General features: G+C 43.0%; 2 protein-coding genes across 3 annotated transcripts; one reads left to right on the top strand and one right to left on the bottom strand.

Annotated features, from left to right (window-relative positions):
* Positions 1–11,804: 11,804 nt before the first annotated feature.
* On the bottom strand, positions 11,805–51,889 carry PAAF1 (proteasomal ATPase associated factor 1). The gene is made up of 12 exons (XM_075546259.1): positions 51,529–51,889; positions 49,275–49,315; positions 42,782–42,885; positions 37,513–37,602; positions 32,327–32,425; positions 31,275–31,425; positions 29,167–29,361; positions 26,377–26,468; positions 21,127–21,242; positions 19,021–19,103; positions 13,215–13,297; positions 11,805–12,233 (listed from the first exon to the last, which is right to left on the bottom strand). Exons 1-12 carry the CDS (start codon positions 51,573–51,575, stop codon positions 12,156–12,158), a joined length of 1,179 nt encoding a protein of 392 aa, XP_075402374.1. The 5' UTR covers positions 51,576–51,889; the 3' UTR covers positions 11,805–12,155.
* Positions 51,702–55,028, top strand: COA4 (cytochrome c oxidase assembly factor 4 homolog). Of its 2 annotated transcripts, none has more exons than XM_075546261.1 (2): positions 51,702–51,834; positions 54,471–55,028. In XM_075546261.1, exon 2 carries the CDS (start codon positions 54,481–54,483, stop codon positions 54,742–54,744), a length of 264 nt encoding a protein of 87 aa, XP_075402376.1. In that variant the 5' UTR covers positions 51,702–51,834; positions 54,471–54,480; the 3' UTR covers positions 54,745–55,028. The 2 variants fall into 2 exon arrangements, with proteins under 2 accessions (XP_075402376.1, XP_075402377.1); XM_075546262.1 differs by having other exon boundaries at positions 51,802–51,941.
* The last annotated feature ends 4,277 nt before the right edge of the window (positions 55,029–59,305 follow it).

Here is a 59,305-nt window from a genome sequence, read left to right as displayed (position 1 = left end):
CAATCTTTATTCACAATCCTTGAGAAAACTGAACCTCAGATGAAGATTTAAGGAAATTACAGTACAGCGAAAAGATGTCAAGAGTCGATGATACAAACATCGAAAGCTAGGTACAACTCCCCATTGCTTGAGGTCTGTAAACGTTACATAAACAAAGACGACTTCCTCATTTTTTTTTTACATTTTTTTATTTCAACAATTTATTGGGGCTCATACAATTCTTTTCACAGTTCATACATATACATACATCAATTGTATAAAGCACATCCGCACAGTCCTTGCCCTAATCATTTTTTTCTCTTTTCTTCTTTTACATTTTATTAGGGACTCATACAACTCTTACCACAATCCATACATATACATACATCAATTGTATAAAGCACATCCATACATTCCCTGCCCCAATCATTCTCAAGGCATTTGCTCTCCACTCAAGCCCCTTGCATCAGGTCCTCTTTTTTTTTTCCTCCCTCCCTCCCCATTCCCCCCTCCCCCATATGCCCTTGGTAATTTATACATCGTTATTTTGTCATATCTTGCCCTATCCGGAGTCTCCCTTCCCCCCTTCTCTGCTGTCTCTCTCCCAGGGAAGAGGTCACATGTGGATCCTTGTAATCAGTTCCCCCTTTCCAACCCATTCACCCTCCACTCTCCCAGCATCGTCCCTCACACCCTTGGTCCTGAAGGTATCATCCACCCTGGATTCCCTGTACCTCCAACCCTCATATGCACCAGTGTACAGCCTCTGTCCTATCCAGCCCTGCAAGGTAGAATTCGGATCATGGTAGTTGGGGGGAGGAAGCATCCAGGATCTGGGGGAAAGCTGTGTTCTTCATCGATACTACCTCACACCCTAATTAACCCATCTCCTCTCCTAAACCCCTCTATGAGGGGATCTCCATTGGCCGACACTTGGGCCTTGGGTCTCCACTCTGCACTTCCCCCTTCATTTAATATGATATATATATACATATATACACATACATATATACATATACACATATATACACATACATACACACACTTATATCTTTTTTTTTTTTGCATGATGCCTTATACCTGGTCCCTTGGGCACCTCGTGATCGCACTGGCCGGTGTGCATCTTCCATGTGGGCTTATTTGCTTCTGAGTTAGATGGCCGCTTGTTCACCTTCAAGCCTTTAAGACCCCAGACACTATCTCTTTTGATAGCCGGGCACCATCAGCTTTCTTCACCAGACTTCCTCATTTTGAGGAGACTTTTTGGTGTTTGATGCAGTGGCATATAATTAAAGCAGTTCGATCATTGACATCTGCACCTGTGTTCGGAGCAACTTACTTCCGTGAGCAGTTCTTTTTGAGACTTACCATGACAAAGTCAACTCGGCTCCAAGCTGACAGGCTCCAGCCTGGAAAAGCATTTGCCAGTAGCAACAGCATCAATACCAGCTAACATCGCACATAGCACCCAAAAGCAGGAGCTCCAAGCATTACATCAGGGGTGACTTAATGAAATGTTTGACCAAATATAGTAGGCTAATTTTAAGTTAATAATTTAGGAACTGGAAACACGGAATACAGTGCGGATGGTCCCTTCAGGCAGGACCAGTGGTGTGAGTGGCAATACTGGGAGGGTGGAGGGAGGGTGGGTTGGAAAGGGGGAACTGATTACAAGGATCTACATGTGACCTCCTCCCTGGAGGACGGACAACAGAAAAGTAGGTGAAGGGAGACATCCGACAGGTCAAGATATGAAAAAATAATAATTTATAAATTATCAAGGGTTCATGAGGGAGTGGGGAGCAGGGAGTGAAGGGAAAAGGGAGGACCTGATGCAAGGGGCTTAAATGGAGAGCAAATGTTTTGAGAATAATGAGGGCAATGAATGTTCAAAAGTGCTTTACACAAAACTGATGGACTGTGATAAGAGTTGTAAGAGCCCTAATAAAACGATGAAAAATTAATTTTGTCTGGCCCAAGAATGATGTTATAAATATCCAAATGGCCCTTGGCAAGAAAGGGCTACCCACTTCTGCTATAAATGGTTTAACAAACAGCTCAACAGAAGTTAAAACAAGAAACTCTAATTTGTAGTGTTTGCCAATATCTTGCTAGATGGTACCAGACAGCTTCAGCATCCCACTCTTATGTAGCCCAAACAACTGGTTAACCTCTGCATAATTTTGAACTTTATGTAAATGGTGTCATGCATACCACATGGCATGCACAGCTTTGTGTGTGTGTGACTGGTTGCACAGAGGCTGCAGAGTACTCTCCGTTGACAGATATTTGGAGTAGGTATGACGTGTCATTTCATTGTGAATATCATTTTGCATTTCTTTACATATTTATGAGGTAACGTGTTGGCCATATGTTTTTCCTCATAGTGAACTGCCTGTTCCTGTCTTTTACCTATTTTTATATTGGCTAATCCTTTTCAAAACATTTTTTATTGTGGAGAAATACACATATCAAAACAGTTGCCACCAACCCCCACTGGGGGATAAACAACAGGAATGTGGGTGAAGGGAGACAGTGAATGGTGTAAAATGTGAAAAGAAAAATAATTTATAAATTATCAAGGGCTCATGAGTGTGGGAGGGTGGAGGAGGGAGGGAAAAAAGAGGAGCTGATACCAAGGGCTCAAGTAGAAAGAAAATTTTTTGGAAATGATGATGGCAATATATGTACAAATGTGCATGACACAATGGATGTATTTATGGATAATTAAAGAGCTATAAAAGCCCCCAATAAAATGACTTATTAAATTAAAAAGTTGCCATTTCAACCATTTTACAGGTATCATTCAATGACACCTTGTTGTGTAGGACTCATCACTACCCATTTCCCGTTTTTTTTTTCATCAACCTTAACTCACTGTCCTTTAAGTGGGCTATTCTCTTCTTATTGGGAATAAATCATTTGTTGCTAGGAGGTGACAAAACCCTTCTTTCAGTTTGTGGTTTGTTCCTGCCCCCTTATTTTTAATATTGTATTTTGATATCTAGAACATTGTTGAATGGGGTCAAAGTTGTCAATCTTTTCTTTCATAGTTGTGTCTAATTTAAGAAATGTTTGCCTATTTGAGGCCAGAAAGATCTTTAGCTGTCGATTCTTTCAAAAGTCCATTTCACATTTATATATTTAACCTACTAAAAACTCGTGGTTTTGTGCTTGGCCAAGTGAGTTATCTATTTGTTTTTTTTCTTTTCAGATGCCCAAACCAACCCCCCTCTCATCACTTCCACCGCTTCGCGACCCTGGAGCAAAGAGGAGGGTCTCCAAGGCTGTGCCTCCAACTGAAGCTGCCATGAAGGTCTCCTGAGGAGCAGCTGGTGAGTCCAAGTCATCCACCCTTCCCCCTCCAGGGTTCCTAATTAGCCCAGAACCATTGCCCACCAACCTGTATTGACTTCTGGGTTAGATAGAAAATTGTTCCATCTACATATTTTTTGGGGGGACTATTATTCCGTTGTTCTGTTCCTGAGTCAATTCCAAACTATCTTATTTACTTTTGCCCTATATCTTAATCATCTTCTTCAGGAGGGTTTTCTCTTACATCTTCTCTGACAGGAGTAGCTTCTTCACCCCAGTCTATCATTCCTCTAAAACGGAAACCTGCTATTTGGGTTTTCAAGCATGTTATTGCGCGTTAGGTAAAAGTTTACCGAGCAAATAAGTTTCCCAATCCATCGTTCACATACAAACTGTCCCATAATATTGGCTGCTCCAGTGGAAACCTCTTTCTAAAAGGGGTCTGATGTGTCAATCCCAGTCATTCTCCCAGCTGATGGTTTCCTACTGCTGGCCAAAGCCAGGGCTTTCTGTCCCCACAGAGAGTTGCCGTCTCAGAAACCCACAGGGGCAGTTCTACCTTGTCCTCTTCGGTTGCTATGAGTCTGTGTGTCGGCACTGATGTGATAGCAGTTAGTTTGTTGCTGTTTTGTTTGTTTTAGTGTGTCAACCACACACACTAAACCTGCCTTTTATTTATGTTTTAATTAATTTCTTTAAACCTGATTTTAAAAAAATCATTTTATTGGGGGCTCATGCAACTCATCACAATCCATACATACATGTATTGTGTCAAGCACATTTGTACTTTTGTTGCCATCATCATTCTCAAAACCTTTGCTTTCTAAGCCTGAATTTAAACCTTCTCTCTAACCGTGGAAGAAAAGCATGCTCCCTGGTGGCAACGCAGATTCTAAACACCAGTCAAAACCAGCTGCTGTGAAGCTGATTCCGACTCGTGGCCACCCCAGGCATGTCGGGGCACAAGTGTGTCCCACAGGGTCTTCACAGCTGTGACCTTTCAGAATCAACTGGACGGGTCTTCCGTTACATCTGAGAAACCCGTGGGTAGATTTGAACCTCCGACCTTTCCGTTAGCAGTCCAGTGTGTAACCCGTTTGTGCCCCCAGAGACCCCTGTTCAGACTAAAGCTTAAACAAACAAACAAAACAACCCTGCTGCCAGTGGGGTGATCCCAACTCAGCAACCTGGGGGACTGAGTGGAGCTGACCTGGGTGGCCGGCTCTGATCTTTATGGAAGCCAACTACCTCCTGGCTCTCCCCAAGTGGCTGCTGAGTTCAAAACACTGAGCGACAACCCACTGCAGCCCGGGCTTCTGCCTGAGCCGGTGCCTGAGCTGGGAGCCCTGGGGCCGGGGTGGGGGATGCACAGGTCTGCAAACCTCCAGGTCCACCCACCAGCCCTCCATGGGAGGAAGAGGAGGCTTTCCACTGTGAAGAATTGAGCTTGGTTTTGGAGTACCTGAGATAGTTCAGAATTTGCCTGGGGCCCTTAAAACCACACTGTCTTATAGAAGAGGCCTGTCTTAAAGTAAGCCTTTCATATTTGAGGCAAAGATCTGTTTGAGGTATATTTTAAGACCAAACCAAACCAAAAAAGAAACCCCATCTCATTGCCATTAAGCCAATGCTGACCCATAGCGACCTCAGAGGACAGGGTAGAACTGCTCCTGTGGGTTTTCAAGACTGAAACTCTCTACAGGAGTAGAAAGCCCTTTCTCCCTCTGCATGGCTGGTGGTTTTGAACCGCTGACCTTACAGATCACAGCCCAAGGCATGTAAAACACGTGGAGTTGAGCTATCAAAGCCTGAGGACAAAGGTGCGGGTTCAGGCTGAGCCGAGTGCTCAGAGAGCGGCCATCCCGAAGCTGCCTGATCACTGCCGGCTGTGTAACCTTTGGCACATCTACTTTCTGCTCTCAGTCGGCTTCTGCACACCTGGACGCCCCACGGGGTTGGCGGGAAGACAAGGGACAGAAGTGCACGAAAGCACGTGACACATGAGGCACCGGAGTCAGAGCTCATTCCAAAGCCTGTCTCTGTTAGCTAGAGTTGAATGAGCGTAAACAATTGTTTTTCTTAGTCCCCAGATGCCTACTTGCCAAGGGAAGATGTGAAGGGGATCTACTTAATCAGAACATACCCCTAAGTGTTAACTTCTATGGAGTGTGAAAATATCCTTTTTCATTTTTAGCATTTCCAAGTCATGTGGATTTGAATTTAATTTCTTTAATAACTAATAAAGTTAGGCATTGGTTTGTTTATTGGTTAATTGTTTTACTCCTAGAACCAGTGGTAGTGGTGGGGGGAGTTAATTGTTATTCAAGATTACAAAGAAAGGGTTTAAGGGAAGGGTTTGGCTGAGACACCTGGAGTAGAAGGGAGGGGAATCATGATGGGGGTCTTGTGGGAGGGGCTGGGCTGAATGGGGAGGAGGCAGCCTATTGGAAGATTGCTGACTCACTGTGTGATATGAATACATAAACGAATAGGAGGAGCTCCTCAACGCTTGTGGGCTGATGGAATTCAGAGATAATGGAAGGTCTTCTACAAACTTGTAGAGGTCTTCCCCTATGTGTAGACAACTAGCGTAAATCCTGTGAGTTGGAATTGGAGAGGTCTATTGAAGGACACGCAGAGAAAGATATACAAGAACTGGCTGCAATAACAACCCAGGAGTTGAGAGTGTGCTCAAAACCCAATCACTGCCATCGAGTCGATGCCCACTCACAGTGACTGTAGGACGGGGATGAACTGCCCCTCTGGAACGCTGAGATGGTAGAAAGCGTCACCTTTCTCGTCGAGTGGCTGCTGGTGTTGAACTGCTGACCTTGTGGTTAGCAGCCCAACAAGTAATCACTGTGCCACCAGGGCTCCTAGCTGCTCAACATCATTCTCCACTGGAAGGAACCAGGGCTATTTGAACAAGTGGCTGACTGTGGGCTAGGCCTAAGAGAACAAGATGCGCTTGGAGCACCTTGTGGTACCAGAGTTCATGGAAGTAATATGCAAACATTTCAAAAAGGTCTAGCTTGAAAGGTCTCCCACCGACTGCCACCGGGCAACTTAAAGACCAAAACAAGCACGCATGAATGTAGATTATACCCATAAACTGAAACACGGATCTGAGTACTGACATATTTAGGAATGAATGAGAAAGAAGGCCAATTTTAAAAGTAGGAACAATAATGACATTCGAAAGCCACCATCTGGCAATCATCATAAAGACACCTCGTGGATGATCAAAGATGCTGAGGCATGTCTTAGAAAGACTAGGACATTTACCTGAGTCACAGAGCAGCCCCCTGAGAGGCACTCTGAAGACAGGCCAGGTGATCTGCTTTCTAAAGGTCACCGCTTGGGAAACACCGCGGAGCCATTTACCCTGCACTCAGGGGCAGCCATGAGCTGGAACAGACTTCCTGGCAACAAACGGCAGCAACGAAGTAGCTTCCTACAAAATGCTTACTGATAACTCTGCCAGGGAAAACCCAGTGATAAAAGGCAACATCTCTCAGCTTGAATCAAAACAGATAAATCAGTGGTCAGACACATGGAAAACTGAAACCCTCGTCCATGGCTGGTGGGAATGTAAAATGGTAGAGCCATCCTGAAAACACAGTTTGGCAGCTCAAATTGTGCAACCCAATGGTACCCTATGATCCTGCAATTCCAGCAACTGAAAGCTTATACATGGATGTTTATAACATCGTTTTCCATAAGAGCTAAAAGAAACAAGCCAAATGTCCATTAACTGATTAATAGGTAGCAATGTGTGGTACAGCCTTGCCCACCCCACCACTCACTGCCACCAAGTTGATTCCAACTCAGAGTGACGCTATATAGGACTTCTCAGACTGTAACTCTTTTTTTTTTTTTTAATATTTTATTCGGACCACCCCTTCCCTCCCTGGCTAGTCTCCCTACCTCAGAGACTGTAACTCTTTACGACAGCAGACAGACTCATCGTTCTCCCACAGAACAGCTGGTGGGTTTGAACAACTGACCTTGGGGTAAGCAGTCCAACACCTAGCGCCATCAGGGCTCCTATATTCATTCATACAATGGAATATTATCTGGCAATTGAAAAATTAAATACTGATACATGAATGAAACTCAGAAACATCATGCTAAGTAAAATAAAACTCAGGAATTTTCCGTCACAGAGTCGATTCCGACCTCATAAGAGCAGGGCAGTAAAGTATTTAATGTGGCTTCGCTAGTCAGTCTTTGTAACTCACCAAACTGCCTTCTCCTGATGAATGTGGGTGGGGAAGCTACTCATAGGATTCAGTTGTGAGTGCTTGTTAACAGGAGTCATAGTGGGGACCATCCTGCAGCACATAAAATAAGCCTTCTCAGAAGCAGGCTGGGGGTTTCACAACCAGCAAGAGCCCGGGGTAGCAGTGAGTGCTCTGGGCCACAAGAGCCCTGCTCAGTGAACCTCCTCAATCCAGAAGACAGCTGTGACATCAGAGGACCAGCGGCTGAACCAGGAGCCAGACCATGAGACAGAGGGGTGGACTTCCCAGCCCGTACAGCAGGTAAAGCTGGGTGCTTTGGGGGAGGATGTTCACTTGTGGAGTGGTGTGCCTCTGGGCACTTCATTGAGGGAGCTGGTTTGCTGACCCACAGAGCTGGAGCTAAGTGCTTTGGGGCTCAGGCTTACAGAGGAGTGGCATGCCCTTTGGGCACTTACTAGCAGTTCTAGAACTTTGTCACATGTACTCACTGAACAACTCTACACAGAGCATTTCCACCTGAACTGTAACCCATTAACCTCCATGCTAAACCCATAATCGTGACCAGTGTCTGAGTTCCCTACGGCCATTGTAAGGACTTACAGAACCCAACAGAAAAGGAGCCCGGTGGCCTAGTGGTTACCCGTTGGGCTGCTACCACAAGGTCAGCAATCGAAAACCACCGCAGGAGAAAGATGAGGCTTTCTACGCCTTTAAAAACTTAAGTCTCCCCTGGGGGGTGGGGGGTGGGACTGCGGTAAGTTTTGGAAACCCAGAGTCAGTTCCATGCTCTCCTACAGTGTCACAATGAGTCAGGATCAACCCGACGGCGGTGGGTTTGGTTAGTTTTTAATGTGAAAAGTAGAGTGTTGTGTGTATTACAGAGACAGCCTCGTCGTTCTCTCACAGAGCAACTGGTGAGTTTGAAATGTCAACCTTATGGTTAGCCATCCAATGCCCACATCAGGGCTCCCATAGCTATAGAATGGGGTGCTACTTGTCCATGAAAAAAACGAAATTTAGGAACTCCATGCTAAGTGCAGTAAGACAGACACAGAAGACATGATTATCTGACTTCATGGATAGGAAATTTCCAGAAGAGGCACTTCTACAACGTATATTGGTGGTTGCTAAGATCTAGGAAGAGTGGGCACGGGAAATGACTGCTACAGGATATGGGAGTTTTTTGGGGGGGGAGACGAAAATGTTCTGGAGTTAAGTGGTGGTGATGATGGTTATGTAACCTTATGACTACACCCAAATCATTGAATTGTTCACTTTTAAAGGATGACTCCCCCCCCCACCCTCCAGTCAATTCCTCCTGAAGGATGACTTTTATTTTCTGAAAATAATCTTTTAAACAAGGAAGACAGGTTAACATCACCAGTAATGGGTAGAATCAACATCACGGGCCTCCTAATATGGTGCAGCCAGACCCGGGCTCATGTCTGGAGTATTCCTGCCAAAATGCATCTCCTGAATGTCGTCATGAGGGACGACCTGACAAACCCACATGGAGTCCTTCCACAGAGTGGTCTACACTCCTAAAAAATGTCAAGGTCGTGGAGAAGCAAGAAAAGAGAAGAAGCCATTCAAACAGATGGCAACTAGAGGAAGACAATGAACTATAAGGTGCGCTTCTGGATGTGATCCTGGACCCAAAGGGAAGGGCGATTATAAAACGTACTGGTGGGGCACCCAACAAGCCTGCGTGGGATCTGCAGCCTGGGAGAACTGGTGATTCCCCTGATTGGACAGGCGTGTGCACTGTGGTTATATAAGAGTGCCCAGGCACCAACGCTGCACACTGGCATTGTAAGGGGAGCAGAACACGATGTTTACATATCACGTTCAAGTGGTGTATACATACGTATTCTGCCTACATCTATGTGCTTCTACAGAGAGCGAGAGGATCTAAAGCGAACAATAAAAAGTTAATGATTGAGAGGTTTGGGTGGGCGTTTACAAGAATACTTTGGGTTAGTCTTGCACCATTTTCAGTAAGCTTGAAATTGTCATGTAAAAAAAGGAAATAGAAAATATGTCCACAAAAATGATCAGGAAAATGGTTCTCTTTCCAAGGTGATCCTCACGAGGCCTGCACCTGGCACAGGAGTAGAATAAGCTCAATAGCTAGTGGCACTGCCAGTTTCCGTTCTGAAAGACAGAGGTACTTCTCCCCAGAAGCCACAAGGGGGCACCTGAAAGCCAGAAACAAGGTCTAGCAGTTTCACCAGGTCTGCAGAGCTCAGGATGGGGGTGGCTCTATCCTTCCTTACCCAGAATGCACTCTTCAACCAAAGGGAGGGGGGGAACCCACAAAAGCAAGCTTTGTCTACTGCAAACCGGGACTGCTTCCATCCACAGTACACACATCCAGCTCGTGCCAGCGGGATATGGATTTCAGGGCAGGTGTCAAGGTCACTTCATCAGGATGGACTGACCAGAATATTAAGTCTGGAGACCTATGAAAAGGGACTGAAGATGTAACTGCAGAGCGAAAGACTGCTGGTCCTGAGGGTCACTTGCTATGTGAACTCCTCTGGTTCTTCTCGGACCTCTTAGGGTTCAGTGCTTCAGTGACCTGGACTAGAGCCTGTTAGTTTACTGACTGTACAACCAATCACTCCTCAAAAGGAAATGTGTCTAGCCTTTAGCCACTTAGGTCTCTTATTCTCTGCTCATGACAAGGCATCGTGGAAGGAACACAGGCTTTGGAAACAGAGAGACTGAGGTTGAAATCACAGCATTAGATGGGGCACCTAGTTTCTTAAAACTTCAGTTTTCCTACTAAGCAAAATAGGAATAATGCCTATTTATTTCTAAGCATGTTAAGATTAAATATATATAGTACAGACAACAAGAGCACTCAGTAGATACTCAAAGAACTGTGCAGTATTTTATTTTTACACTTTGGTTTGGGTGTAAGCAACAAGGTGTTTTAGAAGCAAATGGGATTTAAGGTCAAGATACACTTTGCTCATGTTCCTGCTCCTTGTTCTGGTTGGGTGCTGTCCAGTGGGTTCCGACTCGTAGTGACTCTGTGTACAACAGAACAAAACCCTGCCCAGTCCTGCTCATCCTCACAATTATGATGTGTGAGCCCTTTGTTGGCTTTCAATGGCCCGTGGTAAATCAGTTCCTACGAGTCTCACCACCCACACGTCACAGAAAAGTTACATGGATGACATGAAGACGTCATTGTGTCAGTCCCAACTCCTGTAACCCCATGTGGGCAGAGTAGAACTGCTGTTGGATGTTATAGCTGTGACCTTTTGGAAGCAGACTGCAAGAGATGTGAAGCAACCTTTCTGCTAGTAGTTAAGCCCATAAGTCTGTGATGCTCAGGGGCCTGACATGGGAATATACCTTTGAAAATTCCACCAGTAAGATTACTGCCTCAGCCAAGAGTATCTTCCTCCCTAATGGAAGTACCAACCTTACCCTGCGTGGCCCAGCTCAAGTGGCATCCTTCAAGATCCCTTTTCTCTCAAAGGGAAATAGATCTGTACTCTCAATCCTGCTAAAATTAACGAGCTGTCCATGCAATGGAGAGACGCTGAGTGAAAAGCAGCCATGGAATAGAAAGATGATGGTCCCAGTATTGGTATCGAGGGTGACAAACCCTAAAGTGGCTCACCTTTGCTGACCAAGGTTCAGGCTCCTTACCAGGCACTGAAGCTCCTTCACTGTTCGGGGTCTCCCAACTTCTCAGCCCCATCTCTTACAAACCAACTGAGCCTCACTATGGGTCTTGGTTCCAGCAATGCATGATATGCCCTTAACCATCTTTTCTTCTAGGTCACTGGTTCCCAAGCTTTAGTGGGCCCCAGAATCACCTGGAAGGCTTGTTACAGCAGATTGGTGGTCCCACCAGAAGGTCTGATTCAGGTCAAGAACTTCTATTTTTAACAAGTTCACAGGTGTAAATGGCCTCACAGGTTGAGGGCCTATACTTGGCAACCACTATCTTTATACTAATTTTGATTTGGTTTCTCCACCTGTACAAGGCCGACCAATTATTCTGGCTGCTTGGGACTGGCCCACTTTGAGCAGTAGGCACCATCTCAGAAAACCTCTCAGTCACATGCAAATTGGGGTGACTGCTCATCGCACCTGTATTATGGGATACCTACTCCTAGGTTACTACAACTGCCAAGCTGTCCTTCTCGCTAGCCAGGTCACCAGGGCGTGCCTGAGAAAAGAGCTCCACTGGCTTCCCGACTTTGTGCTCAGAGTGTTCAACAGAATGTTTCAAACGCAGGCCCCTCAAACATAACTCCTTTATTTCTTTCAGCAAACAGGCTCTAGTCACCTGGCCCTTATAAACATCAAACACAGCTGTGAGAGCCAACTGGAAGCACCTTGCCCTGTTTGCCGGGTGAGTTTACACAACTTGGGCCAAATGCAGTGAGCACACGTGAGCTTCTTACTCGGTTCAAAGTAGGTCTCCTCATGCAATGACAGCTCCACAGGGGCAGTGTAGCTTAGTTTTCTGTGACTTCCAGGAGTGCCCATGTCAATACAGGGCCATGATCTTGTGCAGGACTGATGGTGTTTCTAGTCACAGTTGAGAAGGATCAATCTTTTCACTAGCCGGGGCCTTCTCTTTCCAAGTGGTCAGAGGTCAGAGAGTTGATAGCGTCGCACAAGACCATCTCGACAGGAGGTGTAGATCTGCTTCTCCCATGTGGCTACCTGGAACAAGTCAAGGATCAGGAGTTCACAGGTCCGAGGAAGCCTGAGCTTCTTAAACAAATGGGAGAAACACAGACCCTTTCAGTAGTCCCCACTAGTCCCACTCCAGGCAGTGTGTGGAGTTATAAACTCTGAGGGCAGGAGATGCACTATCACATCCCTGATAGGTGCAAAAAGTTCAAGGAAAAAGGAATGGAAAGAGTGGAATTTCCCCACAAGCTTTTTGAGGCCCCCTTGCATTACCAAATGGCTGGCCAGGGCCAAGGGTGCACGTAGGACAGGACAGAGAACCTGGTTCATTCAAGTGAGAGTCAAGCCCATCAGTGTTATGAGTGGCTTAGTGCAGAGGGTCTGAACCTTGGAGTGAAGGGGGTTTCCAAGGATGGGTTTGAGTTCCCCTGAATCTCATAAAACTGTAGGCAAAAAAAAAAAAAAAAAAAATCCTGACTTCCCCACCCCTTTTAGGAGAATTTTATCAAATACTCTAAGAAGTTCTAAATTCAAAGAAAGTTTAAGAACCAGTTATTTAGTAGAAATAGTTTGACTTTGAGGCTTAGCCTAATCTAAGGTCTGTTACTGTGTGAATGCATAACCCAAGAAAATGTTCTTCACCTTACTGGGCATGGTTTCTTCCTTTGTAAAAGATGTAAATCCACAATGGCGACACAATGCAAATATATATGCAGGGATTAAAATAAATATTGGACCTGTGTGTATTTACCCAGAAAGAGCTCTAAAATGTAAGAGGAAAAAAAAAAGGTAACAGTCATAGAATAATCTCCATTACATGCAAATTTAAAGAGTGTTGTTGCTAGGCGATGAAGCCACTTCTAACTTAAACTCTTGCTTTCCCTCCACTCTATCACTGTGTATAAACAAACGACCCTCCCTAATGAATACAAAGTACCTAGCCTGGGCCCCCTGGAAGCGCTAGGTCCTGAGTGAGAATTAGCCAGGCATGGACACTTCGCAGGCCTGTACCTTATACACGGGGTCACAGTCTGGTCCGGTGAGCTCAATGACATAGTCTAAATCTTGCTGAACAATGAAACAGCTTCCATCACCTGAAGAGGAAGAAAATGAAGATACGTGAAATGAAGGCTGCATTCAAAGAATGGCCCTGAACTATGAATGACGGATCGTGGCTGCTTAGAATGCTGCATTGGGACGATCTGGAGGTCCATTTATTAAGTGGTGGAATGAGGACTTATACGTGGTTCAGTCTGGACCCCAAATCTATACTCTTCCCATATCATGCTTACTGTGCAGGAAAATAAGGGCTAAGTCGGAGGTAGTGCTGGAGCTATGAGCTGCAATCATTTATGCAGAAATGACGGCTGAAACAATGAAGTCTTTCAGGAAGTGGAGCAAACAAAGAGGTGAAAGGGCCAAAGCTGTTTTATGGATTGAATTGTGTTCTCCTAAAATGTTGGAATACTACCGCCTATACTTGTGGACGAGTTGGGCTGCTAATCATAAGGTAGGCCGCTCAAAACAATCGGCCACTCCTTGGGAGAAAGATGAAGCTCTCGATTCCCCTGAAGATTTACGGTCTCAGAAGCCGCAGGGGCAGCTCTCCTCTGTCCTGTAGGGCTGGTGAGAGTAGTAACGCGCTGAGTGGCCGTGAGTTTGGTTTGGGTTATGCCTGTAGATACAATCTTATTTGGGAGGAGAGTTTTCTTTGTTATGTGAATAATGCCACATCAGTGTAGAGTAGATTTTAAACCCAATTATTATTTTACTTTTTATTAGAGTTTAGGTAAAAGTTTATAGAGCAAATCCATTTTCCCTTCACCAATTTAGGGATACTTTGTTTCGTGCATTGGTTACAATCCCCTCAATGTCACAACATTCTTCCCACTTCCTTCCGGGCTTCCCTGTTTCTGCTTGCCCTTTCCTGCTCCTTCCTGCCTTCCCATCCCTTTGGGGCAACAGCTCCAGTTCTGGTTGACTATGAGTACACTCTTCTCTAGTGTTACCGTTCACAAATAGTCCTGTCTATTGTTGGGATGAAAACAGACTCCAAGGGGTTCCATTCCACACTGCAAGAGTATCCGAGGTCACAGGACTGAGGATGCCACCAGTCTCTCTCAGATCAGTTAAGTCCAGGCTTCTTAAAGATTTTCACTTTTGTTCAACTTTTATTTTTCCCTTCCTCTCCGTCCACAGCCTTCTATTGTGATCTCGGAACTGGTTCTTCGGGTCTCAGGAGAGTGGAGGCTATCTGGCCTGTGTAGTCCATCAGTCCTATGGGCTGACTGCTTCCTTGAGATTTGAACTTCTTCACTCTTCTTTGCTCCAAACGAGGAGAGCCCAATAGTTGCAACTTAGATGGAAATCCCAATTACCTTTGAGCTATCAAAAGCTATCAAACAAGCAGGCACAGAAGCAAGGAAGCAGAGAGGGGGGAGAGGGGCCTGCCACAAGAAGGAACCGAAGGTGAAAAGTGACAAGGACAGAGCGAACAGAGAGAAAGCTTTCTCCTGCCATCAGTTACTCTGGATTCAGACTTCAACATTGTAAGAAGGAAAAAAATGTGCGATAGAGCCATCTACTTGTGATGTTCGGTTATAGGCGTGCTGAGAAAGGAAGACGAGTGAAATCGGGAAGTAGCTGGGTTAGGCACAACAAAATAGCAAACGAAGTCAAGTTGAAAGCCTATGGCACAACAATGAATCATGATAGGTACTTTGAAATATAATTTATGGTAATCAGAGAAAGTATTAATTAGAGAAAATAACAAATCTTTAAAAAAGGAGCTTTTAAAAGTTCAAGGAAAAGTGTCATTATCTTTTCATTCCATTTTCCCACCAGCTTGTGGAAGTCCCCGTAGAGCAGAATGAATTGCTGAGAGTCAGAAGAGGTAAAGACTGATTTATCCCTTTGTCCAGCAAACACGGTTGGCTCTCTTTAGTCCTGTGCAAGAACTGGGGATACAGAGATGAAGGAGACAGGGTACCTGCCCTGAAGGAAATTAGCGACTAGGACAGGAATTGGGGGCATGCCCAGAAAAAGCCTCTAGAGTTTGCAAGAAGTCCATCATTGGTGACCTGGACGAATGCAATCTGAGCAGAGGGACAGGGGTTGGGAGCCAGGCTGCAGAGGTTTTTCAAAGGAAAAGTATGGCACGACAGCCCAACTCTCATCCCAGAATTCTGGCAGCCAAGGGAATGGGGGAGAGGATTAGGAGAGGTGGTGTCAGCAGCATCCAGTGAGGTGTCAAGGGCTTGTACCAGCTTCCTCTCATCATGGTTCCCTAACAGGACTGCTGCACCACAAGCTGGTACTGTTTCATGGGGGAGGGGGGGAGAAAGGGAAATTGAGGGAGCGTGAACAGTTTTAGATTAGGTCTACGGATTATACTGGTTACATTGGGCAGGTACATTGGTCTGGCAATCCTGCATGAGAAGGGCCAGAGAAATAAGCCATCAGTTTGACAGGGATGAAGGTGGCTACATCAGAGAGCTGGCTGTGAGTCCAGGCGCTGTAGCCGCCTTGCTAACAGAATCTCAACTGTCTCCAGAGCTTGATTAGCCCCAGTCAATCAAGGCACTTCTGTTCCCACGGCCAGTGAGGCCTTCGGTAGAAGCAGGTGATGCATTCTGGTCAAAGGGCTTGAGAGCAAGTCTGCTAGGCTGCTCCTAAGGAAACTCCCCTCAGTCTTCAAAAAGGCCAGTAACAGTAACCTCTCTCAAGTGCGCATGCGAGGTGCGGCACCCATCTTGCATTGTGGTCACGAAGGGAAAGCCAGGGAGGAAAACCCAGGGATCAGAGTCAAAGGCCAGCAAGAAGCTGGGTTCTTGATTTTTGTTTCCTTTTCCTGGTCTAGATTTGGGAGAAAAGAACCTTTGCATTTGGGAGCAATTTTAGATTTACCGAAAAGTCACAAAAGTAGTAGAGAGAGTTCCCACATTGCCTTGAGTCAGTTTGTTTCGCCTAATGTAACACATTTTTTTTAAAACGAAGAAAGCCACATTGGTCCACTATGATGACCCAAATCCCTTACTTTATCCAGAGATCGCCAGGTCTTTATTCCCTTTCCCTTCAAACCCTGGATCCAGTCAGACCGCCCCATTGATTCAGCTGTCAAGTTTCCTTAATCCTACTGACTTTTAGTCTTTAGGACATCTGGTGGTGCAATCGTTAAGCACTTGACTGCTAACCAAAAAGTTGGCAGTTCAAGCCTGGCCAGAGGCTCTTTAGGAGAAAGACCTGCTGACTGGTTACTGTAAAGATTAGTTAAGTACCATTACTGACCAATGTGATCAAGGAGTCCATCGAAGAGTCTTAACCAAAGTAAGAGAATACAGAATTTCAAATCCTCCTGGATTCTAGACTTTCAGAAGCCATGGAGAGTATATGAACTGCTGAAACTGTTGGCCTGAGATGATCCTTAAAACTTAAACCCAACAGGAGGGTGGGGTAGAAAGAGGGAACCAATTACAGGGATCTACATATAACCTCCTCCCTGGGGGATGGACAACAGAAAGGTGGGTGAAGGGACACGTTGGACAGTATAAGATATGACAAAATTGACAAATTTTCAACGGTTCATAAGGGAGGGGGGAAGTTGGGAGGGAGGGGGAAAATGAGGAGTGGGTGCCAGGGACTTAATTGGAGAGCAAATGTGTTTTGAGAATGATGAGGGTAACGAATGTACAAATGTGCTTAACACAATTGATACATGTATGGATTGTTATGAGTTGTATGAGCCCCAATAGTGATTAAAACAAGAACAAAAATCTTAAACCCAAAATAGCCCTGACTGCTTCTGAAACAGAACAATAACTTAGCTCAACTAGTAGGTCAGCTTTGAGCATTATGTTCTTTAAAGAATTCCTGATATACGGGGTCTTAAAGGCATGTTTTAAAACTCTGGTTCTCAACCTTCCTAATGCCATGACCCTTTAGTGCAGTTCCTCATGTTGTGGTGACCTCCCCAACCATAAAATTATTTTGGTTGCTACTTCATAACTGTAATTTTGCTACTGTTATGAAACAGGCGACCTCTGTGAAAGAGTCATTCGACCCCTAAAGGGGTTGGGACCCACAGGTTGAGAACCGCTGTCTTCAAACAAGCAGCCATCTAAATGAGGCATCAACTAAGTCCACCTGGAAGAAGCACACTAGCCTCTGTGATTCACAGATTGTAAACAAACCCTAATCTGAAGTAGGGCACAGTATCAGAGCTTAAATTCTGCACATCTGGCTTGCAGAAGGCTCTGAATGACGTGGAAGCCTCCAACCCTTTTGCAAGGGCCCCACCTGAATGAAAGCCTCCGGAGAGTCCCTCGGATCACAGTCCAGGGGCATGAATAGCCTTGCCATCAGACAGAACACCGTGAAGGCAATTATGTAATTAAAGGGAAAGTGTTTTACCTTATTTGATAGCCCCTTTGACCCATTTTAGGATCTCCCTTTGACACAACTGTTTCAGTTTTTAATATCTGCTTTTCCATTGAGGTTTTTCCCTGTTTTGTCATTGTTGGGGGATTTTTTTGGCTTGCTTCCTGTTTGTGTTTTGTATGATTTTTGTATATGAAAACCAGAATAAATCTATAGAGACAGAAACTGGATTAATAATCACCTAGGAGTATGGCGGGAGGTTGGGGGGAAATGAGAGCTAACAGCGAGTATGGGAAGAAAATGTTCTGAAACTGATTGTGGTGATGGTTGTACAATTAAGTCTTAATATGACTGAATGACTATATTGCACAATATGTGAAGGAAATGCCAGTAAAACTATTTTTAAAATTACTGATATGGAACTAACTTGATAACATCAACTCAGAAGACTACATAGGCACCTTCAGGGGCAAGGAGTGTGTTACTGAGGATGGAGCAACTCAGAAACGGAGGCTGAGAATGGTTGCTCAACTCCCCGAATGTGACTGGTGTCACCAAATGATCCGTGAAGACACCGCGGAGGTAGAGAAATGGTGAAATCAAGCACTTTCCAAATTATTTGAGCAGTTTTAAAAAGAGTACTCCTAAAAGCCCAGGCATCGGAAACTCTCAGGCTGGGTGTTCCCCACGCTGTGCGGCCTCCTTGCTGCATCACTCCGGTGAGGACTGTTTCCCTTGGACACATAGTTCCAGCCCTACTCCCAAACTCCACGCCAAGGGTTGGATCCTGACTGCCAAGTCTGGCCTAGCATACGTGTATATAAAGCTTCACAGACCAGGCCTACCACGGAGCAAGCACTCAATTCTAGTGCCTGACAATTCTTGTCAGCCCCTTTCCCACATCTATGCCTTTGCACACACTATAGCTTTGCCTTTCAATATCCATTTTGACATCTCTACTAGTGAAATGTTCATCGGTTTACGTAGGCCATAAAGCCTGACTTGGCTGTACTACCGCCAGTTACCTCTTCTCACTGTTCCTACACAGACTTCTGTAGAACTACCAGATGGTATTGTAACCACATGTTCCCATATCTGTCTGTCTGCCTTACTAACTGGGAGCACCACAGGGTACAAACTAACTGACTTATCATTAAGTCCTCAGTGTCTTGTAACAATAAGGCCCACTCATTTATTTTATCAACGCTTGTTGAGAACGTACCACAAAGTGAACACTGAGCTAAAAGATCGGGATAACATGATGTGAAAGGCGAGACCCACTCTCAAGTGAGTAGGCAGATAGTTACAATGTTGTGTGACAGGTGCTGTGCAATAGACAATGTATGTACCAAAGAATCACAGACCCAGCCACCGACCGGACAGTAAAACTGTTTAACTCAACTACCCGCAAGCACCTCGCGCAATTGCTCCCTGGACCCACCTTGGCTAGCAATGAATCCGTCTCTGAAACTCAACAGGGAGAGCACGGGTGCTCCTGATCTGTGGGTAACTTGTACCGGAGCCCTAGGATTCCAAATAAAAGGGACAGTTTTACTTTTCTTCAAAAGGGGAGCTTCACGATATTCAACATAATATTAATCACATAAAAACTAAGGGAAAATATGAAAGAAGATCAACCCATATGGATATGTTTTTTCCCCTGGTAAGCGCTTAAAGTGGCAGATCAAGATAATTAACTCAAAACCACCTTGGAGTGAAGATCTTCCAACGGATCTAAGGGACGGTATCAGTCTTGGAAGCCTGTCTAAATGGAATTAATGAGCTAACAGGAAAACACAGAAAACAAGGATAAAGTGGGGAGAAGCGGCCATTTTACAACAGCTGCATGAGAGCAGAGAGTCAAAACCCACCGGATCCTTGGTGTTGCATTCCATCTGTTCACTAGATGACAGTGTGAAGACGATTGTAATAATAGTAAAATATTAACTGCTCAATGTTAAGCTGGTTTTAGGTATTTAACACATTTTATCTCATTCAACATTTCATCATAGAAAAGGAGGCTCCATAAGCCCTGTGTTCAGATGAGGAAACTGACCCAGAAAGCTAAAGGGAATTGCTAATGGCTGTTATGCTGGGATTTCCAATCCAGGTACATGCGCATCCATGACTCGTACCCACGGTCTGCCTGAGTGGGGTATGGAGGCTGGGGAAGCCAGCATGCTGGGCTAGGTTCTCCCCACTCTGTAATGTAATTTGGCACAGACACAACTTAAGAGCACCAAAGAAGGGAAATGGAGAAATAGCTTTTTGCAGGGGGGGTGGTGGTGGCACACAGGCAGTTTCCTTTCAGCAACACAATACATGCTAACAAAAATGATCTTTTCCCCTAGTAGGCAGGTACCTAGCAGGGATCCTTGAATCCACGACTTTAATGGAGTAGAAGTATTTTTTTTTTGTAAATGTGCCCACGTAAATAAGGCACACATATATAATGTGACTAGCAGGCACGGGAAACTAACACTCAAAGGGTTTGCACTGTTTATAACAAATCTCCCTCAAAATGTGTAACATGCATGGTTTTGTGTAAAAATATTGGTAGTTACCTGTTGAATGCCGTCCCTACTTAGGCAAATCAGAATTGATTTCATGAAACATAAAGCATACTATTTTTCAATTACTCCAACTCTCATTTAAACTTTTTTATAGGACAAGGTCTGTTTCCTTGGGGCCCTCAGAGATCAATGAAACAGGGTGAATCTCAATATACAGACCTTTCTAACAGAGGTAACTACACAGTAATAGAATAGGGCTTTGTAAATGCTGTCCGACCTAGGGAAGGTCGTTCTGGTCATTCCTTGGTTACCCAGCTTGACAAGATCCAATCAAAGCCTCAACTCCTTTCCTTGGTGCTTCCTCAACTTTCTGAGTCTATGCTGCTTGCTCATCAGATGGCGTCACAATGGACTTACACATGGCTGTCTTTACCATTACACTGCAGGTGCCTCAAAGGCAGAATTTACATATTTTCTTTCTGCATTTCAATGTTCTGCCCTCAAAGCTTGGTGCCCACAAAAATCATGTTAATATCAGCTGAACAAAGGAAGGAAATTAAAGGGAGAGAGTCACAGAGATTCTTAAATATTGGGACCGAGGGCTGTGACTCTTCTCTAAATAGGGGTAAGGCCAGAGTTAGACCTGTCAGGTTTACTTCTTAAAACTAAGCAAAGAACTAGAGCTGCCTTATATAATCTAAATACGATTGTTCAATATTATAGCCCAAGTCTAACGCCAGAGCAATTATTGCTGAGCTAGACATCCATTTATAATGAAATGTCCTCTCCTTATTTAGACTCACTGTCCAAGGTAATCAACACAGCAGGACAATCAGGACAGTCTGATCAAGTTACTTTTTAATATGACTCTAGCAATAATAACAGTGAAATAATTCACACTGGAAAAGCTTTATAAATAGAAAATACACCATCGATCAATAGTCATCTATGTGCTAGGCTACCTCAGTGTGAAGGCCAATAAAAAAATTCCACTCTGCAGAAGACGTGCATCATGCAAACGGATGGTGACTCACCTTGGGTTCCTCACATCCAACTGATAAATATTTCCATCCTGTGTCCCAGCCAATAGAGAGAAGCCAGAAAGAAAAGTACAGCAGTTGAAGGCATCTGAGCCAATAAAGAGGAATACCTGGGGACACACAGGAGCCAAAAACAAAGTAAAGATGAATTTGTTGCCAAGAATAAACAGGCACCAAGTAAAGGAAAACTTTACCATTGTAAAAGATTTGTCTTTCTGACCCCTTTGCAGATTCTTGAGCAGTGAACTAAGGATTCACCATTAACTCAGGAGGAAGTCCTCCCAGGATTTCAGGAACCTCAGGATGGCTGAGGACTTGAACAGTTTATATAATAACGTAAATACTGAGACTGAGATAGCAGTTTTCAAACAAACCACTCCCACCACCCCACATCATGGACGCCTAAGATCCCTACCATCAAATATCCTTCATATTATAACGTCCTCCCCATTTGAGAACACTTGTAATTCACACATTTAGGTTTTTCACTTCAAGGAACCTTTCAAAGGGGTTCAATGGATGCCCAATGTGTTTTCCAAAAAGAGGGTTACTTGGTAGAAAAAGACATAGGCTTAAATAAGGTGCAATTAAAAAAATCGCAATGCAAAAAAAAAAAAAAAGAATCATAATACCCACATACATCGAAACAAAGGAATTAAATTTTCATTTGTTCCTTACAATAGCTTAAAATAATTTCCCCCTATATCCTTCTTAGAAATGAAAGAAAAACATTTGAAATCCCTTTGAAAGTAAAACCAATATGGAAATTCAGAGTGTAAAGGCAATTTTATCAGAGAGTCATACTATACCCCTGAGGCAAACTTTGACAATGAAAATGCCACCAGCACAGAGTGACGGGGTAAAATGAAATACAGAACCATTGGCCAAACAGAACTCTCAGAGCTGCCCGAAGAATGATAGGAGGCAGCGGATATTTAATACATGCAATCTCAGGGAAGACAGGGTTTAATCAAGAGCACAATCTCTCCAGCAAACCTTCAAGGATGTGAAGATAAACAAGTGGCCATCTAGCTCAGAAGCAACAAAGTCCATATGGAAGAAATACATCAGCCTGTGTGACCACGAGCTGTCGAAGGAATCAGGTATCAAGCATCAAGGAACAAAAAGCATATTATTGAAAATGTGGGTCAGTGCAGAGTAGAGACTCAAAGCCTACTGGTAGCCAACTGGACACCCCTTACTGAAGGGTTGTGGGAGGAGATGAACCAAGCAGGGTGCAGGGTAGCAATGATGAAACACATAACTTTCCTCTAGTTCTTAAATGCTTCCTCCCCCCGACTATCATCTCAATTCTACCTTACTAATCTGGCTAGACCAGAGGATGTACATAGGTACAGAGAGCAACTGGAAACACAAGGAATCCAGGACAGATGACTCCTTCAGGGCCAGTGGTGAGAGGTGATGCCTGGAGGGTGAAGAGAATGTGGGGCAGAAAGGGGGAACTGATTACAAGAATCTATGTATAGCCTCCTCCCTGGGGGATGGACAGCAGAGAAGAAGGCAGGGGAGACATCGGACAGTATAATATATGACAAAATAATAATTTATGAATTATGAAGGGTTCATGAGGTAGGGGCAGTGGGGAGGGAGGGGGAAAATTAGCAGCAGATATTAAGGGCTCAAGTAGAAGGCAAATGTTTTGAGAATGATGTTAACAAATGCACATACGTTCTTGACACAATGGATGTAAGTATGGATTGTGATAAGAATTGTAATGAGCCCCAATAAAATGATCAAAAAAATTTTTTTTAAACTGCAGAGGATGAAAAGGCAAACAGCTAAGGCATTCTTCTATAAAACACATCCATCCGGTCATTAATCAAGAGTCTAGAATGCATGCGTCCTTATAGAATTTCATAATACCTTAGAGGTAATGGGCCCCCAATAAAGGCCATCTATGAGGGTAAGTCTAAAAATACTGCTAGTAGGCCTCCCGCTCAAACATGCATGGATTCACTGTAAACAGAATGTGCTTACACACATCAATCAGTGCACAGCTGCCAACAACAAGGACTCTCAGTAAACCACTTGCCTTGTCCTCAGGTTGCCACAAGAAAGAAAGGATACTTTGTGTACTTGGAAAAGTGAATTTTGAGGTTAACAAAACTCAAGTGGACCTCTTCTCAAATCACTGAAGTTTTAGAACAAATTTACAGGAATGCTGTAACACGGAAAACAAGAGTTTTTAGATAGACCGAGCATATTGCAGACAGTTAGGGAGACTTCAAAGATGAGTCAAGAAAGGGAAGACCATCAACCTGGACAAGTGAAGATAATGCGGTTCAAGTCCAAAAACTGGAGGAAGACGAATACAGAATTACATGGCTGCAATATTACCTACTGAAGTCAGGATCTGACATCGTTCCGCATTTTTCATAAGCGAACTACTTGGCCTCAGCAAACTTTCAAAGGATGGAGTCTGTGTAGGCTATAGAGAAATTTAGACACTCCTATGTGTACAGGAAAGAGCAATTGAATATTGAGAAAACAGCCCAGTCTAGATAAAGTCCATAAATCCAATATTGACCCTTTTGTCTGATATTAATCCATAAAGTCCTCTTCAGACTCACACAACTCAGGCAATGATGCCGAATGCAGGAAGATCACAGGTCAGTGGGTGGGAAGTCTTGTGAATCCAGTGGTGTAACCCTCAGCACTGGCAGGGGTCTCCATGTGGTTTCACCAGCTCCCAGGGTTCTAGTGTAGTTCCATGTATCTTATAAGCTGCAAGGTCTCCCAGAGAGATAGAGAGAGAGAGAGAGAGAGAGAGAGAGAGAGAGAGAGAGAGAGACTCTCCCACCTCCAAGGAGGAATTATAGGAGTTCCCAGAATCCTCAGGAGAAGGCCATACCCACACACAGGCCTCATTGGCTATCACCTGATTGACAGGCTAGACTCCACCCCTTCACTCTTAATACTCTCAAACTGACAATTATATAACTACCACAGATGCCAAAAATGTTTTATGAAAATCATCTAACCTAAAAGAACTGATCTTTTCATCAGTATTTAAGCAAGATTCAAGTTAATGAAGATGATTTTGATAGGTAAAAAGATTAGGGACAAAGGAGATTATCTCCACCTAATGCCAACCTACACAAAAATTAGATGACCATGGCACAATAAAAGGGTGGAAAGAAATCAGGCGTGCATTAGACACCTATGGGGACAATTCAAAACTGGGCTGCTCAGACCATCACCAAGGCACAGGTGAAGGTCAACCTGGACGCACACACTAGACAGCAGTACATCACATCACAGGTGCACTCAGTCACTAAGATGGGCCAATACCCTCAACCACAGCCCCCTCCCCCAAGTGGGGATAGAAGGGGATAAACAGAGACGGAGGGCAGGCCTTTCGGGGGAGGGCGGGATTTCTCCTGGGTACCCAGCGTGCACTCGCGCACCCTCTCAGGTAGCACTCTTTCCTTTTTGGTTCAGGCACTTTTGGCTTTGTGGAGTCCTGTGAAGGACCATTTTTCCATGTGGTTTTTCGAGTTCCCCTGAAGTGGCCAATTTAGGTGGCAAACTCACACACCCCGGCCAGGCAGCCCTGCACACTTTCCAGAGAGCCATGTACTATCTGAGACTGTACTGCCCCAAACTCCCCTTTCCTCATCAGCGTGACGGGTTGGAAAGGCACTTCTGCTGCACGCATTCTTTCAGCACGGAGAAGCCAGACCGAGGGGCACCATCCCAGAAACCTAACCAGGTATGGGAACTGGTCTTGGACTTATCAAAACATCCAGAGAGCAAAGCACAATCAAAACAGAGGCTTAGTGGGTCCGTCGGGCCAGTTAAATTCAAGGCCGAAAAGTCAGCTCGAAAGATGATGGCAACTGTTCTCAGGAATTCCAAAGGGGTACTCGTGATAGATTTTTCACAAAGGACTCATGATCATGGGCTTATCATGAAGTTTAAGAAAATTGTAGACTGCATTGTTGACAAAAAGGCCAGGAATTTCCCCCATCGTGTCAATGTACCTGCTCAGCTTGCGAGGGCAGCACGTGCTGGCCTACAAGATCTCCATTGGGGAACCTTATTCCACAGATCCTATGGCCCTTCGGACTTCTTTTGCTCCCAACACTTAAACCTCAAGACAGAATTAAACTAGAGTCTCTTGAGGATGCCAAAACGGTCGTTTTGCTATGGTATAAACTGAAGAACACAGGTAAGGAGGAACTAGGGATAGCAACACTGTCTTCAAAAATACATTGACCAGGGGCAGGATCAGGGAGGGAAGATATAGCACTGGGCCAGATTGATGACAGATGCTAACTTGGGTGAAATGGAAGACAGAAGTCTACAAGAGGGAAAAATCAAGGAGCAGGTTAAGGGGAAATTACTGGGGGGTGGGGGGATGGGAGGGAGGTTGATGAGTAGTTTGAACTGTTGAATACAACACTGATCTGATATGTAGACACCCATCTAATTTAGTATAAGATATTTGCTTTTAAAAAAGAAATATATAGACCTAGATGCAAGATAACATTGAAAAACAGTAGCTTCACATTTTGATATTTCTTTTTTTTTAACTTTTTTTTCTTTAAGCATTTTATTAGGGACTCATACAAGTCTTATCACAATCCATACATACATCAATTGTATAACGCACATCTATACATTCTTTGCCCTCATCATTTTCAAAGCATTTGCTCTCCACTTAAGCCCTTTGCATCAACTCCTCTTTTTTCACCTTCCCTCCCTGCTCCCCCCTCCCTCATGAGCCCTTGATAATTTACAGATTATTATTTTGTCATATCTTGCCCTGTCTGGCATCTCCCTTCACCCCCTTCACATTTTGATATTTCTGCTTAATGAAGGTTTCTATGATTTTGTCACAATATTTGATTTATCCTCATGTATTTCCCTCTTTAGTTTATAGTTTAGCACACTAAGAGTCAGAGAGGAAAAGTGACTGAGGCCACAAAAGCAGTAGAGCATTTCCTTCTCCACAAATAACCATCCTACCATGGCTCTTTGTGATGAAGAAAGTAAAGCCCCAGGGTTAAAGAACTTGCCCCAGCCCGTCACCATTAAGCAGATGAGCTAGGGTTTAAATAGAGCCTTTATTCCCAATCTCATGATGCTATTTGTACTTTCACCCGCTCATTCTTCTCCAAGATGAAGAGAACAAGTAGAAATATTTTCAAAACCACTTTCCAAGAAAATGAGTGGCCTAGCTTGCCCTCAGAGTTCAAAGGTCTTATAGGAACCACTTGCCGGCTGCCTGCTCTGTAGTCCCAGGCACTGAAGTTTCTTATCTTCCCGAGCCACCAGCAGCATTTTCCCCTCTGTTCCAACTTCTCGTTCACCTGGGTGACAAATGCACTATGTCATTAAGGGGCTGGGCTGATCAGCTGGTAGTATTCACAAAGCAGACACCAAAGACTGTTTACTGACTACAGTATTAGTGCTTCATTTACAATTTTAAAAAAGTTCTATATTTTGGCTATAGTGATGTTTACACATTGTATACATCTGTCGAAAGTCATAGAAGGATATGCTTAAAAGGCTGAATTCTTCAAAATCCTAGAAGCTCCAAGACTATGGCTCTTGTTACCCTCAGGTCTGGAAAGGAACTCACCCTGTGTTAGGACCATCTACCAGTTAAGACCAAAAGGGCAGCATTTACCCAAAGACAAAGTTCAGAAGGACTAGGGAAGAAGAGGAATGGAAACAGGAAACACAGGGTGCACACGGGGTAAGTGAGAATACAGTGAGGGGATGGCAATGGGTCAACAGGAACAAAAGTGTATGAGTTGCTGTTAGCCTTTGCCTAATTTACAATAAAAAGTTAAAAATATAAGTGGAGAGCAAATGCCTTGAGAATGATTGGGGCAGGGAATGTATGGATGTGCTTTATACAATTGATGTATGTATATGTATGGATTGTGGTAAGAGTTATTTGAGTCCCTAATAAAATGTAAAAGAAGAAAAGAGAAAAAAAATGATTAGGGCAAAGACTGTACAGATGTGCTTTATACAATTGATGTATGTATATGTATGAACTGTGAAAAGAATTGTATCAGCCCCAATAAATTGTTAAAAAAAAAAAAAGTTAAAAATAAAAGCAACAAGGCAGGTGAATTTTTCTGCTAAATTAACTATATCTTAATAAACCCAATTTAAAAAATATGTATATTTGGTACATTAGATTTGGCACATGGAGGTAATCAGTGACTTTGACAAAAACCACTTCAATTAAATGGTTGGGGTATTAACCATCCTAGAAGAGGTTGAAGAGTAACTAGGAAGTGTGAAGTAGAAAAAAACAAAGATATTTTTATTAAATTAATTCAAAGAAACTAATTAAAAAATCATTTTATTGGGGACTCACACAGCTCCTATCACAATCCATACATCCATCCACTGTGTCAAGCACATTTGTACATTTGTTGCCATCATTTTCAAAACATTTGCTTTCTACTTGAGCCCTTGATATCAGCTCCTCATTTTTTCCCCTCCTTCCTCCATGAATCCTTGATACTTTATAAATTACCACTATTTTTCATGTCATTACACTGACCGAGTCTCTACCCACTTTTCTGTTGTCTGTCCCCCTGGGAGGTGATTATATATAGATCATTGTGATTGGTCCCCCCCCCCACTACCCTCCTGGTATTGCTACTCTCATTATTGGTCCTGGGGGGTTGGGGGTTATCTGTCCTGGATTCCCTGTGTTTCCAGCTCTTATCTGTACCTGTGTATATGCTCTGGTCTAGCCAAATTTGTAAGGGAGAATTGGGGTCATGATAGTGGGGGGAGGGAGAAGCATTAAAGAACTAGAGGAAAGTTGTATGGTTTATCGTTGCCACACTGCATCCTGACCGGCTTGTCTCTTCCTTGTGACCCTTCTGTAAGGGGATGTCCAATTGTCGAACGCTTAACTTTCGTGAAATAATGCCTGGGAAAGCGCAGGTTTAAATGAGATATATGTATGTTGGAATATATTATACAATATAACGATTAAAATTTTGTACCTGTTAAAAATGATCTTGTCCACCACTAGTGGCACACTTAGCACGCTTTAGGAAACACAGCTCTATCTATGAATCCATTCATTTCCAAAGCAGAGCCAGGAAGCAAGAGTTCCTGGGCCCACAGGGCACTTACAGAGTGTTTAAGGGAAGAAGAGAGAACTGAATATGTAAAATTTGAGGAGCAAAGATGCTGTTTCCATGGACACAGAGAAACAATGATTAGTTATCACCACAAGTAAAATAAGAAAATGAAGGTTTATTAGAACCTTTATCATTCTGACTCACCAGTAAGTTTTCCCACACAAACACTCCAAATCTTTTTTTACACAACATTCAATTTTATATTTTTAATGCAAACTGGTCCTATATGTACCCTGGCCTTACATCCTACCTTACATACAGCCTTTCCATTCCTCTTGTTCAACTCCAATTCACCCTTCACGGGTCAAGCCAGCTCCTATTGCAAACACCTTTCTCATCTATAGCGACCTAAGTTACTCTCTGGCTCAGAAACCTAGAATTTGCATAAGAATCACAAATGTCTTTTCCCCAAGAGGGCACAATGTAAGCATTAACCTCATCTGCTAAATCAGCCTACATTTACTCAGAACTATGATAGAAACGTCCTTTAAAGATCCTGAAGCAATAGAAACCTATTAAAACCAAACTCACTGCCATGAAGTCAACTCTGACTGATGGCGACCCTACAGGACAGGGCAGAACTGCCCCGGTGAGTTTCCCGGGCTGTAACTCTTTGTGGGAGTAGAAAGCTTCATCTTTCTCTAGCAAAGTGATTGGCAGTTTTAGACAGCTGGCCTTAAGGTTCACAGACCAACACAACTTTTACCAGGGATCCTTAGACACCTAGTAAGTATTCCATGAACAGTAATCTCATGGTGAAAATAGAAATATCAGTTACTGATTGAGAAAGGATGAGGAAGAAAAGGGGAAACTAAAGCAAACACAAGGGGGGGTGGGGAGTAGGGAGGGCTAAGAAAACAAACACGCTCACAGATCATTATCAACATACTTGGCATCTGCTCGGGGGAGCCAAGGTTGATGGAGTTGTCGGCAGCACCCACAGCTACTCCGTTGATGGGAGAACCACAGTCTGCAATGACTCCCAGGCAGGCTGAGCGCCCACAGTCCCAGAGCCGCGCGGTTCCATCTCGAGAACCAGAAACTACATTCCTTCCTCGATCAACGATGGCTGTATCCAAGACACCTGGCAAGAGAAAAGGAAAAAATATCCCTACAATGGAGTAGGCAGTGGAGAAATTACAAGCGCAGAGATGAATCTGCACACGTGACTCCATTCCTTCAATAAACATGACCTGAGTATGAACTACATACTGGACATGTTCAATTGCAGAAAAACCAGACATAACAGAATCCCTGCTTCCCAATGGTTCAAAGCCTCATGGTGAGATAGACATGGAAAAATAATTTCTGGATTTAACTCAAGCTTTTAGTTAGGCTTCAAAATTTTTTCTTTAAACAAAAACTTATGTAGACATCATTGAGAATTTGGGTTAAAAATACTTTCTTCAAAGATCCTGTTGCTTCCCTGAGCTGAACAATATTATAACTGGAGGCTATGAAACCAGACCAAGTGCCTGACCACACAGTGTTTATAGTCTACTTAGAGACTGGGGTTGGCATACAAGCAAGCCAACAAGTACTAAAATGAGGCTAAATGCAATGAGAAATGGCAAGATGAGAAAGACATGAAGTGGTTAGGGTAGAGAGGTGCTCTTTTACATTACGGTGGTCAAGAGAGGCAGACACTTAGAGCCAGTGAAGAACAAGAGTGTTCTAGGTGTATTTGAGAAACAACAGGTCTGGAGCAGAGACTGCAAGGAAGAGAGTAATAATGTCGGAGAGAGATGGAGTTGGGTGGGGAGGGGTGGCCTTGTGAGGGCAACATCGGTTTTGTAAGGGCTCTGACTCAACACCCCCCCACCCCACCCCAGCACATCGACTTTTACGGAGGATTCAGAACAGATGAGTAACAAGATCTGACTGGATTTTTCAAACGTTTCTCGGGCTGCTGTGCGGAAAGCGGAGCGTAGGAAGGAAGCAGGACTGTCGGAGCAGTGAGAACAATCAGAAGGCTTTCCTTAGCCTGGGGCGAGGGATGGCGGGGGCTCGGACCGAGGGTTAGCAATAGGAATGAGAAGTGGTTTGATTCTGGACAGATTCTGAACAGCCTGAAACATTTAGGGATTAACGACCCTAATAATCCCTTACCTTGACCCTGCCTTTAGACCAATAATACATAAAATTCTAGGGATTTTCATTGACTCTTTAAGATTTACAGTACTTAACTGTTTTTACCTTAAAAGTAGCTTAAGGGCAGAGATTTGAGTTTTAATATTTCTTTATAATGGTTAACCTAATTATAAGCAAACAATCTAGAAGATAAAATGAGTGCATGGGTGCACCGAGGAGTGAAGAGGATTCGGACTCTTCCTCACGTTCTATAGGACAACATACAATTAGTTATCAAATGAGGACTGCAAGGGTGTGTATTATGGCCCACACGTGGAATCGCAATAGCATACGTAGCACATTTTTAATATTCTAATTAATAATAAAGCATTTCCAAATCATTTCCTCCCAAACAAACCTACCCATCAGTTATAAAAAGAAGCTGCTCCAGCTGTTGCTACCCTCTGCTGTAAATTGGTTATATGGCCAATTCACTTTGAAACACTAAACTGGGATATAAGTTTACGAGAACCAGCAGTCAGTGCTAAGCTCCATCTCTAACTTGGGTGATGCATGCATTTGCCACCCAGCTTTCACTCTTGCTTCAGTCAAAGACCTAACACGGCAAGGAGACAATGCAGACCCGTCTTTTTTCGTCTTTTACTTCACCACATACATAGATGATCTCTTCAGAGGACCCCCACCCCCACCCTTTATTAATTGTGGAAAGGCCATCTGTGTAATCCAGTTAGAACTAGCAACTAATTCACACACACCTTTCTATTCTTTGGGACACAGGTGCTCACCTAAATGACCAGCTGGATGCATTATCTGTGATTTTATGGGCTTGCATTTTTTCCGGTTCTTTGTCTGAGGATCATTGGAGAAGTCCTTTTTGGGAGAAACATCACCCACCACCCTCCATACCTCCTTTGTGACCTTTGAAGGTGACCACGCAGTTAGCATCTTCAGCTGACCAGATCTTCAACTGGGCATCCATTCCCCCACTTAGCACCACAATGCCCGATGGGAAAAACCTGCAACAATTCACATCAAACACATGTCCTTCCAACACTCTCTGGAAAAACAAAAGAAAATTACATGCTAGTTCTCTTGTTCCTCCCTTGATATTCTCTTATTTCCTATATCTTTGATCTTCCATATGAAATATTTACATACTATATCCACATGCAGAGTTTTAAAACTAAGGCTGTCCAAAAAATCTCTTCAGCTCAGCTCTTGGCCAGGTAGTATTCTGAGAGCTATGGGCGCCTATTCCTGGGCTTTGGCTACAGATATTTTGGAATCAAATGCCATGACTCTCAGTCATCCGTAGGCCTGGAGACTCTTTTCTTATCTCCTGTAAGCGCTCCTGTGTAGGTTGGAGGGCTCAGCCATGTGGTCCGTGTGATGATCCAACTGCTCTGTCTTGGGACAACCACCACAGGCAATTCATCCTGGGATGTCTATTGCTGGCCTGGCTTCTCCAGTGCTCCAATGCACTCTATTTGAAAATCACCAGGTTTGGGGATGTTCCCAGTTAACAAATGAGAGAGACCAATTATGACTCCAAGTGACCCTAAAAGATAAAGTCAAACTGCTCCACAAGATTTCCAACGCTAGAAATCTTTACAGAATCAGACTGTCTGGTCTTTCTCCAAAGTGGTTCGAATCACTGCCCATGCTTTGTTGCAGCCCAGTGCTTACTGCACTGCACACCCAAACCCACTGCCATCGGGAGTCCCATTCCAACCCTCAGCAAGAGACCCTATATATGAGTTTCCAACACTGTAACTTTATAGAGGCAGACACCCTCATCTTTCTCCTGCAGAATGCCTGGTGGGATTGAACCACCAACCTTGAAGTTAGTAATCCAATGCCTAACCCATGAGGCCACCAGAACTTAATTGAAATATATGGTCCTACATTTCTAGAATTCCTTAAGCATAAGACCCTAAAAGTATATACAAAGGCATTACTCTAAGTTCTCCATTGGAAGCCTGCCAGATCTTCATGCTCCCATCAGTGCTAGATGACACGCCAAGGCCTCCTCCACTGGAAATGTCCAGACATGTTATCTGTTCCAAGAGAACACAACCAGGGTTTCAAATGATGGAATGTTCTTATTCTCTTGAAATATGTTATAAACTCCCACAAGAAAATTATTATTATTTTGTCATATCTTACACTGTCTGACATCTCCCTACACTCACTTTTATGTTGTCCTTCCAACAGGGAGGAGGTTATATGTAGATCCTTATCATCGGTTTCCCCTTCCTACTCTACCCTCCCTCCACCCACCGTTATCACCACTCTCACCACTGGTCCTGAAGGGATCATCTGCCCTGGATTCCTTGAGTTTCCAGTTCCTATATGTACCAGTGTACATCCTCTGGTCTAGCCAGATTTGTAAGGTAGAACTGGGATCATGATAGTGGGTGGGGAGGAAGCATTTAGAAACTAGAGAAAAGTTGTATGTTTCATCGTTGCTACTCTGCACCCTGACTGGCTCATCTCCTCCCTGTGACCCTGCCATAAGGGGATATTCAGTTGCCTACCGATGGGGCTTGGGTCCCCAGTCCACACTCCCCTCATTCACAATGATATGATTTTTTTGTTCTTTGATGCCTGATACCTCATCCCTTCAACACCTCATGATCACACAGGCTTGTGTGCTTCTTCCATGGGGGCTTTGTTGCTTCAGAGCTAGATGGTCACTTATTTACCTTCAAGCCTTTAAGACCCCAGACACTATATCTTTTGATAGCCGGGAACCATCAGCTTTCTTCGTCACATTTGCTTAGGAACCCATTCATCTTCAGTGATCGTATCAGGGAGGTGAGAACACAATGATATGAATTTTTTTGTTCTTTGATGCCTGATAACCGATCCTTTCGGTACCTTGTTATCACGCAGGCTGGTGTGCTTCTTCCATGTGGGCTTTGTTGCTTCTGAGCTACATATCCGCTTGTTTACCTTCAACCCTTTAAGACCCCAGACGCTGTATCTTTTGAAAGCTAGGCACCATGGAATGCCAGTTTAATACAACAAAGTATTCTTGCATTGAGGGAGTACTTGAGTGGAGGTCCAATGTCCATCTGCTACCTTAACACTAAACCTATAAATGTATGCATATAGATCTATTTCCCCACAGTCATATGTAAATATATTTACTTATGTACATGCCTTTATTTAGACCTCTATAAATGCTCTTTGCCTCCTAGCTCTTTCCTCTATTTCCTTTTACTTTCCTCCTGTCCCACTATCATGCTCGGTCTTCATTTGGGTTTCAGTAATTCCTCTCCGTTACATTACCCTTGATCACGCCCTACTAGGCCTCCTAAATCCTCATTACCGATTTGGATCAGTTTTTGTCCCCTTGTCCCTGGGTTTGTTAACACCACTTCCTTTCCCTCTCCCTCCCCCTCTCCTATGTTCCCCCAGAACCATGGGTCTGTTGTTTTCTCCTCCAGATTGTTCATCTAGCCTATCTTATTTAGACAGATCTGTGGAGATAATAACATGCACAAAACCAAGACAAAACCAAAACAAACAATGAAACAAAACAACAAAAAACAAAAGAACCCCACAATACGAAAACAACAAAAAAGAAAAGCTTATAGTTAGTTCAAGGATTTTTTGTTGGCCTTTCGGAGTGTTTTCTGGTCAAGTTTGATGGGGTGCCAAGACCTGACACAAAGTCTACTTTTAATCTTCCCTGGGGACTTCGTTGCTCTGTTCTCCTTGCTGTTCTGTTGCACGCCCTTAATGTTTTGCCTTGGTGTGGCAGGATCAGATCAGGCGCAATTCCCATATTGTGTCTCCAGTGTTGTTCCCTGTAGGGCTATGGGTCATGTATCTGAGGGCTGAGGGATGTCATGTATCCTAGTGGGGCCGGCCATATGGTCTTCTCTGTGCATTGGCTGCTCTGAGTGGGAATTTCGTTGTCTAGGCTGAATGGGCCAGAATGTGCTCCACTTGCTCTTCTTCCCCCTTCATTTGCTCCGTGTGCTCTGATCAGACATGTTCCTCTCCCTGAGCTCCAGCTTCAATGCTGTCCTCTGAAATAAATTCTTCTGGGGGGAGGGACAGCTGTCCACGTAGTTGGGATTGGGGCCGGCCCCTCAGACCTCTCCACTGGTTTCCTCTTATTTCACATTAAAACTTATCCTGATGCTCCAAGATGTGAATGTAACATACTGGCATGAAGCAGGAAACGAAAAAGGGAGTATTATCAAGCTCTTCAAAGGACATGTAGAAAGATAACATAGATTCCCATAAAATATATCATTCTATGATAAAAAGTTGTAAAACAATAATGTGAAAACTGTGAAAAACGTTACAAATTTTAAAGAAAAAAGATTGAAAAGATTAAATAACAAGGTGCTGGCTTATTGAAAGCAAAAAAAAAAAAGAAAAAGGCAATTGCCATTGAGTTGGTTCCCACTCAGGGACCCCTCGACACAAGCGAATGAAACACTGCCTTCTTGAGACATCCTGCATTGCCCCATTGTTGCAGTCACTGTCGGTCCTGATGTTCTCTCTCTCTCTCTCTCTCTCTCTCTCTACCTGATCCTGTTTGTTATTGTTGCTCTTCTTCTTTACTGCCCCTCTACTTTCCCAAACATGATGTCTTTCTCCAGGGTCTGGTTTCTCTTGATAACATGTCCAGTGTACGTGAGCCTAAGTCTTGCTGCCGTCTTTCCTTCTAAGAGGCATGTCGGCTCTACTTCTCAGGCAGATTTGTTCAGTCTTCTGGAAGTCCATGCTGCAATCCGTACTTTTCACCAATATTACAATTCAAAAGTTCTGTTGCAGTCTTCCTTCTCCACTGGCCACCTTTACATACCTATGAAGTAACTGAAAATACTAAACCTGGGATCAGGTCATCTTCGTCCTCAAAAGGAAGTCTTTGCTTTAGAGTACTTTAAGGATGCCTTTTAAAACAAACTTGCCCAACCCAAGTTATTATTGGATTTCCTGATTACTGCTACCATGGGCATTGCTTATGGATCCGAGTAACATGAAAATCCTCGACAACTTCAATCTTTTCTGATTATGATGTTGCTTACTGTCCAATTGTAAAGATTTTTTGTTTTGTGATGATGTGTAATCTATATTGAAGACTATAGTCTTTGATCTTCATCACTAAGTATTTCAAGTCATCTTCACTTTAAACAAGAAAGTTAGTGTCGTTTGCAAATCACACGTTAATAAGTTTCCCGACTGATACTGTATTTTTCTTCATACGGTCCAGTTTCATGGATTATTTTGCTCAGCATAAAGAGTTAATAAGTGAAAGGTTACAAGTCTGATGCACATCTTTCCTGATTTTAAATGACAGAGTATGTGTTCCCTTGCTCTGTTAAAAAAAAGACCGCCTCTTGGAGTGTGCAGGTTCCATGTGAGCACAAGAAAGGGTTCCTGGAGGTATTGTCCTGACGCACAGTCAAACCACTTTGCATCATCAACAAAACCCAGGTGAATAGCAGCTTTCAGCTGGCATTTCTGCTTTCAGCAAAGATCTATCTGATTCAGTAATGATATGGCTCATTCAAAGTCCTCTTCTAAACCCACCTTGAATTTCTGGTAGTTCACTGTTAATATACTCCTGCAATAGTATTTTTAATTATCTTCAGCAAAACTTTACTTTTGTGGCATTAATTATAATTGTTCGATAATTTCTGCATTCTGTTGGTTCGCCTTTCTTTGGAAAGGGTACAAACATGGATCTCTTTTCAGTCAGCTGAGCAGGTAGCTGTCTCCGCATTTGTTGCCATAGATGAATACTACATCTTTTTGTTGAACCATTTGAATTGGTACTGTCAGTTTCTACAATATCATTTTATGTCACTAGTTTCAGGGTAGCTTGGATTTCTTCCTTTAATATCATCAATTCTTTATCATAGGCTACTTTCTAAAATGAGTGAAATCTGATTGATTCTTTTTCTGTTATGGTTACTCTGTGTACTTTCATTTTCTTTTGATGTTTTGTGCACTGCCCAATATTTTACCCATAGAATCCTTCAATGTTGAAAATTGAGGCTTGAATATTTTTCTTCAGTTCTTTCAGCTTGAGAAATGCCAGATCTGTTATTTTCTTTGGGTCTCTTAATTCTAGGGGTTGGTACATTTCAAAGTCATAGTTTATCTTCTTGTCCTGCCCTTTGGGATCTTCTATTTATTAGTTATTACTATTATAGTTATTAATAAGGGTTTTTACTTTCTCCTATATTTCCTAAAATTTTATCACTAATTATATATGTTTTGTAATAAGAATAAACAATAGCTATTGTTTAAAATGTACCATATAACAATAAGTAAGACTTTAAACATAATCAGTTGTACCTATTTCTCACTTTTACTATCAAAAGTCTATAATAGGAGAAAAAGCTTTATCACAAAGGGCTTTGGAAATTATTTCTCAATATGCTATCCTTGGAATTTTAGGAAAATGCCCCTGTCCTGTAGGCACAGGGACCAGCATATAAGAACAGCAACCTGTTAAGAGAAAAACAGCTATTATCTTCAATACGTAAACACTCTACAAAGCTTAGTGGAACACACATAAAGGTAATTTCACACAATCGCTCTCTTAAGATCACTAGAGAGTGGATGTCTGTACAGATTCTATACTAGTTTTACTGTACACATCATATGTTATTAGTTTTATTACCTTATAATGCAAAAATATGAAAGATACACCATATTTATAATAGTAGGCAAGTAGATAAAATGAAAAATTGACACGCTATTATGTTTTTCTTCACTTATCAAGAAACTTACACTCGGGAATCCAGGACAGATAATCCCTTCAGGACCAGTGCTGAGAGTGACGAGGGTGGAAGGAGGGTGAGGTGGAAAGGGGGAACTGATTACAAAGATCTACATATAACCTCCTCCCTGGGGGACGGACAATAGAAAAGTAGGTGAAGGGAGATGTCGAACAGCGTAAGATATGACAAAATAATAATTTATAAATTATAAAGGGTTCATGAGGGAGGAGGGAGGGGAAAAATGAGGAGCTGATACCAAGGGCTCAAATAGAAAGCAAATGTTTTGAGAATGATGATGGCAACAAATGTACAAATGCGCTTGACACAATGATATATGTATGGATTGTGAGAGCCCCAATAAAATGATTAAAATAAAAAAAGATACTTACACTCTTTGTATGAATTCTGGAAAAGGAGGTATATGGTGCCAAAAACTTGGAAGATGCATTTTCCTTTAGACATGAAATATGAATGCTTTTCTAAACAGAAAGGGAAAGATAAAATCCATCAGTTCTGTATTCCAGTGTAATTAAGACCTCTTAAAAACAAACATTAGAACTACTGGAAATTCTCACCTTTTAAGTATATTCTCTCTCACCCTCCTCCTTCCCTAGCTAGCAAATTTATAGCCAGTCCCCCATCGCTCAGGTGTCTTTTCACTGCAACGGATATAATGCAATCTTGTATCCTTTTAAGATGTCATTATTTTAAATATGTTTACATGAAATAAAATGCCCCATAGAGTCAGATCAACAATAAGCCAAACCTGACAAACACAGGAGCACTAATTCTTACAATAAGATCTAACAGAAATGCATGGACTCAGCAGTAGGGCAAGTACAGGATTAGCAGAAGAGTGACTGTAAAGACGTGAACAAAGTTAACCGCGCTCCCAAGCCCCGACTGAAAAGACAAATCTAAAAGTATACTTGCTGCCGGCGGCAGCTGCACAATCTCCTAGCAACATGAGCGAAGGGGCGGAGTCTAGCCTGTCAATCAGCTCACAGCCAATGAGGCCTCTGGTGTGGGCATGGCCTTCTCCTGAGGATTCTGGGAACTCCTGTCTTCCTCCTTGGAGGAGGGACACACACACTCTCTCTGCTACACATTCCTGTTGAAAAGCCACATGGAGCCACGCTGATGGCAGCCAGAGCCCTGGAGATGCTTCCACTGACACTGGATCCACAAGACTTTCCACCCATAGGCTGTGATCTTCTTGCATTCAGTATTATTGCATGTGTTATGTGAGCCTGAAGAGGAACTTATAGACTGCTATTGGACATATGGACTAATATCGAGCTTATGGACTTAATATGGACTGGGCTGTATTATACAATTATTTAATATACAATTACTCTTTGATATAAAGCTCTCTCTCATACACATGAGTGTCTGGATTTGTTTCTCTAGTCAACCCAGACTAACACACTGCCTAAGAGAACTTTCAGGGATTAAAAAAAAGACTACAGGTATGTTATGTATAACATTCACAACATATTCTGTGAAATAAGCTATTATGTGATTAGGACATTGTATGAAGAACATATTCAAACCTTATGGAAGGCCGCTTCCAATTGTCCTTACCACTGCCTCCGTAGCCACTGCCACTACTGCAGCTGGCAGAGGCCTGAGTGCCAGCAACAAGAGCAGCTGAGAGGGCGGGGCAGGAGTGGGCCCAAAGGAAGTGAGCAGGGAGGGAATAGGGTGCCCCCAGCCATGTCCACTGTTTCACTTGCCTGAGCAAAAGAGGCAGCCTGCCCCTCAGCTTCTTTGCTGCTGCCACTGCCACTTACCCACCAGATAAAACCCAAAAAGCCCAAGATTCCATGGCCAGAGCCATGTCCTCTGGCTTACCTGCCTGTATCCCATTTACGGTTCAGTGATGCAAGAGTTTGGGTTTGAGGTCTCCTTAAAACCACTAGGGCAAATAATAAAAGGATATTTTTCCTTAAAAAACAACAAACCTTTGGGGACCAGGAATGTATATGTGGGGGCTGCCCTAACAGACATTACATAATATACCTATACTGACATGCAGTTACCAGAACACAATGATAGAAGAAATTTTGATACATTCATACATTGTGTAGACCCTGGTCAGACTTGTGCTCATTTCCACTGAGGATGAAAACTACACGTTCAAAGACGAGTCCCTGTCGCGCGCAGCTGTATTGTGGTGAGTCTCCCCTGTTTTGTCTTGCCTTTGTCATGTATCTTCCAGCTACTGCAGCAAATAACCTTAGCGGCGTCACAGGAAGTTACATCTGGAATCAGGTGGAAAGTCCAGGTGTATCACTTGCTAAGGCCAAGTAGCCTTTGTAACTATTTACAGCAAGCACCCTGGCATTTCAAAGTGACATGGACATACATACAAACAGTTTGACAAGTTTCTCTCCAAGATTCCAGCAACGTGACAGTCCCTCACTCTAAACCAGCAGACTACCACTATCGATATCAACTCCACCCGAGGCTGAGGAGCTGTACTTACCAAACAGCTCTTAGCTCATTCTCTCCTCGGCAGTACTACTCTTATGTTTCTAGAAATTCTGCAGGACAATGAAAATGCCATCACTAATCAAGATGTTTTGAGTGTAAGATTGTTCTACATGTAGTAAGCACAGGTTTCCACAGTTCATCAGAAAGAACAATTTGGAGGTTAGAATAGTCTTATCATTTTTCTCTCATTGTAAATCAATGGACTCTTACTAAAGGTCTACTGATTAGAAAATGACGACAATATCTGTACATACAGTACCTTCTTAGCCAGCATATTTTTGTCTGGCTGCCTGCAGACCTCCTATTAAATGAGTTTTTGCTTCTAACCGCATGATCAAGCCCGTATAGCTGCAAGAGAGCTGACCTGGATTTGGAACTGCCTCCTGTACCAGAAATGAGAGCATCAGCTAAACTCTCCTGGCTGAATATTCATACTTAGCAAGGATGCAAGAAGCGCCAAGAGCTTAATGGTTCATGCCTTTGTTGAGAACTGGGTTTGCTCTCGGAAGATTTCATTTCTTTGGGGCCAATTATGTGAAAAATGTCAAGAATCAGTGGTTCTCTTGTGCTGGCTATCAATGCTTCAAATCAGCCTTTAATCCATCAGCAGACTATGAAGAAAGACAAAACGCTGAGCCACCTTCCAGTGTCAGCAGTAGCCTCATGCTGTTAATAAAACCACTTTAAGGACAAGCTGCAGGAGATAGGAAATCAGACAAAATTCAAGGGGGAAGTCTTTTTCCCTTCCCAGGGTTAGGCATTTCATTAAGCATAATGACAGATCCACTGTTTCATGTAACAATAAAGTAGTATTAACAAGCAAAGTGATTCATGGCAGTTAGGAAGCAAATGAATAGTCAACCATACGCACTTACTGTGTGAACCCAGCAGGTACCGAGCAGAAACTAGCAATGATGCTGGAAAACATAAGGGCTATGTCAGGGCCTGAGTATGAAAGGAAGAAAAGAAGTCGGCACCCAGGCTGGGATGGCTACCGGAAAAACACCTGGGGGAAATGGAGGCTTGCAAGGTGATATTACACTTGAAACAAGAGAACCGGGCTTCAATTCTGGCACACCGTCTAACTAGCTATGAGCATTAGGGCCTAATTAACCTTGCGGAGTCTCCTTTGCTTACTTACAAAATGGAAGCTTTTAAATCTCATAGGGTCATGACGATACTGAGTCAGCATATGGATAGCACTCTAGTTTTATCCATCGGAACGCTCATCCTCCATTAAGGATCTGAGTTGGGATAGTACCTTCGTTTTATAAATGCAGAAACCTAGTCACAGAGAACAAAGCCAACTGCTCAGGTCTTCTGACAATTTCTGTATTACACAGCTACTTTTAAAAACAAATGTTGCAGTAGTAGCAACAACAAAACATACAACTTTCCTCTAGTCCTTAAATGCTTCCTCCCCCTTGCCCCCCCACCCCCATTATCATGATCCCAATTTCACCTTACAAATCCGGCCAGACCAGAGGGTGTACACTGGTACAGATAGGAAACAGAAACACAGGGAATCCAGGACAGATGATCCCTTCAGGACCAGTGCTGAGAGTGGCAAGACCGGATAGAAAGGGTAAATTGATTATAAGAATCTATATATAACCTCCTCCCTGGGGGACGGAAAACAGAAAATTGTGTGAAGGTAGACATCGGGACAGTGTAAGATATGACAAAATAATAATAATTTATAAATTATCAAGGGTCCATGGGGGGGCGGAGAAGAATGAGGAGCTGATACCAAGGACTCAAGTAGAAAGCAAATGTTTTAAGAATGATGATGGCAACAAATGTACAAATGTACTAGACACAATTGATGAATGTATGGATTGTGAGAATAGTTGTATGAGGCCCTAATAAAATGATTAAAAAAAATAAAAACCAAATGTAAATATTTAATAGGTAGCCTATTACTTCACCCAAAGAGGGAACTGAATAGAAGACTTGTTAAAAATATCATGTAAAAAAACAAGTATTCTCTGTCCTTCTTAGCAAATTTTCAATATTTCACAACTAAAAAATAAAATAGAAGTCTAGGTCAACCTTGGGGAATCATCTCACCAAGGTATACTACTACAACAGCCAGAATGAGTAGAGGAAGTCAGATCATGGGTTCAGATCACCATGTAGCCTTCAAATACCAGTCAGATAAGCCAAATAAACAATATTAACATGAGTTCACTATCAAGACCCAGATATACAGTGTAAGGCTGTACTGTCCAATCTGGTAAGTACTAGCCACACAGGCTACTGAACACTTGAAACGTGGGCAGTGCAAATGAGGAACTGAACTTTTAGTTTTGTTTAATTTAAATTTCAATTTAAAAGCTACCACTCAGTTGGAATGTTGGGAATACTTGGTCACATGAATACCTTTTCAAATGCAAATTTATGAAGCCTACATACACATCAATATTTCCAATAAAATATCAAAGCCAGACTGAGAAGTGCTATAAAAGTAGATCCTGGAGGCTTAAGAAAAAGGGAATGTATGCTATTCAAGCAATAATCTCCTACATTGATTATAGGTTGAAATAATATTTTGGACATATTAGGTTGAAAGTGATTAAATTTAATCTCACCCTTTCTTTCTCCCTTTTTAATGTAGCTGTCAGGAAGTTGAAAATTGCATATGTGGTACTGGTACATGAAAATGACAGGAAGCTTGCATCTAAAAGTAAGCTAGAGGGCAATTTGGAGGGCAATTTGGTAGATAACTACAAGAAAAAAAAGTCCTCTCACCAGTCAAAGGCAGCAAACAATTGATTACAAGGTAAACAAAATGACACATTTATGAATATAAATATTCAGGGGAGATATCGTACAGTGGATTGCACGTTGGGGTGCTAATCCCAAGGTCAAAGTCAGTACTTCAAAACCACAAGCCACTCCTGGAGAAAGATGAGGCTTTCTACTCCCTACAGATTCACAACCTTAGAAACTTACAGGGGTGAATATACTCTATGCAAACGGTCATTCTGAGTCAGTACTGATTTGACAGCAGTGAATGCGAAAATAGCACTATGAGAGGGCTTCATAAGAAAAATGGAATGGAAAGATAATAGAAAATTTCTGCAAACTTTTTTTATGTCCCCTTGTAAGTTATTACCATAGTTTTGAATATAATGTCAACAAGCAGACATAAAAACTTACCTTGTTTATTTCATTCACAATAAAGTCTTCCGAAGCTGTAACCTCTGGAATGCCATCTAGGCCAATTCCTTGACATGTTAAGTTGCCATACAAAGTTGGCTTCCCTGTGAAGCACAAAAAAAGCAAGCCCCAGAAATTAATAAGAATAGTTTTCTCCCGGGAGGAGAGGAGCCAGCCAGGGAGCAGTGTAGCAACGATGAAACATACAACTTTCCTCTAATCCTTAAATGCTTCCACCCCCTGTCCGTCCCCCCGCCCCCATCATGATCCCAATTCCACCTTACAAGTCAGCTAGACCAGAGCATGTACACTGGTACAGATAGGAACTGGAAATACAGGGAATCCAGGGCAGATGATCCCTTCAAGACCAGTGCTGAGAGTGGCGATACTGGGAGGGTGGAGGGAAAGTGGGGTAGAAAGGGGGAACCGATTATAAGAATCTACATATAACCTCTTCCCTAGAGAACAGAAAACAGACAAGTGTGTGAAGGGAGACCTCGGGACAGTGTAAGACATGACAAAATAATAATTTATAAATTATCAAGGGGAAAAAAATTATCAAGGGTTCATGAGGGAAGAGGTGGCAGGGAGGGAGGCGAAAAAATGAGAGCTGATACCAAGGGTTCAAGTAGAAAGCGAATGTTTTGAGAATGATGATGACAACAAATATACAAATATGCTTGACACATGGATGGATGTATGGATTGTGAGAAGAGTTGTACGAGCCCCCAATAAAATGATTTAAAAAAAATGAATAGTTTTCTCATTGATTATTAGCCCATGAAAGAAACTCAGTGCCTGTGTGAAAAGGGAGGGAAAGGGAAAGAGAGCACTAAAGAGGGAAGCAAATTGGAGGGGAATTTTCTCAAGGACTTCAAGCTAAGACCAACAATGTATGATAGGATATAGCATTTAGAGAGAGAGCTACTAGAGGGGTCTCAATCTCGGTATGACTGGCTGTGAAATAGAGTTCTTCCAGAATGACGAGGGAGCTCAACATGCATACATATGCATTTATCTACAATTTAAAAAAGACACCAGGAGTCATTGTGAATTAGAGTCAACTCAATGGCAACTTTTTTGGAATGTGCACATTAATGTGGAAGAAAACATTAAAGTTTCAGTTAACTGGAAATTGGGCTCGAGTGTAACACTCCTTTTGTAGTGATGTTGGTTAAAGATGATGTTATGCTTATCTGCACATAAGCAGATACAGATGATAAAATAGTTAAAAACGTTTTCTTCTTTTTCTGTATCTTTTATATACACTTCTATCCTGTCCTTGTGTACCTGTCTGACTTTGTACTTACTATCTTGTGAAGTCCTGGAGTTCAGGGGCTGGCATGGTGATTATACAATACAGGTTATTAAAAAATAATAGATTCACCAAATGGAAATTCGTAGAGGAAAAAAGGTAAGTCCAAATCATTATGGATGCACTGAGTAGAGGGCTTTCTAGAGAAGGCTGAAATTTGATAGACAGGACCTGGCTAGTCAGAAGACAACGGGAAGGAACTGCTAAGCTAGGGAGAAGCATGTCAAGAAATACCCGGGCAGTTGGCTTAACACAGCCCACAAACGCAGTGTTCTTCTACATCCTATTCTTTGGGATTTCAGAAAGTTGCTACAAACAGGATTGAGAAAACTAAGTTCTCTCCCATTCCAAGATCCTTCCTGGATTCATCAGCTATGAAGTCTAGACCACATGGTAGTTTACTTAAACTAACCTATCAGCACTCTCAAGTGATTCTTAATATTTGTAAAGCTACTAATATCAGTCTTATTTGTCTATACAGTAGATTTGGGATCAACCTGACCACCCCCCTTCTGCGTTCCTATGTTCATGCCGCTGTTGGAAACGGCACAACTGTGCAGTCTGGCACCACTGCAAATCATTGTGCCCAAACTCCATACAGTCTGACATCAACTTCTGCCCTTTCCATTGCTCACAGGAGCCGATCCCATGTCACCTGTCCTGCCATCAAGCCCTGCCCCCCCTTCACATCCTGATAGGAGAAAATGTAGAACAGAACTTCAAATTCTTACACAATCCAACTTATTGGATCAACTGAATCTAATTAACCCAGTGAACAGTACACTTCAAAAGCATGAATTTTATGGTGTTTATTTTCTCTCTAGAGCTATTAAAAAAAACACAAAGAAAACTGGAAAGGGGAAAAATGAAGAGCTGATACCAAGGGCTTAAGTTGAGAGCAAATATTTTGAGAATGATGAGGGCAACACATGTAAAAATCTGCTTGACACAATGGATGGATGGATTGTGATAGGAGTTGTATGAGCCCCAATAAAATGATTAAAAAGAGAAAACGAAAGATGTTCCACATCCCAACTCATCTATTTATTACATCTGCACTTACTTTTCCGTTTCCCTAGTCCCAGTTGCTTAGGCTCAATTTAATCTTTTCTTCTTTTCTACAACGCTGGGTCTTCGGTTAGCCCTTCTCTCTGCCTTCATTTTAAAATATTTTTTTCTTCAAATCCTTCTCATCCTTAAAAGCAAAACCAAACCCAGACTACAACCTGACTACTACAAGCAAGACCTCCCAGCTACCATTCTTCTTCCATGCATGACAAATTTCCTCAAAAGCCAAGTCGCATACTTTAAGCTTTGTTTCTCAAGGAAACAGATTATATAGAGACCTCAAAGTTGTCTGAAATCCAAAATGATCAGTAAAACAAAACTTTCTCGCAGAATTTAGAAAGAATGTTGTGGTTTTGGGGGGTTTCTTTAAGTGCAGCTTTCCCCCAAACTTTAATCATATCCTTTTCTCCTTGGGTTTAATCACTTTATTATTCATGGTTATTATCTAAGGAGATTTTCTTAATAGGCAGTCATCCTTACTCTCCGATTCTAGCTGAGCCTGGAACTATCTTCTGGCAGAGCATTCCTTCAGCCTCCTGAGAGTCTCCCCAAGCATCCTTCATTACATCTCAGTCTGTGCCTTTTCTGTTCTTTTTCAAAACAGCAGCCCCTCGGGGCTTGTCATGGCCTGTTTCTCTCTCTCATTCCACATGCTTCAGGGGCAATTTCATCTACTTCCAAAGTTAAGAAACACTTTTATGCTGTCTAATGGAAAGCACCTCCTGGATTTTGACAAGCACAGAAATCCAATTAAAAAAAATCCAATGGAACCTAAATGATCCACATCCCTTCCCACATACCTGCCGCTTTTCTTTTATTCCAGTGAATGGCACTGCCATCCAGCTAGTCCCACGTGGCAAGGACCTTGGAGACACCTAAGACTCTTAGTTTCCCCACCACACTCATTCACCAAGTTTACAAATTATTACCCTCTGAAATCAAAACCAAACCCATTGCCCATGCGTCGATTCTGACTCACAGTGATCCTAGAGAGCAGATGAGAATTGTCCATTAACTTTCCAAGACTGTCCATCTTTATGGAAGCAGACAGCCTCACCTTTTTCCTGCAGAGCAGCTGGTTAAACAGTCTGCCTTTAAGCTAGCAGCCTAAGGCCTCCTCCATTTTACCACCAGGACTCATCTCTCTTACATCCACTTCCTATCCCTATTGCCTCTCCCTTGGTTTAGTTCTCATCAACTCTCACCCACATTACTTGCGATGATCCTCCAACTACAGCTAATATCTCTGCTTCCAGTTCATCATCTGTATGTGGGGCTAGAGCAACTGTGAAACCAGAAAGCCTATGATGCTGAATCCTCACACTAAAGATTTTCAATGGTTTCCTACTGCTAATAAGATGGCATTCAAACTTACAACTTATAAGGCTCTTAATGATCTGGCCTCTTTCCATCTCTCTAGTCTTATCTTTGGCTTGGTCTCATCTACACCCTATGCTGGGGTCACTCTACAGTGCTTGCAGTTTCCCAAAGCTTGTTTTAAGCTCATTTCCCCACTGACTAGAGCCATAGAGAGTAACCCACTTACTTTGGGGCAATTTGGAGGGGAGGGGTATAATATACTTTACCGGTGGTACATAGCTAGCAAGGTGGGCTTTCTAAGCCCCTCCCCTTCTTCAGAGGGTCTGGATAGAAATTCTCAATCAGAGATTTACAGCGTGTTGGGGGGAATCAAGTTGAGGTAAAGACTTCCCAGCAGGTGATAGCATCTATCTTCCTCTAGTGCTGTTGCTGGTGGCCTGGGGCAGGTCCTACTCCTTGGAGGATATGTGGACTACAAGGTCCCCCACTCTGTTGCTGTAGCCAAATTCATTGTCATTCCAAGAAATGAGCTTGACAAAGTGGTCGTTGAGGGCAATGCCCCAGCATCAAAGGTGGAAGAGTGGGTGTCACTGTTGGAAGTCACAGGAGACAACCTGGTCCTCAGTGTAGCCCACGATGCCCTTTAGGGGACCATTGGACACCTGCTTCACCACCTGATTGATGTCATCGTACTGGGCAGCTTTCTCCAGACGGCAGGTGAGATCCACGAGACACATTGGAGGTGGGAACATGGAAGGCCATGCCAGTCAGTTTCCCATTCGGCTCTGGGATAACCTTGCCCATGGCCTTGGCAGCACTAATAGCTATGGGGATGATGTTCTGGGCAGCCCCATGGCTGTCGTGCCAGAGTTTCCCAGAGGGGCTGTACATAGTCTTCTGATGTGATGGCGTAGACAGTGGTCACGAGTCCTTTCCACAATGCCAAAGTTGTCATGGAGGACCTTGGCCAGGGGGGCCAAGCAGTTGGTGGTGCAGGAAGGAGCCTTGGTGACAATCTTAAGGGAGTTATACTTTTCGTGATTCACACCCATCACAAACGTGGGGGGATCAGTAGGAGGGACAGAGATGATCATCCTTTTGATACCACACTTCAAGAAAGTCCCCCAGTCTGATATGGTTGTGAGAGCACCACATCAGGACTCTGTGACATACTTAACACCAGCTTCACCTCACTTAATGCTGGTGGGATCTCACTCCTGAAAGAGAGCGATGGACTTGCCATTGATGATAAGCTTCTTGTTCTCAGTCCTGAAGGTGCAACTGAACTTGTCATAGGGGGAATCATACTGGAATGTGTAGACCATATAGTTTAGGCTATTGAGGGGTCACTGGTGGTAACAAATCGGCCAATCCATTTACTCTGGCCTTCACCATCATGTTTTCAGGATGGACCTGGGACTGTACAAGATGCAGCTGCAGAGCAGGCGCAGAGAACCTACCTAACCCACCTATTTTCATGTGAACCAGCATAATCCTTCATTTCTCTCCTATCAGTCTAATTTGCACTCTGTTTCTTGTCTGACTTTTGAAGGGATTTAAGTTTGCAATCTTTGCTGCATACTTTTATCAGAGGATTGTTAACAGTTTATAGCACTTATATATTTACACACCAGTCTCCCTCTTCTATGCTGTAATTTGCTAGTGAGTAGATATTATCCTTTGCCCTTGTGTTCCTAGACACCTAATAGGTGCTTACAAAATGTTGCAAAATGATTAATCAGCAGTTTAAAAATGAGGAGGCTTAGATCAGAAAGGAGGATTTGTGGAAGAACTAACAGACAAACTGAAGTAGAATACATTTTACAGGCTACCTAGAGCAACCCTGAAGAGCTAAGGCAAAGTGAAGTGATTTTAGGTTTTTCACTCTGATGCCTAGAATAATGGTGGTAATTTAAGAAATGAGAAAATTAAGAAAGTGAATCCATTTGACAACAGAAATGCATGGATTAGATTTGGACTTGCTAAACTCAAGAGGGCAGGAACACCTTCAAGCAATAATGCCTAACTAGCCCCTGGTTTAACATTTGCTTGTCCTTGAAGAAGGAGACCAGTATTAGGCAATGGGCTACTAAGCACAAAGTTGGCGATTCAAATCCACCAGGTGCTCCAGAGGAGAAAGACAAGGCTGTGTGCTCTTTTAATGATTTACAGTCTCAGAAACTCTATGTAGGATCACTCTGAGTTAGAATTGAATTAATGGCAGTGGATTTGGGTTTGAACTTGACAAGGTTGTGGTTAAAACTATAGATCTAAGAATCATAGGAAGATCTGAATCACACAGAACTGAATCTGTAGAACAATTTCAAACACAAGAGTGAACGGACAATTAAAATGCATTGGCAATGCTTTCAAGAGTAAGTCTGTGGCTACCAAATGGAAAAACCAATCTCAAGGCCTTTCCTTGGAACACAGGAGTCGGGGTGTTATCAATCTAGCAGATTAGCTCATTGTATTTGGGGACTCTGAGCATTGTGCAAGGGGGCTGGGTCAAGAGAATGCAGGTAGCTCTATTCTAGGAGTATTAAATTTATTTATTTTTTAATAAAACCCCAAAACTCATAGCCATCAGGTTGATGACTCATAGTGACCCCATAAGAAGGGGTAGAACTGCCCCCTTTTTATCTGAGTAGAAAGCCCAGTCTTTCTCCCAAGAGGTGGATGGTGGTTTTGAACTACTGATCTTGAGGTAAGCAGTCCAACATGTAACCCACTACGCCACCAAGTCTCCCTCCTTTTTAAAGGGAAGACATAAAGATTTATCAACATTACCTTGGGGATGACAGCTCAGCCAGGCCTCCCCTTCATCTTTCCTATGAAGAGAGACAAAAAGCCTAATTAGGTTCACCCAATGTGAAATGGATGCCACTTACACGAGCTAAAGGTCCCATCATCTTCAGTTTAGCCACAATATTTGACACAACTAAATCCAACCTCTCATGCAGGTATAGGTTATTCTAAGGCAGTTACACTTCATTTGTCAAAGAAATATTTGTAGATTAAGTATTTAATGAATGGTTATTTTCTGGCTAAATGAATATTTAAATACTTTTAATGATAGGGAGTTAACTACGTTTATTGCTTAACAGCTTTGAAAATCAAAGTTATTTTCTTTTTTGTTTGTTTTTTCAGTTATTTTCTATTTCACGATTTACTGGAGCTACTGTAAATCTTGCCCTGTTCTAGGCAGTTTGCAATTAGTATTTTAAATCTTCATAACAACTGAACAAGACACCTTTTATTATCCCCATGGTAAAGACAGAAAACTAAAGTTCAAAGAGAAGTGACTTGCCCAAGGTTCTCTAACTAAGAAGTAAAAATTGGAACCTGGTGCTAGTACATAATATTGTCTGTGTATGTTAAACCTCCACACAGACTTCTCACAAGCTTTAGGGTACATGTTTTCAATCATTCAAATCTTGATCTCTTCACGCTAAGACTATAGGGTACAGTGGAAAGGGCCTACACTTTAAGAGAGCAAGTTTCTATTGCTTACTAACTATATGTTCTTGGGCAAGCTACTTCCTGATTCTGATCCTACATTCACTCATGGCCTTGTGGTGGCACTCAATAAATGTTAATGTTCTTTATTATTTATCACACAATCTGTGTTGCAGTTTAAGTACTCTGTAAATTTTTGCCCATCTAGTAAAGTATCTAGGGCAGTGGTTCACAACTTTCCAAATGCCACAAACTAATACAGTTCCTCATGTTGTGGTGACAACTCCCAACCATGAAATTGTTTTTTTTTTAAAAACCCACAAACAACAAAAAATTGTTTTCATTGCTACTTCTTAACTATAATTTTGCTGCTGTTATGAATCAAGCAACCCCTGTGAAAGGGTCATTCAATCCGCAAAGAGGTCACAACTCACAGGTTGAGAACTGCTGATCTAGTGTGAAAGACTGGTCTTTCTAGTCCTGTAAAGAGTTAGTTTGAAAGCCAACAGGGGCAGTTTTACCCAGTCCTATAAGGTCACTAAAAGTCAGCATTGACTCGATGGCAGTGAGTTTTGAGTAAGTATATGTTTTCTGAATGTGGGATGCTTTGTTTCATTCATCTTTATCGATTTCAATTAGAAAAACCGTTAGTAGTAATAATAGTCCCTGTAGAAGTACATCATGTTTGGCAGAGGGTCACTGAAATACAGGTATACCCTAAATGACATGGATTGACACGTTGAGAACCAAGATCTCAAATATGCTAACAATTATGGAAATGGCACAAGGGGGGCTAATGTTTCATTGTGTTCTGCCTAGGTGCTGTTTATTATCAACTTGATATAGCACATACCAGCAAACACAAAAGCAATAGTTGTCATATTGCATTGCTATAACTGACACACCGTAGACCATAAAGACATGTTAAATGGCTGAAATGGCATGTGTACTACCAATTACACAGCTTGTGACAACAGTTGCCATTTATTTCACTACATTAATCATTCCAGTGCCTAGAATGGCATAGAAGATGATCAATAACTTTATATTAAAGAAATGGTTTGCTGTGTATTCTCAATTACATCATCAGTTTCTTCAAGCCAAAAAACACCTATTATATTCAGAATACACATGTGAACTCAACGGAGCATTGCTTCCTGAAGATAACTGTCCAATATGTCTAATATAGGGTCAGGTGCTGAGAAGGATACAAAGATTTTTAATATCTTCACTCAAGAATCATATAGTGGTAGGTGGATTTTAACAAATGATTGATGACCGATGTTTGTTAAGTGACGATTGAGTCAAGCAAGAGTCATCCTGCCTCCCAGCTTTCCTTGTCTCAACATGAACTAAATTCTGATGCTGGGGTCATGCAGCGATTATCTTTTCTCTGGGTCTCTGCATCGAGAATAAAACACGATGACCGTGTGGCTTTGAGACTTGTCATTCGGGACCAGTGCCCTACAACTCTCAGCAATTGATGAGTAACCCCTTTGGAGATCCTGGATCCGGGCTGAGTCTCTGGATGAAAAGGCAACATTCGCTCCCGCCTCCTCCTCCCGCACTCCGGGCCTGCATTCACCTGAGTGCTTGCGCCCAGTCACTCTGAATCCTCAGAGGCGCCGCCATCTTGACCCCGCCTCCAGTGGCCCGCCTCTTCCGCCTACCCCTCTTCCCCGGAAGTGGATTCCCAAAGGAGCGGTAGCAAGGGCAGAGGGCGGGTCCTACTGAGAACTGTCCAATCACAGTGTGGCGCCCCGCCCTCCGTTCACGGCCGCTTCCGGCGAGCACAGATCGAAGACGGCCACTTGCCCTCCGAGCAGTCGCTACGAAGCCGAAGCCGCTGCGCAAAAGTCCATATTCGCGTTGTTTTTTCCGCGCCTGTCGGGTGAGCGTAGCGAGCCCTGTACTTACGTGGGTAGGCGGGGCGAAGGGGGGGTGCGTTCGGCGGCTGCGCGGGCGCATGCGTTCTTGACGGTGGACGGCAAGCCTCAGGTGATTCGCTCTCAGGGGTTTAACTTCTTCCATGCCTTTCGACTTCAGGCGGGGCTCTATGAACCAGCTGCCGAGCCCTTCCTCCGTTTTTTCCTGGGGAGTTTGTAGCCTGGACTTAGTAGGGAAAGAACACTGTAGCTTTTACAGGGTCCCCATGGTAGCCCATCCACTTTTCATTCCTGATCACATTGCTGCTGTTCTTAGCTGCCGTTGAGTTGACCTGACACCGGGTGAGAGACCCTGTGCGCAGGAAGATCAGACCGGGGTCATTACAGGGTTCTCATTGGCTGCTTCTGGGAAGCAGATCGCCTGGCCATTCTTTCTGGGCACTCCGCTGTAACTTGTGCCACATCATCATAACAGGCGAGACCACTGACATATAAATGGCGGCTGCACCATGCTTGCCCCGTTCTCGTATTAATCCTCACTTTAATGCTAGGAGTTAAATGAAGAAACTAAAAAGATCGTATTGTTTGATCTAAGGTGCTTTCTCCCATGCCTGCTGTAAGAGTTCACCTTTTGCCTTTAAAGAGCTAACAATATATTTAGGAAGCATGAACTTACAAGGAAGGATCCTTTATTAGGCTCTGAAAGGGCAAGCCTCCTTACATGCATTATCCCATTTCCATGCAGCAGCCCTAAGAGGTAGACTTGCCCACGGTCACAGTGAGCTAAATTTCCAACCTTAGTCTCTTTTCAAAGGCCATTCTTGGTCCCCCACCCCCTTCACCCTGTTTTCTTTTAGGTAGTATGGCCTTCAAAGGAAATGAGTATTGTGTAGGATCATGCAGTGCCAAAGTCTCCTGCCTGTGACTTTACCCTCAGGGTAAAAGTCAAGCTCCTTCACATGACCTTGTAAGGCTTGTCATGATCACAGACTGTCTCTGCAGTTTCATTTGCTGCCCCCTTTTCCTCATACTCTATGTTCACATGTTCTGCATCTAACCACCAACTTGGACTTGCTTTTCCTTTGGCCAGGAATATTCTTTCCCCCCATCTCTAAAACCTGATAGCCTGCAAATCTCAGCACAGAAATCACTTCCTCCAGGAAGCCTTTCCTTCCTTTTCCTCCCCTTGTCTGCATTAAGTGGTCCTCCACTGGCTCCCAGACTTAGCTATCTACACACACTGTATAGTAAACTGCTTGCTTCCCTCACTAGACTTTAAACACCACAAAGGCTGGGACTGCCTCTGCCATGCCTTTTGTTGAGTGTATGAGATACACAGGAAAGGCATTAATTGCTTTAGTTCCTTTACAACCAGACTTTCATGTGAAATTTTTGCCCAAGCTAAAGTTATACCTCTTCAAAATTAACTTCTGCATGTTCTGAGGCAAATGATTTTGGGAAGACCAAACCAAACTGAATCAGACTGGCCCCCTGTGAGTTTCTAAGACTGTAACTGTTTATAGGTGAAGAAAGCCCAGTTTATCTTCCTTGGAGCTGCTGGTGGTTTTGAACTGCTGACCCTGAGGATTGAAGCCCAGTTCATAACCACTTCACCCCCAGGGAACCTCTTGGGAAGACACTCTGGGCATAAAGGAACTAGTGTATGTAAAGCCACTGGCATCCATAAAGTAATTAAACAAAAAAAAAAAGGTCAATTTCTCCTCAGAGTTTTGTATTTCTAACAAAATATTTTCACTTATCCAATAGACTCATTTCTTGCACTGTCCCAAACACTGTATCGCACTTGGTCACTCACTGCCATCAAGTCAATCCTGACTCGTGGCGGCACAGTGGGAGGGTAGGACTGCTCCTGTGGGTTTCCAAGACTGTCACTTTTTTCTTTTTTGACTAACTTTTTATGGGAGTAGAAAGCCTTGTCTTTATCCCACGGAGTGGCTGGTGGTTTTGAACTGCTTACCTTGTAGTTAGCAGTTCAACATATAATCACTGATCACACAGCCACACTGAACTCTCCATTTCTCCCACGTGTTAGACCAGTGGCTCTCAACCTTCCTAATGCTATACCCCTTTAATATAGTTCTTCATGTTATGGTGACCCCCCCCCCCAACCATAAAATTATTTCCATTGCTACTTCATCACTGTAATTTTGCTACTATTATGAATTGGGTGACCCCTATGAAAGGGTCATTCGACCCCCCAAATCGTCATGACCCACAAGTTGAGAACCACTGTGTTAGACTCTACCTGCGTATTTGGGTACTCTCTCAAGTGCTAACCTCTCCTCTCCAGGCATAGAATAAGGTTAAGAGGAGTAGATTGGAAATGATGTCAAGGTGACTTTTAGCAAATTCAAATTTCACTAGCAGAATCCATTACTGGCCTAAGCCTCCTCACACTTTACCTCATTCAATTCGGTTCAAACTACTTTGCAGACCTGCTGTCTGCCAGGCTTAGTGCTGAGGGCACCCAGGAAAATCAGGCCCAGTCTCTGTCCTCAAAGAGCATACAGTCTCCTAGGGATGACAGACACATCACCAAGATGTAATGGTGCTGTTTATAATAGAGCATCCTCCAATATACTGTGTCTCTGCTATAAATGTGCCTATCTTGATGTTCTAGAGACCCCAAGATGTCAACCTCAGTCCCTCATGGCCATACCTGGGCCCGACAGGTGAAGAAGGAGGACGAGGAAGAGGACCCACTGGACCAGCTGATCTCCCGATCTGGCTGTGCTGCCTCCCACTATGCTGTACAGGAGTGCATGGCCCAGAACCAGGACTGGAGGCAGTGCCAGCCACAGGTGCAGGCCTTCAGAGACTGTATGAGTGAGCAGCAGACAAGGAGGCGGGAGGAGCTTCAGAGGAAGAAAGAGCAAGCTGGTGCCCACCGCTGAGATACCTAACTACTGATTTCCAGAGTCAACCCTGCAGAAGCTAGCCCCCAGACATCATGGGAGGAAGAAATCCTACAGAAGGAAAGTGTAAATTTGTGGACAGTCTGGAATGGGTTGAGAGTCTGACAGCCACACATTGGGACGAGACTACCATAAAGAGCCTGTCATGTTTTCAGTTATATCCCACACAGCCTCTCCCATGTTATTCCACCTATTTTGCCATATAAAGCAAACTCAGGGCACTTCCTTACCCCTAGTCTTGGGTCAATGTGCCAAGAACCAAACTGGTTGTGTGGACATTTTAATTTTAAAAGTGAATTCAGTCTAAAGGTAAATTGGCTGTTTGATCAGACTTTCATGCATTTAGTCACTGGCTCAACAGCAGCACGTATTTCTGAAACCTAGGCCAGGCACTGTGGAAACTAACGTGATGGATAACATGACCTTTGCCTTCATGTTGTTTAGTGTTCAGTTTAAGTTGGAGAAATGAAACACTGGAACAACTAACACACTCAAGACAATGACATACATTTTTATCTTCCACTAGTTACTATCGCGTTCCAGCCTACAGGGAGGAAGATGGCAGATGGGGGAACTTTTTATTCAAAAACATTTGAGTGCCTGGTATTTGTCATACTCTGTTAAATTAATCAGATGTATACTCTGATCTGACCTCAGTGAATGCCTTCCATTTAAAAATTATATTTAACATGAAAATAGAAGTTTAAAAAAATAGAAATTTCTAGCTTTTTTGGAATGGAAAATCAGTTAACCTAGAGTTTATAATCCCACTTGATAGTGATTTGCTGGAGCTAAGTAATGATGACTATCTTCAAGGGGTTGTATTTGCCCATTTTTAACAGTTGTCATCACTTTTCTTTCCCAGGACAACTTAACCCATTCTGTTATGGTGCTGGGGGTAGGGGTGGTGACCCTGGGCTGGAGAGGGGACCATATGCTCACAGCATCAACACTAACTTGCAGTCCTTGAGCTCTTATATATTAGAAGTCCAGATATGAAGTGTAAACACCCAAACTTGACTACCATTGAATCATTCTCAACTTTAGGAACCCTCCGTAGGGTGTCTGAGACAATCTTTACAGATACCTCCTGATAGGAAGGATGCCTGCTGCCAGCAAGTCCATTCTGAGACATAGCGACCTTATAGGACAGAGTAGAAAGCCTCCTTTCCAAGCCGCTCAAGTTTGATGGGAGCAGACATTTTCCTCTTCAGAGTGAATGGTGGGTTCAAACCACCGACCTTGCGATTAGCTGTTTTTCAGTACTTGTGGGAAACTAACTGAGGGAAATATGATGAGGACTATATTCCCATTACCTAACATAACGGGGACTCTGGAAAGCTAGTATTCTATGGAAGGAAAGCCTCCACTTTGTTAAGTTAAAGGTAAAGTCCAAGTATATTATCCTGCTTTTTTTTTTAATTGTTTTATTGGGGGCTCATTCAACTCTTATCACAATCCATACATACATCAATTGTGTAAAGCACATTTGTACATTCATTGCCCTCATCAATGCTTTAAATAACATTCCACAGATTCTCCCCTAATAGCCATGCTACCTTTAAAGTGAGCACGTGGTTGATTGTATCTCCCTCCAGAAGCAGACATCCTGTTGCTATCTCTTCCCACCCCAGGCCCCCTTGTACCTTCCCCCAGTGTAGGTATTAGGTCTCCTCACCTGTGAGCATGAGCTTGGACTCTACTGTAGATTTCCACCCAACTTGTGCTTTGTAACTACTGAATATGCATGTCTTATGGCTACCTATAAATGCCCCAAGATAGTAAAGATTCTCTTCTCCCAGTTCCACATGGACCATCCAGGGGGACTGAGGTGAGCATGTTACCATAAACTGTGACTCCTTTATTTTACTCCTATCTTATCCTCTATAACTTTACTATAATCTTTATGTATTATAACTGTACAGTTGTGCCTACTGACCCTTCAGTTATTAGAGGCTGGATCTTCTTACACGTACTTAACCCATGGTGCCACCAAGACTCCAATCTAATAGGATATAAGATTGTTATTGTTCGGTGTCATGGGGTTAGTTTCGAGTTAGCTACCCTGTGTACAAAAGAGTGAAACACTGCTCAGCCCTGTGCCATCCTTACAATCGTTCTTTTGTTTGAGCTCATGGATGCAGCCACTGTGTCCATCCATCTTTTTCAGTGGCCCTCTACTTAACCATGTTTTAAAGTCAGGAAAGCGGTGCCTTAGGACTGTATCCTGTCATCGTGTTTATTCAATGTGTATGCTAAACAAATAATCCATGAAACTGGATTATAGGAAGAAGAAGGTGGCATCAGGATTAGAGGAAGGCTGTTAGTAACCTGTAACATGTGGATGACAGCCTTGCTTGCTGAATGTAAGGAGGACTTAAAGACTTGCTGATGAAGGTCGAGGATTACAGCCTTCAGTGTGGGTGACAACTCAATGAAAAAAAAACATCCTCAACTGAACCAAAAGGTAACATGATAAGCAGAGAAGATTAAAGTCAAGGATGTTGTCTTGCTTGGATTCACAATCATTGCTCATGGAAGCAGCAGTCAAGACATGAATGACACATTGTGTTGGGTAAATCTGCTACACAAAACTTTAAAATGTTGAAAAGCAAGGATATTACTTGGGAAGACTAAGATGCACCTGCCCCAAGCCATGGTTTTTTAATCTCCTCATATAGCTATGAAAGTTGGACATTGAATAAGGAAACCAAAGAGGAATTGATGCATTTGAATTGTGGTACTGATGAATTTTGAAAGTACCATGGACTGGCAAAAGAACATACAAATCGATCCTGGAAGAAATACAGGGGGCAAGGATGGTGAGACTCCGTCTTATGTACTTTGGACACGTTATCAGGAGAAACCAGCCGCGAGAAGGAAGGACATGCTTGCTAAAGTGAAGGTCCAGAGAAAACGAGAAAGGGTCTTAACAAGATGGATTGACACGGGGGCTACAACAGTGGCTCAAACAGAACAATTTTGATGGTGGCTCAGGGCTGGGCAGTGGTATTTTCTGTTGCACGTGGGTTATTATGAGTGGGAACCTACTGAGTGGAATCTAACAATAACTATCAAACATGATGTCCTTTACCAGGATTGTTAGATGCCACTCTCGATCTTAGCCAAAAGGTCGAGAAGCAATGCCATCAAGTTGATGGCACCCAATGAAGTCCTTGGCATGTTTATGATGGTGTTGTCTATTGGCTTAGTATGAGGATTTTCATATTCTCTGGGATGATCAGGTCACATACCTTGTTATATTGCCCTTCATTGCACTTTGCGAATAATTGTGATTTTTACAAATCAGAGATCTGTGGTAACCCCATGTCAAGCAAGTTGGATGGTGCCATTTTTCTAAGCACGTGCTCATGGTAATTTTCACAGACTTTCAATTTCAGGTTTTTTCATAATGGCATTGTATACTTAATAAGACTACATATAAACAACTTTCATGTGCATTAAGAAGCAAAAAAAAGTGACTTATTATAACGATCACTTTAAGGCAGTGGTCTGACACTGAGCCTGTAATAACTGAGGGATATGCCTGTATTGAAATTCTGGCCCCTATCCCTTGTTATTGTTTGATTAGGCCATATCAGAGTTGGGTCAGTACTAAACCTAATCACTTCTGACAGAGAGTGGGGTAGACACAAGAAAGGAAGACAGGTGATAGAGACAGATGGAGCTACATACCCAAGAAGACAGGATTGCTGACAGCTTCTGAAAGGTGAAATAAAAAGGGACACCCTGTATTCCAGCTTCTAGCTTCTGAACTGTGAGAAAATACACAGCTGTTCTTTAAGACTACCCGTTTGTATTACTGTTAGAGTGGAACTAAGAAACGGAGACACCCTTTTTCAGGCAAAGGGGACTCTGATCGCCACTTCAACCTGTTTTCTTAAGCAAATGGAGGATGGTTCCTAACTAGTGATTAGAATGGCTAACATTTACTGAGCATGTACCCCAAGCACTCTGGGTCAGAGTCTGTACTCTCCCACCCCCGTACAGCCATTTCAGAGCCCGCTGTACCACTAGCTAGCTCCATCTAGTGCCAGGTGGCTTCAGGCAAGCTGCTTAGCATCCCAGATTTCGTTCCCTCATCCATACAGCCAGAGTTCCAGAGCCATTCTCTTACGGTGGTCGTGAAGAAGGAGTTACTCATGCTTTTGAGTGTGTGGCTTTGCGTGAACGGTAACTATTATCACTGTGTCAGCACGATCCTACGTTATAACCATTGTCTAATCCTCAACACTTGTAGAGAGAAAGAATCCCTTGCAATCACGCTTTTAGGCATTTTCTTGTTCTCAAGTCTATGCACTCCTCTTGTGTTCTGTCACTGTAATGAACACAGGTAATACTGCATTACTTTCTCAAAAAGAACCTTGGTGGCATAGTCATTATGAGTTGGGCTTCTGTCTGCAAGGTCTGCAGTTCAAACCCACCAGATGCTCTGAGGGCTACAGCTGGGCCTTTCTGGTCTGGGACACCCACAGGGGCAGTTCTACCCTGTCCTATAGAATCACCATGAGTCAGAATT

The sequence above is a fragment of the Tenrec ecaudatus genome, chromosome 4 (genome assembly GCF_050624435.1).
Source record: "Tenrec ecaudatus isolate mTenEca1 chromosome 4, mTenEca1.hap1, whole genome shotgun sequence".
Taxonomy (NCBI): domain Eukaryota; kingdom Metazoa; phylum Chordata; class Mammalia; order Afrosoricida; family Tenrecidae; genus Tenrec; species Tenrec ecaudatus.
This window is presented reverse-complemented; position numbering and strand designations above follow the sequence as displayed.

Bases quoted from the DNA above. Each gene is read 5' to 3' on its own strand.
- PAAF1 (XM_075546259.1), bottom strand. From the start codon at position 51,575: ATGGCGGCGCCTCTGAGGATTCAGAGTGACTGGGCGCAAGCACTCAG. The intron at 13,298-19,020 runs GTGGGTCCAGGG...CTTCCTCTTCAG, and splicing joins CGGATTCATTGCTAGCCAAG to GTGATGGAAGCTGTTTCATT. The intron at 12,234-13,214 runs GTACAGGCCTGC...GACTTGTTCCAG, and splicing joins ACTGTGACCCCGTGTATAAG to GTAGCCACATGGGAGAAGCA.
- COA4 (XM_075546261.1), top strand. From the start codon at position 54,481: ATGTCAACCTCAGTCCCTCATGGCCATACCTGGGCCCGACAGGTGAAG.